The sequence below is a fragment of the Anguilla anguilla genome, chromosome 6, assembly GCF_013347855.1.
Source record: "Anguilla anguilla isolate fAngAng1 chromosome 6, fAngAng1.pri, whole genome shotgun sequence".
Lineage (NCBI taxonomy): Eukaryota > Metazoa > Chordata > Actinopteri > Anguilliformes > Anguillidae > Anguilla > Anguilla anguilla.
Genome location: NC_049206.1, coordinates 18,149,042 through 18,221,130, shown reverse-complemented (window position 1 = coordinate 18,221,130; position 72,089 = coordinate 18,149,042). Strand labels below are relative to the sequence as shown.

Genomic DNA, 72,089 nt, shown 5'->3' with positions numbered 1-72,089 from the left:
AGCAACAAGAAATTGCTAAAAGAGGGAAATTCCCACTGAAAAAATAAAATAAAATGACCATCATCACAAATTGTAAGGCCATATAGAGTCATTTCCTATATCCGGCAGGGTTTAAAGAAGAGTAGCAAAAGGTCTGACTATACAAGTGTAATTTACTTGAAGCCTACATTGCCATTTTTAATTGTGCTTTTGCAAATTAAGATTATGATCCAGATTTTTCAGCTGACAAGACCCAGCTTTATGTAATAAATATAGCACAGAAATGTCCTCTCTTTTATATTTCACCATGCAGGAGCCCTCGTGGCAGAGGACAGCTGTTAGTCTGTGACCGTGCTGATGGTATGATTTTACCCAAGAATCCAGCATACCTGACACAAAATAACAACCGCAAATCCATGTTTCGGTGCCTGGATTCCAGTTGTTTCTGCGAATTGCAGCGATCCATTTGCTTCTCTTTTCTTCAGTTTTCGGCAGTCTGTAAAAAGATAGCTCCAATTTCTTGTTGAATGTCCATGGACCACTGGTTCTTTGGTAAGTTGTAAGGATCACTGTCGAGTCCAACTGCCTTTAATTTAAGAAGATAATCATTTGTTTTACTCCCAATTTTGCAGTTTCCTCTACTAAAGGCAGCCATGTGGCAGCATGTTTAGCCACTCAGTTCGACTGAGGGGGCGTATTCCGGTGGGAAAGTGTCAATGCATACCCTCTATACTGTATGGTGTTTATGGCTAGGCAGTTGTTGAAAGAAGAGTGAAAAAAGCATTAGAATGGCTCCAGTACAGTGGCCCTGAGACAGCATCTTAGTATATGGATTTTAAAAAGCCTTTAAACACAAGTAACCAATTAGATTGCAGTTTACTATCTATATTTGTGGAATCATTGTCACAAACCCAAAGGAAATACCCATTCAAGCTAGCATACACTCCAGAGATTTTCAATGATATGTGATTGACCAGGGTCAGTCCTACAGACTTAGTAGTAGTCTGGACGTTTATGAAAGAATCTACAGAAGCTAATTTTGTGCTCGGTATACTTGATGCGGCCGGTATAAAAACAGTTAAATTAACTATTTAATGTTGTTTCTGACCATTGTTTTGTGTATTTTATGAAACTATAATAGTTGTCAAAGCAAAATATAATAATATCTTAAAATTGACCAATCCAGCCAAAATCCCTCTTTTCATCTGTGGTGCCTCCCCTTAAGCATTTCAGGACAAATATGGACACTTTCTGTTTGAGATGCTGTGTATGCACCAAGACATTAAGAGTCTGCAGAACTCATAATGCATTCCTTCAGTTTGTCTTGGTTCCGTATTGATTCAAAACACATTTTCCCTGTCTATTGAAGGAATTATCTTGTCATAGTCTAGTCAGATATTCAACTCTGTTGACTTTGAGAAAATTATGTGGTTCATAACATTTTTTGCATTCCACAAAACACTATAATGCTCTTTGATCGCATCCATTTTAGTGACAGAAAACAAACAATAAAGGTGTGACTTTAGATCAGACCTTGAGATACTCTAATATGTGTTCACTTTTTTAAGGCTGGGAAAAGGTTTTTTAATTGATTTTTTTATATTTCTTTCAAAATAAATAGCTTCAAAATATATTCTTTTGTATTTCTTTTATTGAAATGATGATATTTCAGATGCTTTTAACACATTTTAATGGGAAAATAAGGTATTTAAGAGATCCCCTAGGGCTAAAATCAAGTTTTGTTCAAATTGGGGTTTGGCTAGGATTAGGGTTGGTAAAACGATAAGTGTTAGGGTTGAGGCAAGATTATGGTTGTGTTGAGGAGCTTGAGAAAAGGTTGGGACAAGGGTTTGCGTTTGATTTTGGATGATACTATTTCTTTCAGGAGTGGGATGTAACACAAAATCCATACAATTTAATCTATAAAAAATTTTCTCAATGGAATAAAGATATTTTACTTCATTAATAAATACTACGCATCACATTTGATCCATTCGAAATTAGGGTCGGAAATGTAACAGGTTGGTGGCTCTTATATAATTATCAGTGCCAAAATGAGTAAAATATCAAAAGGAAAAGGTGGAGATGGAGGAGATTTTCTTTACTAGTAGAAAAAACCAGCTTAATAGGTTAAGGTACAGTAACAGCGTGAGGGAATTGTCTGAATAATTTTTTCCCAGATGTTTTCCCCACTTAAAATGGCAGTTTGCCAAGAATTGCTGTAAATACAGAAAAGAAGCTTGCATATGGGATGAGAGGTCATACAGGCTTAAAAAATTACAATGCCACTTCTGAAATGACTGTTGCCAATAAAGGACCCCCCTACAATGGATTGTTTAATTTATCTTTGTCCTAATAAATCTGACCCTAGTTGATCAGAGATGTTGTAAAATCATTTGGAAAGTACACTGTCGTCATCAAAATTCCAATAAATCTGTGCTATTGTCTCAGTGTTAATCTAAGTCTGTAAATCTGTAAGTAAATCAGATCTGAAATAGTTCATTCTCTACCCTACTGGTTTTCATACAGTGAACTAACCCTTCTTTTCTACAGGGTCTCTGTACTGATTCTGTCTGGGGCGTTTCCATAAAGGTCAAGAGTTGGCTGGGGCCTTTTCTGGATTGCCATTTGGATTAAGCACTTTTGACGGGCTGTCAGTTTCTGGGAGTTTGCCCCCTGGACCCCCCTCCCCGTAATTCAAGAGATCCTGAACCCCTGAAGAACTTGTGTCAGAGCAGAGCAGGAAGGCTCAGAGCCACTATTAATCAAAACTCAGAAGGAGGCAAATATAACTGTGTCAAGCTCATGAATGAAAACTGGAACATGGTGACATCTGGACAGTGGAAATTCCTTGTACTGTGGGGTTAAGGCATGTTCACTGGTGTGCAAAACAGAGCGGCTGAGAATCTGATGAAGGAATCTCTAGGTACATAGGTCTGTTGTATAGCCAAAGTACAGTATGTGAACGTACACAGGTAAATGCTGTACCATTTTATATTTATGTTTTAGGCATTGAGCAGACGCCCAGAGCTTCTTGCACATATTACATATAATTCATTTGTACAGCCATTTGGATATTTACTGAAGTGTTTCAGATTATGTTCTTATTTCGTACTGGAACAGGATTTTGCATTAGTGCATTGAAGTCATAATGGCAAAAAAACAAAATTATACAAACATGAATTTACAGACAGAGAAATTTGCGGTCTCATAATAAATAAAAAAGAAACACATCAATCTTTTCAATAGTTCAATTTGTATTCTATAGTTCAAGTGACAGGCTGTTCGTTTAGCAAAATAGTACCAAGCACAAAATTTTGTAAAGTAGGTGTCTTGATGTGCAGCAAACAAAATAGGCAAGGCCTAAAATAGAATGAAGTGCCGTGAGACCCCAAACAAAAGACCACTAATAGGCAATATTCCAGAATTCTGTAACATATTGCCATAACATGAACAACATAGCCTACATTACCTACCTTAATACCTAAGCATTTTTGTTAAGGAATATGAGTATGTTTCTGTGCTCTGGGACAATTCTGGTGCTCAATCTAAATGTAAAATTGGCAGATGTGAAAACGTGAGCAGACGGCATCGATGTTCCAGGAACAGACAAATAGCATTTTGCAAATGCTGCCAGTCAAGTGAACCGTGACTTGTTAACTTCCCACCAGTTGCGTGGATCTGTGTCAGAGAAATGTTTTTCTAATCTAAAATTCAATCACCAGCGATAGGCTACTCAGTGAAATAGTATATTGAAATTTAACTGTTTAATCAATAAAATTAATTAATCAGTATTCTTGTTAAACGATTAACTGTCAATCGATTAACTGTTAACACCCTTAGTTTATTTTTATCTGATGAAACTCCTATATACATTACACTTCTGCCATTTTTCAGACATTCTTATCCAGAGCAACTTACAGCAAGAAGACAACTGTATAAATCAAGGTTAAGAGCAACAATAAACCTCAAGTTGGGAGGTAAGTACTCAGACCACAAATGTGAAAACCTAGGATCAACTGCAAGCTAATTAAGCCTGTTAGGCAAAATACAGGAGATGAACAACTTAAATTAACATGACACAATGCAAAAAATATTAATCGTAAACAATGTAACAACAAAACAAGGTCAAGTGGAAAGTGCAGGAGAGGGAGGAGACAGGCATGCTGAGGTGGCAGAACAAAGGGGTCTAACTGGTCTGCAAGGTCTGATGATCTGCTGAAGGAAGGCCAGAGCAGTCCCATAGCAACCCAGTAGACAAGCACCACGGTTTTGAATAATGTGAGCCGCAACAGGTAGACAGTGGAAGGAAGTGAAAAGAGGCGTGCTGTTAGATTGCTTTAGGAGGTTGCAGATCAGCCAGGTTGCAGCATTCTGGATGAGCTGGAGGGACCCGATGGCATGTAATGTTGTATCTCAACAAAAACATTTTAAAAATGCCATGTTACTCATGCATACAGAGCACTGTCAATAAGTCATTAAAACCTGCCATTAAACGTATTGATATCAAAATGTGGCCAATTTACAACAGATAATATTGGCAATCTTGGCTCACACAAATTAAACAAGCTCTATTTCAAGGCAATGCTACCCAATGCTTCCTAAATAATTTAATGTAACTTGGCCTCTTTGCAGAACTGCTTTAATTCAGACAAATTGGTAGGTTTATCACAGCATCTCTATTGTGTTCAAGTCAGGACTTTGACTAGGCCACTCCAAACTTTAATTTTGTTTCTTTTCAGCCATTCAGATGTGCACTTGCTTTTGTGTTTTGGATAATTGTCTTGCTGCATAACCCAATGATGCTTCAGCTTCAGCTCATATACAGATATCCAGACATTCTCCTTAATAATTCATGGTTCCTTCATTAATAGTAAATTGTGCAAGTACCAAGGCAACATAGCATCCCCACACCATCACACTGCCACCATCAAGTTTGACTATTGGCATGATGCCCTTACTGTGAAATGCTGCATTTGCTTTATGTCTGACATAACGGGACCCATGTTGTCCAAAAACGTCCACTTTCAACTCATCTGTCCTTTGAACAATATTCCAAAAGGCTTGGGTATTATGCAGGCTTATACATGCAGGCTTATACAGCAGCTTTCTTGCAAATGTGAGATGAGAATTAATGTTTCTCTTGGTTAACAGTGGTTTCTACTTTGCTGCTGTCTCATGAATCACATTTTTGCCCCGTCTTTTTTTTATTGTGTGCCATGAACACTGACCTTAGCTGGGGCTAGAGAGGCCTGTCATTCTTTGGATGTTCTTCTGGGATCTTTTGTGACTCACTGGATGAGTTGTCACTGCACCCTTGGAGAAATTTTGGCAGGCCAGCCATTACTGAAAAGATTCACCACTGCCTGAGTGTTTTCCATTTGGAGATAATGGCCCTCACTGTGGTTTCCAGACTGATATATATCAACAACGTTTTACTCATCGCTTCTGGAATTTTCCTTGATCATGGCAGTGTTTGTAGAAACTTTGTGGTGACCTGTTCACTTGATTAAACATTATAATAAAGTCACATGAATCAGCAAGAAAACAAGACCGGGTCAAAACCTAGTATTTGGCTGGACCGGCCGACCAATGGTGTAACTTCATCACTCAGTCACTCAGTCACAGACATTCATGTTTGTAGGGCTGGCCCCCCTGTTGCGGTCCAGCCAAAAAAGAAGAATAAAACACAAAAAGTGTGGGGCTTTATTGAGTGGACGTGGGAAGTTGTATCTAAATTCTGTGTGTTTACATGAGGTTGGAAGGTACAGAAGTTCATGTTTTCAGGGCTGAGAGCCTGTGGTCATTGTGGTTATTTCTGTAGGAAACCCTGAAATGTGCCCAACTCTCTGTGCTGTATTGATATGGGGCAAGTCGTAACTTGGCGAATTGCATACCAGCAATGTATCAGGAATTCAACTTAAGCAAAATTGGATTTTTAAATTGATCTTCTCATTTTATGACCTAACAAACAAAAATTTGACCTGTTATATTTTATATATCAATCAACACTTTACAGGCAACCTGTGTGACGTTAGAAGGAATTGACACCAATTCAAAATAGCTTGAATAAATGTGAACTTAATTTATAAAATCTTTAAACGTTTCTATGGGTGAAAGTATCGTGTTGCATTTGTAACACATTTTTACATTATGATAAAGACTTCATCCAGAATATACTATAAATCTTGTTGTGCCCTTGGAGTTAAAAAAATAAAATAAATGTAATACATTTTCATATACGCTGCAATGAAATTCATTCATGGAGGCATGTGGAGATGAATATACAGTACAGCAACTGAAATGGGAGTTGTGAATAACCAAAGCAAGATCAATTTTTATGCTGAAGTGATTCCTAATTAATAATGAATGAACAGTTTGAGTGAGTGAACATGGTTTTTAACCTTGGTTTGGAAAACTTTCATGCATGTCATTCTCCACGAGATGCATAATGTATTAATCACACTGTAAAACCATAAATAATGAATAATAATAATAATAATAATAATAATAATAATAATAATAATAATAATCACAGATGTGAAAGTTGCTGAAACAGTTTGCATTATGCCTAATATTGAGTTTTTATAAAAAGGTTTTTAAGTTACAAAAAAAATTCTCTTTATATTACCATATATTAATTTTTTTTATGAATGAGTAAACCTTGTTTCAGGCAGTACATGTTTCACGTACAAGTCATTTATCATGGTTCAGCATCTTTGTATCAAGATTACGTTTCGCAGGCAACAGGTAGGCTCTGCCTGGATCATTAGTACAGTGCTGCCTGCCTCTCCCGGGGCCTGTTGATACCCGCGTCTTAAAGGGGCAGGCCGCTTGTGAGCCACATATCAGAACAGTGCAGGCTAAAAGACGGGCAAATTAGTCTGCAGTTTAATTATCAGCTCAGCTGGGCAGACAGGCAGATGTGCAGATGGCCCAACCAGATTCACAACCAGATACACTCGTCACCGCCACATAGCAATCAATTCATCCCCTGGCTGCCCGTCTAAACTTTACTCTCCGCTCTTGATAAGGGGATGTAGTAAAACATAACGTCATCACTTTGGCTACCCATAACAGTCAGTGTGAATGGCACTTAATATTAGGAGCAGCTCAAGTGCTTCACAATCGCCTCGGTGAGCCATTCATGCACTGATTTCATATTATTTCAAAGTAGTGTTGTTTCTCTGAGTACCATTTGAATAGGTGTAGCTGCCATTGTGTTCAATCAGAGCATTGTTTTGCTTCACATCTTTTGTTTCACTTGGCAGAAACATCTAGACTACAGACAAAACTGTATATTGGCGTCTGTCAGAACTACATGCTGCCAGGTTACTGTGCTGTCATGTCACAAATGCATGAAGTCATAGCTCATTAGACCAGGCCCGGTCAGATTAGGCATGTGTGCCTCGTTCCAGATCCCCTCTCAGCAGCTCCGATCTAATTTCCACCTGAGCAGAAGGAGTCCGCGAGCTAATCCCCTCGCTCAAACGAAAATGAACAGTAGGAAGCACGCTTCCCTGTGTTTCGCACAGCGGTAATGCTGTTACAGTTCCACTGATGTAAAGACAAATGTAAACCAGTTAAGACTTTTCTGTGCGTCATTCACTTTTAATGAGATGACATGCAATGAGAAACCTGCTCGATTCTCTCAATAATCAGATTAGTCAGTTATTTTCTGTAAACAGATTATCGGGATGTGCAGATGGATGGATTCAAAAAAAAAAACTTATGGTTTAACACACTGAAAATCCACCTTTGTATCTGGGGCTTTGGGGCTATTGCAATTTATGTAGCCTGAATCAGATTGGTGTACAAGCAGATCACCAGGACAATATGATTTTGTATCTTTTTTTGTGGCACATGCATAGATGGTGGGTATCTCTTTTAAAATCTGTTGGTTTTGTTACAGACCATAACCTTCTGTTGTCCAGGCAGACAACTCAGAACAGTAACCATGCTGGTATATGCTGGACTCATTGTATAGATCCAGCTTTCTGAAATGTAATAATATATATTGTATGAGGGTTTGGGGAATGGGTTTGAAACGCAGAAGTTGTAGGTTTTGTTCTCATGTAGGGCACTGTCATTGTACCCTTGAGCAGGGTACTTAAGCTGCATTACTTGAGTATAGATCTGTTTAAATGGATACTATGCAAAAAAAATGCATCATCGTGTAAGTCTCTCTGGCTAAGTGTATCTGATATTTGGCAGTGATGTCAAGTAATAGAAGTTGCATTCTTTGTTCTATTGCTTCTAATCCCATTTTATTCACATTGGCTTTATTTATTTATTTATTTATTTAATTCATGTAAACATACATTTTAAGTGTGAAATACAGCAATCAGAGGTTGAATGTTCATCAGCTTCAGCCTCTGTACTTACAGTACTTAGACCAATTAGACTGGTGTATCTGCAAAAACTCTCAATTTTCCTCATTTAGAGCATGATGTTGATTTCTCTTAAGCTTTCAGATGAATCAGGTTTTATAATAAAATACTTGGTTCTGCATATGTTATGTTCTCCTGTTAATGTAATATTTGTTTTGTTTATATCAGCTATGTCATGTCATTTTACACTACCACAAACTATGTTTTGTGTTGTTGTATATTTTATGTTAATGACACACTTGAAGTTCCTTCAGAAAAAAAAAATTCTTATTGAACCAAAAACCATGTTTTATAAATTCAATTGTAAACTGTATTCGGAGTGTTTGGAAAAGCCATTTGGTCTTTGGTGGGGGATGAGGGAGAGTGGGGGAGGGTTTGCAGGCATCCAATACCCCCTGGATCCACCACTATGATATAATGCATGCGCACAGGGCCCTGGCCTGCTGAATGTGGCATGATTACCAAAAATCTTTTGAGTTTTTTATTTGTCATGGGATTGCAATTGAACCCAGAAATCAATAAGGTGCTTTCATGCCCTGGTCCTGGAGAATGCCTGGAGTTCAAAAGAAATAGATGATGTTTTTTTAAAACACACACTGACTGCAAACAATAATGCAGCTACCTCTGAGAGTTACGCAGGAGTAATGAGGATAATCATTACAGAAGGGCAAGCTCTCAGACCATATAGCCACCTCCTGGATTGCCCAGTGCTTGGGATTGCTTTTACATTACCAAACTAACAGGAGATATGAAGTTTGTGGGATTACTGTGAAAACAACTGCATACCATGCAACCGAAACAATAAAGTAAGCATTTAGCCAATGTGCATTTAGAACAATATATATCTAATCATGTGACATGAGTACATCATATATGAGCAGAAGAAAATGAAAACAGAAGCTGCACATTCAGTGCATTGTGGTGAGTGTCCAAGTTATTTCAGGGTGGTTGCTTTGTTCCTGCTCATGCTTCACAAATGCCCCAAGCACAGTAGCAATGGCAAAAGAGAGCTCTCTGAATGTTAGCCCCAGGGTAAAAAAGTACTTTCATTCTAGCTGTGTATTTATAAGGCTTTTGCACCATTTCCCTTGGCTGGAATTATTTCAATCTGGTTCTACTATGAACCACTATGAGCTGTTTTCATTTTTTGTTTACGGGTAAATAAAGAGATTAAGAAAAGTATGAACATTTTTATCCAATCTTGCTCTGCAAATAGTTCTGCAAATAAAACTTAGTTGAAAATGTGGAGTAGTTCATATTTAAACTAATTTAAGTTTGTTCGTGTTGCAAAACCTGGGAGAGATAAATTACAGATATTTGCCATATGAATGAAGTTTGTTGTCCATGGAATGGACATGGGGATGCAAGGACATACATGGAAACATGATCAAATTGAACCCCATATCCCTAAATTGAACCCCATATCTTTCTTTCTTTCTTTCTTTCTTTCTAGCAGGAAACAGACCCACTGAATGAGGCTGGCTAATATGTTATGTTTCTGCTCAGTTGTTCACCTTCAACTGTACACCAGAAATATGGTAAGGAATGGAAAATATTTATCCATAGAAAATATTTATGAAACAGCAGAAAGATTGGGTAACTTTGAGTCAGAGTCCACATCCCTCGCCTAACCTTTTATACGGTAATTGATGCTTACCACAGACCCACTAAAATAACATAATTCAATAATCTTGATCCTCTTGTAGCCAGAGGGTCCCTGTGTTAATATGATATTGTATCAGAAATAGACGCTATATTGCATTTCTTGTCTATATTTATCCCTAATGTAATGATATTGTTTATTTGTAAACTTGCAGACAAATATTGCAGCCAGTTTTGCGCCATCTGTCCACTTTCCATAGTTCCCTGAAAATGTCTGTGTATAAAGACCTCTCTGATGACTCAACACATCCTAAAGACTGAAGCCTTTGTGATGCCTTACTGGACCATATCTAGAAAGAAGTACAAGGTAGTAGGACCACCGAGTCACAGCTACAAATTAAGGCAGCCTAACAGATGACTTTGAAAACCAATAAATTGCAGGAATTTCATATGAAAAACCTGGGTGAATATGTGGTTTCAATGCCTATACCGTACAGCCATTTGAACAATGGCATTGATTATAATGGTCTTTTTAAGCATTTCATTAAGCTGGGCTGTATTTTTCATTGAAAGAGCTTGATGAAAGAACCTCGGTCTCACTGTGCTGCATACCTGGTTCACTGTACAGTTCTTGAGTAGCCATCTATGATTTTGACCTATGATCACAGGATTTTTTTTTTTTTTTTTTTTTTGTTTTTTGCAGATTGAAAGCGGGGGACAGGTTTTCTGTGGTGGTTACCTGTCACACGCTACCTTATTAGAACTAAAATTGATCAATCAGGGCAATCTTGACTTCTATTCTTTTATCCAATGGTTATATGGGACACATTTTGTCAACGATAAGCAAAGGAGAAACCAATGATTTGTGCTTCCTGAATGTACCTCTCCATAAAAACATATTCTTATAACACCTGCTGCATCAAGAATCTACAGCAAATATTCATTAAATAATTAACAAATTTAAAAAATCGAGGGTGAGTTTGGCAATTAAAAAAAGAAAGCTCAGCTCAGACTTATATGCGTATATGCGCTCCTAGAGCATGCAATTTTTCACTCAAAGTTCTAATATTCTCAACAGTAATATGCTGCTTCAGTAATGTGCTGCATTGCACAGCTCTTGGTACCATGGACAGCAAGCAAATTGAAAATGAATTGAATCGCAAATGGATTGAACTGTTTATGAGTAATTACTGAGCAATTAATCATGCTCAGGCCAGTCAATGCAACATTGAAAAACTGGTATTGTTATTAGTACAAATTTATTAGAACTATGACGGTGGAAAACATAGTGTTTTATGTTTCAATTAAGAGGGACTTAATTAAAAAGACTTTCACCACTAATGAAGATACAAGTATAGCTTTAACTGTAAAAGCCTCCCTTGCTTCACTTGACCCTTTGTAGAATGCGTTGACATGGTCCACACAGATTGTGGCCAGTCATGGTAATTGCTTTTCAGTCTGATTTGATTAGACATAACCAGGGAAATTGGAGAATTCAAAATAGTAATCCTTTTCTTTGGATTAAAAAAAAAATCTCTTTAAAAAAACTGCCAAATGTTCATGCATTCCCAAGCATCCTAACTCAAAATGGCATGTTCAGATTTTTACCAGTTGCAAACTGAGAAAATCTCAGTTACACCACTGCACTCGAGCTTTGTAACTGAGCCACACAGAAGAGGAAATGCTGCACTGCTGATGGAGGGATTCTGGAAGATGAGACTTTGAGAAGCTTGGAACTGTCCAAAAATGCAGTAAAAATACCTCAGTGGCACTTGGCAACCATTCAACTGCACGGTACATGGCTGTCCAGTTGCCTTAGGTTTATTTGGTATGTTTTTCAGGCTGAGTTAAAAAAAAGCACTAACTGCAGTTGTATTCAACCAAAGTTGAGTTGAGAGACAATGTGCTCTGTGATGTCTGGCATATTTGTTATAAACACATTCCATTCCTCCTTTCATGTGAGCATTTCAATAATTGCGTCATGCGACAATAAATCTCAAACTCAAGGGTTAAATAATTACTGTTTGACGTCAATACTCTAAAATGACTGTAGTCAGTGTGGCTCTGGTTAATGATTTCAGCTGTTAGAAATGTCAACCTATCAATTGTACATTTCAAGATGTTTTGTTTTCATTTTAATTTCCGAATTTGCATTGCCTAATGCATCCTCTAGGCCAAAGCTGGCACACTATCTGCACTCTTAAAACTCACATTTATTTGAGTATAAATATGTCAAAGGTAAGGTGGCTTGTGGCTTTTTAGACGCAGTGGCCTTTTGGATGAATGTCTACAACAAACAAAAAAAGAAAAGAGTTCTCCCGTTCCATCCTACGCTCTTTTTTTGTGTTGAACACGCACTTCAGTCTTAATAAATAGGGTAAGATGAAAAGGCTATCCTTCAGGTTTTTGGATCCATGCCACAGCAGCTCTGTTGCCAGGGTGACTCAGTTCTCTATCAGGGCTCTGTGCCCATCATAAGGAGTATCGATCTGCCTGCAATTACTGCAGGAAAGAAGGCTCCTTGTTTGAGTTGGTGACACGGAATGCTTATAGGGAATGCCATCCAATATGGCCATTAAAAGAAGGTAACTTTGTGCTGGCTGAGCAAGACAGCCCCAAAAATGCTTATCAAGCCCCACTTAGGGCCTGATTTGAAAGTTAAGGGGGAGATTTTGTGGCACAAGGCAGCCATGCCAATTGCTTAAACATTCACACTTTCAGATTGCACTCATTCAAGAGTCACAAGCAAAAAGTTGGACTAGCCTCAGTGATGGGAGGGGGACAGCAGCCTCACTTGCCCAAACAAAGACCGAGTTAGCATCATCATTATTTGGTTCCAATTAGGAGCAGAGATTACGGTGCAAGAGATGGGGAGAACTCTGGATGCTCCATTGACCCAAGGGATTGGGAGCCAGGACGGGGATGAACAGATGCTCATCATTCTCCCCGGCATGGCCTACAGACGGTCAGCGCTAACCTTACAGTATATGCTCAGGCAAGGAGGCTGAAACCATGGCACCACAGAGGTAATCATTCATAAAGCTGCACTGTGATATATACATGGTACAATTTACACAGGCCAAGGAACATATTTATTTTTTTTCACTTTGGCCAGCAGAGAGGGTGTTTAAAGGTAATTTATGGTGGTTCTATGAGGGGGAAAACAGACACCAAAGAAAGGGTATCAGTCCTCTTTAATTCAATCTTGAGAGAATTATACTTAAGCTTATGCTTGGGTGTGCGTATGACCCATCCAGTGAAACACTTTTTTTTAAGTCACAGAGGATCAGTAACTAGCTGGGATCGGATATGATGTACATTTTACACAATATTGGAAAGGTAAAGGGATAATCCATCCACAATTCAAATCCATTCCAGGAAATCACTCAACAAAGCCTACCTTTGCAATGCTAAGCTAAGACATATTTCCAGCACAGCAGCTTCACACATGGTGTGAACTCACAGATGCGAGAAAGGTGTTATAGTAAGGTGCAGTACAGTATAATTAATTTAGTAAAACTTAAAAAATCTTCTCAGACTTAAAAAAATTATGTTTTCAAAATGTAGTCTTCACCTTTCAGACATAACAGCAGCACAGGGGAATGGAGACGAATAGGATATGATTAATCCTAGCATAGGCCACCGTGATTGGTCAATTATTTTACATTATTTAAAGCAAATCTATAATTTTACTATAAGTGAACAGGTTCTATCTGACAGCAGTGTACAGAACCACTAATTACAAAAAATAAATGCTACTTTTGCAATTGTATCAGGCATAATGTAGGCAGGACTATTGTCTACAGCCCAAAAAAAGTGGCTAACAAACAACACATAATTAGAGGCTTACTTTGTGTTTTAGTGCACAAAAAGAAGCATTAGCAAAATAGAAAATCTTCTTGGCAACCAAACAAGCAAAAACAATCTGGTCTGAAAGGAAACCCTCGTTTTTTTCTCCAGTATTGGCTTGAGTCTCGTTCATTTGCTATATTGTTTCTTTCGTATTATATTGCTAAAGGCCAAAGGCATTAGGGCACCAGCATATTTTGCACTGTCCACAAACCAGCCTGCATTGCCTGCGGGTTAAAAGGCTAGTTCCTGACGTAAGGATCAGCAGCACACTCAAAGGGGTGATGGAACATTTGGTCCCCAGCTTCAGCCTTTAAAGTGTATTTGAAAAGCTACAGACTCCGATTCTCTTTGACCCCTCCGGGTAGCAATGAATACACTGTTTCGTGGAATGGCAAATGTGATTTTACTGGTTTTTGTTGTCGTCCTTTTGTTATTATCCATTGGAACTGTACATTCTAGAGGCGGAATATTATATTCTGTACTCCTGCTGAGCAAAATTTTCAAAAGCTTGCTAAATGCATAGATCTCAGATTTGTATTTATTTTTTTATTTATTTATTTATTTTGCACAAGCATTATACCCTTCTGCTTAAAAGCACATCACATCAAAAGAGGATGTGCGCATGCATGGTTCTGGTAGTATCTGTCATTTCATAGCATAGCAAAAATCTTTCTGTTGCCGTGGTGACAACCTGTACCTTGGGGGGGGGGGGGGGATCTGAATTTTGAATGCACACAGAATTACAAACATCAGGTTTTGGGGAGAAGAATGGCATTTAGCTCATACCGGCTGATTGTAATGCACCCATTATTTTTCAAAGGGTGGAAAAATGAACTGGTTGGGAGACACAGAGCTCGTAGAGGATGAAGGATATTTCAACAAGTGTGCATTTTTTTAAAGTCTGCATTGTCACTTGAATAGGATAAGCCGTAGGAGTGTACGCAGAGACAATGGAGATTCTCCTGTGATTTATTTTTGGCTTCTGAATGTACCCAGAAGTCAATGTACCCAAATTTGCTTCGGTCTGGTTTTTAACCATGTGGGGACACAAATATGCATTTTGTGCTCATGCAAAAAATAAAGCTCTTACCTGTACTAATGAAGTAAGCCTGTGGAGGGAGGACATTCAAGTCGTAAAATGCACTTTACAAACCTGGTCCATAGGCTTGTGCTTCCCTCAAGTGTCTTTCATAAAATGGTTGCCGTTTGGACTTTCCCCTGGTCTCTGAAAACCGTGACTGGAAAGAAACCTTTGTCTTTTGCTTGTGTTCAAAGTCAGACAATGAACCCATTTTGTTGTTTATTTTCCTTTTTATTCAAAGAGGTTTCAGGGTGTATTATTTTTTCAAATTGCGGTCCTCTACAGAGTGAAAGGTAATGTATTCATAAAAGTAACAGAAGTTTAAAATATGAATACGTGTACAGTATATGTACAGTACAGAGCTAATAAATGGGAATATGTACAAACTTATGTAAAAGATGACTGCCAGTTGAAATAAAGATAATTAAATAATTATTAATTACTCATTCATTCAGGGTAGACACCGGGTAGAACTCATACAAAACATATGGCCAATACATTGTCATGGAGAACAGTCTTTTTGGCTCTGCTGAACAAGATACCAAGAGTAACGAAAACTTGATACAAAACAATCTAAAATAGAAAGCTCATTTTTAAATGTACAGATAAATACACTTCCTTTACATGCGTTCAGGGAAATTGTCTGCAAAACCATTAGGACATTTGACAAGAAAATCAATCACAAGGACATTATATGTGTATATTTTAACTTCGAAAATAATACAAATGTGAACTTTCAGAAGAGCCATGATGCAGTATCAATACTAATCGACAGCAGAATTTTTCATAATACATCATAATAAATCAAGCACGTTTTTTGTTATTTATTTTGGGTATTTAGTACCATTTTTGTAATGATACAGAACATTCATTGAGAACTGTAATCATAACAAAGTATTTATAGACTATGAATCAATTTGGCATGTGTTCTGAAACCAAAAAAGTTATTTTATGGGGAGGTGTTAACACGTGTAACACACACTGCAGTTACCTTTGGAAATTTACATTATTATTTTTTTAATATTACATTACATTTTTTTTATATTATTGAGAAAACAGGATATGCACCAGAAAAATGCCTAGATCACACGTGTAATTTTTCTTTATTTTTTTCTTTAAAGAGCACAATTGTGAGGAGACAAAGTTAGTTAATGATTATATTATATCTATTGTGAAATTAGAACTCCTGGTCCTTAATTAAGTTACATTTTGAGTCAGTAATCATCAATTTTAATGAAAAATGTTTATGCTTTTTACATTTAGGACGACTGTGCTACTATTTTCCTCAAATTAATAAGAAGCATATTGCACTATAATTAATAACTGGCTTTCTGCTCAGAGTGTTATGTCCTTAAATTGAGGCAATAATTTATTTCAGAGACAGAAGAATGGAGAATACATTTTCCTGCTATTGATTAAGCCCATAGGAAATATATCAAATGGCCACAGTTGTTATTGCTTCATAACTTGCTTTTGGGAAATATAGTGAAAATTGTGAAAATTTTAATTTAGAATACTGTTTGAGACTTGGATTGTGAAATAAATTAAATGTAACTGCTGTCCACAGGCATGCTACACATATACCAGTTCATATTGCATCTACATCCGCAACAACTCTTCTTCATATTGTACACTATTCTTTTCAGAGATAATGATTTTTTGGCTAAATTTTGAATTCAACACTGGATTTCAGTTTTAGGTAATGCTGAAGTAATTCTGCAGTATACATAATTGTAAGACCATCTCTAATCCTTATCTAATTCTTCATACTTTACATAAGAAGCTACATACAGCTCTTTTGAAAATCTGCCACTTAACAAGAAAGGTGCATACTTATGGCCCTTGCAATACCATAACTTAAAATAATTCCTCTAAGAGAATGAAAATAAATCATGCATTAACTCTTTTGATTCAAAAAGATCTCAATGCTGACCTGTGGTTACATCCATATCCTCCAGAGACCAGACAGAAAAAATAATACGTGTCTAGGATGATAAAAACGTGTTACAATGAGTGTTTAAAAAAATATTATTTATTTTATTTGTTGAATATATGGTTCTTGAGATTAAGACCAGAGACCCATGTCCACTACAGAGGACAATAACTAATTGTGTGGGTCTCAGGAGGATACATTTCAGTAACAACATATCATCATATCAACCACATTCAATAAACAGAGAGCAAAATACATCCGATGAAATTAAAGTGAAATCATTACACAATAAAGACACTAGGACTAGGAATAGGAATTACAAATAAAGGTATCCCTGCATGTCTTGCATGGTGGATGGCAATCAATGCCACATCTTTAAACTCACTTCAACCTTGCTCTACTCTGGTCCACTTAAGTTCACTTGACATCTGCTGGAATTACCTACAATTCACTCAGAACTGTTGATTGTCCAGTGCACTTAGTCCATTCTCCATCAAATGTGCCAAAGAGGTTAGAGCCTCTTGTCTTGTCTTGGACTGCTTTTGTGCATACTGTGTGCCTCCCACAAGCACACTCTTCCCTCACATGGTTTCTTATGCCATAAGGTTCCTGTTTCAAAATAAAATTGGAAAGTCACAGAAGACGGAAACCCTGAAAGCTAGGGAATAACAACACTTTATCTATAAACTTTGAAAAAAGTCCCATGGCTTCACAGAATCAATATAAAATTCCCTAAAGCTCAGTTATATATTCTTTCCAAATTTAACAGGAGCCAGAAGCAAAGCCTTTTTTAAAAAAAAACATTTTAATTTGGGAATTTGCTTATGTTTAAAGGTTCACTATAAACAAAAATGAGACTTCAAGTGTGGGCTTAACAATCCTTGACTGTAATTACATTTATCTCCGAAACCATAATAATCCTTTAGTCGCTAACAAAAAATGTATTTAAGCAGTGTGCAATTTTTCAGATTTATAATTAAATAAATATTTGACAGGTGTTCACTCCAGAAAAATGGGTCGGGGGGGGGGGGGGGTCATATTTAAAATGCATTATTGCAATTCTTAAGAAAAGTCAAATTCAATTATTTATTTGTTTTTGTACATGAGCAGACTTTTATTATTTATACAGCCCTTCAAGCACCAGTGAGGATGGTGGTTGCAGATGCCAGAGGCAAATGGGTCTATAAACCCAACCAAGCTGGGACTTTAGTATAAACATGAAGTGTAAAGGTGAAAACTTTCTTAAATAGCTCCTAGGTAAAATAGTTTGAGGTGTGGTTTATGGTGGTTTCTATGACTGATGAAGCCACCCATATGTGAACTGAAGCGAGGACCAATACATCCAATTTACTGAATGCTAAAGATTGCTGTCACTGAACTAATTCAATCAGTTAAAGTAATAATTCATCAAATCAGGTTTCTAGTGTAAAATGGTAACTTAAGTTCAAGGTGAAAAGTTCAAGCAGCCCATGTGGCTCTCCTGGAGCATAGTTTGAGAACCCTGCCCAAGAGAAATCCAAAACGAATGGAACAAGGGAGGTTTGCAGGATGTCACATCCTTAAACAGCTTCCTGGACCAATCAGCCTGCTCTCATTCAACCACTTTTCAAGTGAACATGAGTGAATAAGGGTCTTCACACAGGCAGTGCTTTTATCTACTGGCAATCCCAAAAATCAATAACATATTTATGAATAAGTATGACTTACCCTTTACAGTGCTCCTCACAAGATTTCAATCAACTAATTAAAAGCTATTGGTGGGAATGTATCAACTTGATTTTTGGGTCAAATCCACAATAAATCTGCAGTATAATGCAATCAAAGCATCATTTTATGTATAAATCAAAAATATAAAACAGAAAAAAATCTCCAAAGTTGACAGAACAAATAAAATGGTGACTTCGTGCTTCCTGGTTGAGTTCTAAACTAAATAAGAGTGATTTCCTTCACTTGTTCATTTTTAGAAAGTGAAAATTCTACAGCACACTGGTATAAATAAGTGCATACAAAAATAAAATAAAATGCCATAAACAGAAATGTTGAAATGCATAAACTACAACAAAAAGTAAAACTTTGGAAAGACTTCACAATGTTTTTTTTGTTTGTTTTTTTTTTGTTGTTGTTTTTTGTTTTTTTACCATTGTAGCCAACTACATTTAAATCCATTTATGTTGCCCACAAAACAGAGTGCAGAGATAAGCCTTGGGGACGTGTTTTTTGTTGGATTCTTTGTACAAAAATAGGGTCTTTGTGGATATCCCAGTCCCACTGAAAATGATCCATGTAATAAATGGGTGTAGAAGCAGGTGCTGTCACTGCAATGCATCATATTTCCATCTGCACAGAGGACGCGTAACACTGATGCGGTCAGATGTACTGTACTGCGGTGAAAATATCTAACGATGGGATTAGCGCTGCACTCCAACTACGAGGACCGGACAGAGAAGAGCGATGGCGTCCGCAGTGCCGGGCCTTATAGCTGTCATGTGACCTCAGCAAAGGTGATGGGATTCTGAGTAAAGGAGGGAAAGGATGCAAGGTCAGTCTCCTTCTTTTACTGTACAAACACAGTTTGGTGGGTTCAGCAATCATGAAAATGGATCGAATGGAAAAACAATACAAGGGTATAGTTAATACAAGTCAATGTCAAGGACAAATATTGCCTGAATCCTTGCTTTAGCTCTGTTCATTAACATAAGCAACACTGTCATGCAGGGGTCCTTGTATGTGTGCCTTTAAGGAGCAAAATTTGCCACCACAAGATTAATGATGCAGCCTTGAAAGGATATATAACAGCAATAGAGGCAGTCATGCATTACAGCCAGAATGCCTTTCCTTCGTGCTTATCGCCATCCATTGCCATATAACCCGTATCTGATCTCCCCATAAAAAACCAAATGAGCTCCCTCAAATCATTTGTCACATCAATTTTGGTGCCCATCTAAAAATACTATTTGCGTGGAGGAGCCAGTTGTATAGACAGGTTGACTTCAGGCTCCCTAAATGTTGGCCTACATTCAACCAACATGCCATTAACTTTAGGCCTGCATTCAAACAACTGTCCATAACTTTGGAAGGCAATCAATCAATATCTGTCGTTAGCTTTCACTCACAATTAAATGCAACTGTCAACACCCCTTCTGGAGAGAAAACCAGTCTAACACTGGGTGGTTTCCCTTAAATAAATCGATACCCCAGTAAGTTAGAATGCACAATTTAATTATGTTGACATGAGCCCATACAGTCAATTCAATTCAGCCTAATTCAGCACCCGCATTATGCAAAGATCTGCTTCCATAAAGTCACGTAATGTTCATCTAATGTATCTGCCAATCTAACCTTTCAGATACATAGAGTGTCCTCTACTGCTCTCTGCCTGAACTGCATTTATCTAAATAAGAAACTCCATCCATCTCTCTTGTGCTGAAAATGTGACATTCCAAAGGACACTTCATTTGGCTACAAGCAGCGTTATGGCACACCAATCGTCTTCAGCGTTCATCACCGTAGACATTTTTGTGAACATATCCTTTTTTTAAAAACCTTGATAAGCACTTTTTTTTAATGCCAGCTAGGAGGAGAAAATAAAATCTCAACATAAAGCCCAGAAAGGTCTCTTAAAAATTAATCTTTACTGCTTCAACAGATCGGCTACCTTTTACAGAAATGAAAAAGAGTAGACAAAGGCAAAGACATAAAACAAGTACATATTTTAATCTCTATTTCCAAATTAGAAAATATATCCTGGTCTTTTTTATGTCGTTCCTATTTTAATGCAGCTTCAATGTTTTATATGTATACTGTATATATATATATATATATATATATATATATTTCTTAAGGTATGTTGTATTTGAGAAATCTGAAACTATCACAAAAGACAAAAGTGTTATGGTCACAGGCCATGAGCAAACCGAATAGAGGCGGTGACCTAGATAAATCCAAAATATTAAAATCCTGTGCAAAACTTTTTTTTAAACCCATGCTGAATATGGTTTTTACTGGTTATTTTATAACTCAGACTCTTTTATTTAAAGACAACTATACAAGTATGTATAAATCTATTGACATAAACGATAGTATTTCAATTGGAGATTATGAGAAAACACTGCATTTGTTATAACCTTCAAAGCAAAGGTTGTACTTCTTTGGGTAAAGACTGAAGTAAATGAAATGAAGAAGGGGAGAACAAAAAAAAATGGTGCGTTTCTGGAAATAGAGCCTGAGTACACTGAAATTAGCTGAATTTTCAACTAATGATATATGTTAAAAGTCTGGTTTTCCAGTAATATGTTATTCAAATTTAACTGTCTGACTCACACTAGGGTAGTGACTGTGTGCACTACACAGTGAACATGTTTGAGTTTTGAAGATCAAGAAAAGCCTTCCATTTTAACATAACTTGTTAGAAATATGTTGTGCTTTCTCTTGTATGACAAACAATTGCAATACTCAGCACGAAACCCTGTTAAAACCTGACCACACATACTCATACCATGCGATTTATAAGTAATGCAAGACAATACAATGCAATACAGTCCATGTACAGTATATGAGAATCTAAGAAGCCAATGGCAGGACCTGGGTAGTAATGTACTTCTCCAGAGGGTTCTCCTCCCGAGAGTGGCTGATTATGGGCATGCTGTCCAGGCTCTCCTCAGGAGGGATTTCACTAAGCAAGGGCTTCCCTTTGAATCTTTGCACCACGCCCACCACCTTTCACAATACGGAGACAAAAACAAAACAAAAGTGTGAACAAAACAAAAGAAGAGGTTGGACAAAACAAAAACCTCATTGCACAAAAACCTTTTTTCAGTTAAATTTTTCTTCAGTTCAGTTACACATTACGGACCACACTCACGGTCAGACTGGCCATCTGGCAGATGCCATATGGGCTGTACCCACTTTTGGGCCGCAGGGACACTTTTGGGCCACAATCACAATTCACCTGAATGCTACTGAAGGTTCACCTGGGGCTCCTGTGGGGCCCCACCTCAGGGCAGCACCTGGGATTTGAACCCACATCCCTGAACACCCGAATCCAGGTCTAGACGGCCTATATGACATGCTGCCTCAAGCATATGGCACATCAGCTATCGCTCTGAATGTGAAGGCTTACATAACCCTTTATTGTGTCATGGCTTCCGTAGCTCTTTCCTGAAACGGAGAAAGAGTCCACTTCATAAGAAACATCATGGACACCACCTAGAGCGATTTAATCCATTTAAAGGCACGCAAAACAGACCCCAATATTGCATAATCATGCTTCTGTTCAAGTCAATAAAAAAATAGAATAGAATTTTATTTCTGAGATGCCATTTGTTTTCCTCCCATTAGCTATAGGACCCTGAGGAGATACAGTGAATTGGGCACACGCATCAGTATGTTAGTGCACTCAATCCCAGCCCTTCCCTTTACCTCAACAGCCACAGTATGCTCACAGCCCAATTCAAAAGCAACCTTGTGCCCCCGCTATTGTCAGTTATAAAAAGCACAGGATGCTGAAAGGACCATGATGTAATGTGCATTCCCTTCACTCTCTGTTTATGACAGGAAGCACAGAGGTGTCAGAAGCACCATGTGATGATGTGGATGCTTTGATCGTTGTTTGCGATTGCTAATGGACTGCTTTGAAGATTTTATGGGACATTTTGTGCATGAGCAATTTCATGAAACCCAGGAAAAAACATAAAACCTGGGTTGCTGTATCTTTTTTTCATTCTTATTCCTTGCACAAAACATTCGGTTGCCTGAAATTACTGTTAGATTCCTAAATTCAGTGAATGTTGCTATGTCTACTAATATTACTAATTTCTAACAACTGCTTTTAATGGATTATTTCACATTTTTAAAACAATGAATGCCTTGATACTGAGGAATAGAAAAACTGGCACTTCTCATTTGTGAAAATTATCCTGTGGAAAATCACTACATGGTCAGTTCTCAATGAAACGGTAAAACACTGATTACTATTCTCAAAATGAAAATTCTGCACTGACATCCAAAGAACAAGTCTCTTTATGCATTTACATTTTCAAAAAATACAGTAACATAATAATAAAAATATCATACACAGGTACACGTTAATGGTTAATTAACACCCAATGGTTATACACCTGACCCAACCCCCCTCCCCCCTCCAAACAGTCACCTGCTGCCAGTGTAAGTGTTGCATGTGTAAGCAGTTGCCATTGATTGGTACAAATTAATAATCAAGTCAATAGATTGCAATAAATTATAAAATCTGCATACATTATTTTCCAAAATACGTGAGTGTACAAATGTATAAATAGTTGTTTTTGAGGCTTATTATGTCACACCCAAAAGAAAGATTATAGAGTGATTTGTGGCTGAGCAATGGAGAATCCATGTTGTTTATCACCTGTAATAACCATATCCAACAACCGCAGACTTTTTAAAGAGATGTTTTATTCCCTAGGGGTTAGATTTCCTGGAACTAGGATCAAATTGTTTCAGAAGTATATTTGGATGTAATATTTGTTGGTTTTTTAAGGAAACAGTATCAAGTCAGAATTACAACTGGCTTTGGGGAGGTGCAGGCTAATGATATCTAACTCAAAATGAAGGAGGGGGAAATCACATATATAATTATATATGATGTCGTAAAACAAAATAAACTTATTATTTTGTCATGCTGAAAAGCTCATAGGGTTGGCAAGTTTATGTATATATGTATCTATGTACAGTAGATGTATATATATACAGGCTACATGAGTGATGTAAAGCACATTACCATTGGACTCTCGAGCAATGGAAATATATTCTCTGGAGTGATCAGTCACTCTTTACTATCTGGCAGCCTAAAGGAATAAAATTCTGGGGCTGTTTTTAATGGTATGGGCTAGGCCCTTTGGTTCCAGTGAAGAGAAATCTTAATGCTACAGCATACAATGACATTCTAGAAAATTGAGTGCTTCCAACTTTATAGCAGCAGTTTGGGGGAAGGCCCTTTCCTGTTTCAGAATGACAATGCCCCCATGCACAAATCGAGGTCCATAGAGAAATGGTTTGCTCAGTTTAGTGTGGAAGATCTTGACTGGCCTGCAAAGAGCCCTGACCTCAACCCCACCAAACACCTTCGGAATGAATTGGAATTCTGACTGTGAGCCAGGCCTTACTGCCCAACATCAGTGTCCAACCTCACTAATGCTCTTGTGGCTAAATTAAATTAAGTAAAATCTTATTTACCTTGAGTTTTTTAAAACCCCAGGTAGCCCAATAGATTTATTCTGTAGTGCAAGCAAGGATTGGATTGGTTCTTGCTCGGCCCTACCATGGAGCTTCTCCACCCTAGATCTCCAGTGGTGGAACCACTCTATGAACCGCTCAGTCACTGCCTAACTATCACTATGCTGCAAGGCTCTCCCAATCTAGGATCATTTATCACTTGTTTCCTTCTATCTTATTTCTGTAGCACTTTCATGTTACATATATACCTCCATCCAGAACTTATATTGCACTTGTGTCATTATCTTGATGTTGTAGCTCATTGTCATGCCTCCTAGTTTGTATTAACATTAGTTTCCGACCTACCCTATGCTTACTGTGTGAACTGAACTTACCGTGTTCATGGCTATGAATAACTGTTACATAATGAGTATTGTACCTTATCAGAACTGTTTTGTAGTTGTTCCAATGACCTTCGGTATGCAATTATTGTATGTCGGTTTGGATAAAAGCGTCTGCCAAAGAAATGTAATGTAATGTAATGCCCATTCTGACCAATAACATAATGTGGTCGGCTTTTTTAATACCTGTAACAGTCTGTTGCACAGTATTTGGCATACATTACATTTCATCAGTGCTGATACTGTGAAACGTCATGCACGACTGCCCTGGTAATTGCAATCCAAATTCAACAAATGTCATTCACTTACTCTAACATATGCACACAAACACACACACACACACACACACGCACACATACGCACATACACACACAAACATGCACATACATGGACACGCATACACACAAATATTCACATGCATGAACACACACACACACACACACCCTCTCCAGCACTGCAGCCTTACATCCTTGTTTATTTTAGAATTCTTTCTTTTCCCTGCTAGTGACATTGGTGCCCTTTTCGGATGTGGCCAGGTTTGATACTATCCGATGCCACATCTTCTTTTCTTCCCCATCCTTTGTCTGAGTCAGGAGACGTTTACAGCCCTGCCTCTCATGTGTTTCACAGACAGATGCGTGTACATGAATAATGTATTGTTGGATGCAGACAATATTAAATCCATGCTGCCCTACAGGTACAGATGTCAAACAAGTTCATAATTTTTCACATTTTCTCTGTTCCTCTCCCTCCTTTTTCTTTTCTCTTATTTTCCTTACACTTCGAAAAAAAATGGTTACACAAGTGTCATAATAAGAGGAATTATGAAGACACAATATAGTTATGTCCGGAAAAAGGTATGGAAGCGTAACAAAAGACAAGTAATGATCAAACTGACTCCACGAAAATGTTCAGTTGTCTTAGTCTGACCTAATTAATTAATGGTGTAACTAATTAATGTACCCCTTGATGTGGCAATCTCCCGCTTCGTTTGGCGGCAGAGGGACCCTGGGGCCCTACACATGCTGCTCTGAGCCAGATCAAGCAGAGATGCACAGATTCTGGGTCAACAAGATGCTAATCTCCCTTCCTCTTCGGTGAGAGCATTCTATAAAAACACTACAGAGTATTCATAATCAACCATGATCCTGAGCTCGCAACGAATAGGAGTCTGAAGTGAAATTTTTCACATTGATCTGTTTGAAGTCACTGATTGGCTGTACACTTTGGGATGTGACTTATAAAAATGCGATTTTCCAGTGTGATGTCTTTTTCTCTGAGTAATGTTTGTGGGTGAGCTACGATATAGCACCCAGTAATAAAAACTGACACACAGTCACTACAATGTGTTTGCGGTTCAGCAAGGCTTTAATGGAATCCATGTGAAAATATTATGGTCCCATCTCCAGGGGAAAGCTTGTGCATGTTGAGTCCACCAGGATCAACCAATCCACTGCTCAAACATTAGTTCAGACCACACCCCTGAGACAAAGGTAAGGGGCACTGCAGAGACATCGGACTATTTCAGATAAGGTGTTAACTGCACATGCTGCGGCAAATGATTCACACTTATGCAGCCGTGCAGGATCTGGGTACACTTGCAATCAGTGGTCACTGATGTTTCTGTACACCAGAGGAGGGCAAAACTGTCATATACAGAGATACAAGAACAGTCATTAACTTCCACTAAAAAAATATAGCTAAAAATTAATGCATGTAAATGTTAAATTAAAAACTAATTCATTAAGAACAGAAGTTGGGATTCAATTCTGAAACATATAGACCTTCTTCCTCTCCTCTGGTTTTATATGGGATTTCATATTTAATGCTTCTACTTTATTTTACTTGTTTTTTTTATCACTACTATTGTTTTTATAGCTAGAATTATTTTTATTATTGATGGTTTATTATTTGTATTTTATTATTATTATTATTATTATTATTATTATTATTATTATTATTATTATATTGTCTCTTTACAATGTTGCTGTAGCACTTTTATGGATCTTTTTTATCTTTACTATGTGAATCACATTGTATTGCACTCTTGCACGAAAGGCACTATACAAGTTATGATTTGATTTGATTTTAATTATTGGGAACTGAATCTAGGTTACAAATCCAGTTCCTTAAACATAATTCACTGCTGCCACTATTGTAGAATACAACATGCCACAAAGAATTAACTGACTTTTCTGAGCGCTATATTGTTGTAACACCCAACCAGTCCAAATATCTGAAACATCTTAACTTTCCAAAGGTTAGCTCAATCATTGACCTTAGCCCTGCAAAATGTGCAAATAATCTGTGTGTCTCTCATGCTAACATGTATTAGCTCCATACAGGAGCAATACCTATACGGCCAACATTGGACTTCATAACTGAACACAGCTTGCATATCAAATAGTAAAATTTGAATAAAATATTTCTTGCATCTTTTTATGTGTGCGCTGCATTCATCATGCCACATACAGTATACACATCAGAGTATAATAGTACTATAGTAGTATAATACAATAGCGTCTAAGTTTAAACCTGGTCTGAGAAGGTTTGAAACGCGAACGCATTATTGACCACCAAACTTGCACAATGCCAAATGTTTCTATCGGTATGCCCCCTATTATGGCGATTAACCCATGTTGATACAAATGAGTATGTTGCAGACAACGACTATCAAACCTGGCGCAGGCAATAAATATTCCAATTCTAGGATACTCTGAAGATGAGAACATTCCTTACCATGAATGTAGCTATAGCTCCTCCGATGATGAAGCCGACGATGACATCAGACCAGTGGTTCCTGTACTCTACCACTCTGTTTATTCCTGTCAGGAAGGCCAGACAGATGAGGCCCAGAGACAGAGCGGGCTTTGCTAACCTCGTGCCTTTGTTCTTCACAGTGCATGTGATGTACATCTACAGGACATAAAAAAACACACAGACACAGAAGATTATCACTGCTCCCTTAGCATCATCAAATAATGTGTGTGTTTGTGTGTGTGCATGTGTGGTGTGTATGTGTGTTGTGCGTGCGTAAGTACGTGTGCATGTGTGAGTGTGTGTGTATGTGTCCCAAGTACCTGTGTATCTGTGTCTATGTTTGTCTATCCGTTCATTTGTGTGTTTGTATATGTGCAGGCACAGGCCTGTATGCGTGTATGTGAGAGGGGCACTGCAACCTTTCAGAAGGACTTGCTGCCTCATTGTTTGTCCTAGCTGCCCCCACCATCTGTGCCTGTGCTGGGAGGACAGGCTAAACCCAGACCAAGGCCAGCTGGGATGGAGCAGCCATCTTCAAAATCTGCCTTTCTTTAATGTTGAAGCTTTTTCTGAAGCCTTTTATGTATTATAAAATAACAGAGTTAATATACTTTGACAAATGAATTGGACATAAAAAGTAACAAAAAGCGTGATCTTCATCATGGTAATCCATAATTTATCAAAAGGCTGGTTATAGTTTGTGTTCTGAATTTAGAAACAAGGTTAATGATGTCAGAAACAAGGTCCTTAATGATCCAATACAAAATTCTCCAGCAGTTCCCAGTATTAAAACTATTTTTGTTATCATGATTTTAAAAAACAATTCAAAATGAACACAATAACGACTGATTAACTGTATTTATTCAATTTGGGTCTATTATCAATAGGTATTAAAGAGTGATGATTTTGGTCTGCCTTAGATGCAAAAATGTAACAACAAACAATTTCAGACATATGTCTTCACCACAGTCTGATGAAATTTTGCTCACAGTAAATAAAATGTAAAAGGAAAAGACTTAAGATTTCAAAGGTGCTTACTGTAATAGCGTTCAGCTACTCTTGTGAAGTGCTGGGGGGGTGCAAACTACAACCCAACCGAAATAAAAAAAAACTGTGCTACGAGCGATGCATTTGTCCCCAGACATCATCAGGCTGAAAAGGCTTTTGAAGGCAGTGCTTTAGACCAATGTCTTATGCCTCAGTAATGCTACCATTAGTTTCCTACACGCATCCATTCAACTTGGCCCTGTAGTTTTTCATCTTTCCATCTAAAGAGAATGTGTCACATTGTGTGTCACAACAAAGGATCAAACCATTAAAAGTGTCAGAGTAGGGAACACAAAAGCATTGATCTAACTTTCATATTCTGGACTTAGATGTAAGACACACCATAAAAGCATAAGTATATGCTACCTTCAAGCTGCCTCATATTTTACATTATAACCTTGGAAGTCGTAAAACACACAACAAAGACTATCAATTACAGTCCATTATACCGGTACCAGCACAAATGAATGTGTTATGTTGAGTTTTCATGGTTCTAACTGTACTATGTGCAAAGTTCCAGCCATCCACAGCACGTACAAGTCATAGACATAAGAATACATATATCCAGGACTGCAGCTCTAGCCTAGCAGTAATTACTCAAATACGTCACCTTATTATTCTTCTTCATCTCTCCCCTCAAGGTATCTGTATGTGACACCAATAATTTAAAAATGTTATTTATACATCAAAGTGTCAAATGCAACAGACCTTTGGGTATATACAACTATTTCCATCAATTCCCCATTCTGAACATGAAAAGAATACATTTCACAGAGCATGTGCATGTCTGCCTTCTTGGAAGTGGCTACACTCTGCAGTCTTCCAAGTCCTGAATATTACCATATAGAACAAACACTAACAGTTACAATAATACCAAAACATATGAAGGCACACTTTATATGTTTTAGATTTAAGGTACTTTGCTTCCCTATTTACATCTGTCTGCATCATGCAACTAGACAGGAAGGTCTGCTGGAGGCCAGTGGAGGATCTGCATGTGTACAATGAATTAACTCACTCAGACCTAAGGGGATGATCTACAGTACCTAGATTAACCATACAGATAGATAACGTAGATTCCGTTGACGTGTGCCTGTGCAGTCTGCTGTGTTTAAATTGCCCTTTGCTCAGTGCACTCCACAGTTGTTGCTGTAAATGGTTCAGAGACATTAAAAGCTGCCACTCATTGAAATATTAAAGACTTTTTGCAGAGTAACATTATTGTCTCTCCACTGTGAACTGGTTAAAAGAGCGCACTCGATGTGAAGTGGGAACGGGCACTTAGTCGCCCAGGAGTGTCCAACATGTCATCTCTCCTTTAACACCACTCACCTCACTTTCAGTACACAATATTTTTGAATAAATTGTTCCTCAAGCAGGAACCATCCAACATTTTACTAATGAATACTGTATTATTGATAAAGTCTGGGTGAACAGAAACCGTCCGTTGTTGCAGAATGATGTGACAAGAGAACAGAAAAGATGTACAGTATCTGGACAAGGCAATGTAGTGTTTCAGTGTTTCTATGTGTTATGTGGGATGGTAAGTGCTATGTGGGGATGGAAAAGCTGTGCATTTCCCATGCGTGTAGACTGCCTATACTATTAAGGTCAAATACTGTACCTTGCTTCGCTCAAGGACTCCTCATTTCACATAAACAGAGGCTGGTTTAACACCTATATAAATCCACAGATTTAGAGAAAAACCTTTCAATTTACAAAACTGACCAAACCTAAGATCTTTCTTTCAGGTTAAATACAAACACAAATCTCTTGTCAGTAATTAATGGTACCATGCTGAAATACATAAATTAGTGAGTGCCATTATGTTTGAAATTTGGTTTAACTTGAGGAGATAAGATGCTTCTGTACATTTTAGAATTCATTCTCCTGATTATACACTACATTTACAAAAGTATTTGGACACCTGAACATCACACCCATATGTGCTTGTTGATTATTTCATTCCAAAACCATGGGCATTAATAGGGAGTTGGTCCCGCCTTTGCTGCTGTAACAGTCTCCATGCTTCTGGGAAGGTTTTCCAGTAGATTTTGGAACATGGCTGTGGGGATTTGCTTCCATTCAGCCACAAGAGCATTAGTGAGGTTGGGCACTGATGTTGGATGTAAGGCCTGGCTCGCAGTCAGCCTTCCAATTTATCCCAAAGGTGTTTTAATGGGGTTGAGGCCAGGGCTCTGTGCACACCAGTCAAGTTCTTCCCCACCAACCTCAGAAAATAATTTCTTTATGGAACTTGCTTTGTGCATGGGGGCATTTTCATACTGAAACAGGAAAGGGCCTTCCCCAAAATGTTTCCACCGTTTGGGAACACCCTTAGGAAGCAATCTTAGACTTGTGTACGGCTGCTTGGCCATGGAAACCCATTTCATGAAGCTCTTGGTTGCTTAGGATCTTGGGTAGTTCCTTTTGGCCGCCACACTTTGCTCTTGCCATCACTCTGACTCTAGTGAATCTTGGTCTCATCGACCCTCAAGACCTTTTTCCAGAAGCTCTTTTTGGTACATCAACCGGCGACCTGGCCATCCTGCTTATGTGGGCTAACTAGTGGTTTACATCTTGCAGTGTCTCCTCTGTAGTTTTAGTCATTAAGTTTTCTGCAGACACTAGTCACTGACACAGCCACGGCTGCCTCGTGAACGATGTTTCAGATCTGTTGGACAGGTTTTCAGTGCTTTTTATTTGGGACAAAGTTTGTGTACCAACAAACATATCTTCTTTGCTGTGGTGAAATAATCTCTCCTCAATTAAAAATTTTTGTACCATTTTATTTTATCATTCAATCAGCTGTATTCAACCAGCATTTGTCATCCACAAAACAATGCATGAATAGCATTTTCATTATTTGACAGCTGAGCTTTGAGCAGTTAAATGTCGTGCCTACACCATCACCACCCTTCACAAAACAGGGCTACAGTGCTACAGTATGGTAGCTATTGTTCTATTGCAGTGTTACATCCAATATTCATTCCACCCATTTTGCTCTTCTTCAGTTTGACTGATATATTTAAGCAAGTGATCCTTTTTTCCTCATCATACAACACACTGTTTTTTATTCATGTCTAAATTCTCCAAACATGAACTGTTGTTCTATGACTGAAGGCACGGTCTAGAAGGTACAGACTATCCATATATACAGTCCTGACTTGTACGATCCTAATATCTATGTACTGCTAATGTAAGGCATGAAATTAAATAAGATATGAAATTCCATCAGTAAGCATAAATAACAAGCATGATATATGGTTGATGCATGGACTGCTTTAAAGTGTGATACATATAGTGACAGTATAGTGATATATTTTGGTGAGTGTAGTGAGGACAGAATTGTGGATACAAGCATTGATTGTTGTGCACTCTCCAAAATAGGCATTCTAACAGCCCTCCGACTAAAGCAGAAAATCTGATTTCTTTGGGGTTTTTTTCACACCAATTTCTCTGAGACATCGTTATCAGTTTTTTAAGCACCACATCAAACTGTCGTCTGCCTACAGGATTTTGAACAATGGCTTTGAATGAGAAGCAATTACTCCTAAGTACTGGATAATCTTGAAAGGGCTACATACTCCAACTGAAATTGGAAATAAGAGAAGACAAAATGAGGATTCTCTTCTTCACAAGGAATGTCTTTAGTCTTGCAGCGTGCAGTGTCTAATGTTGCCTTAAACCTAACTGGTATTGAATCCACAAAACAATGCTCTGACATTGTGCCTCTGATTCAAATAACCAAGTTGGAGGAACATGTTAATTAAAAATCTCACACCTGTCAAATGTATTTGTTTGAAGAACAAACTGTGATAATATTGTGAAATTTCAGTTCTTCTCAGATAGTAAACTAAAGTGACATTCTGCACAGAATATCATCAGCTATTATTCATTCCATTTGGCGTGCTGGGGGTTCATCCAGTTAAAGCACCGTTCTGGTGCGTGGATAAGCCCCAAGGTCTGTGCCAGCGTCGACTATGACTGTTAGCCCCACATGGTGGCGTGCAATTGCCAATTGCATCAACCAATGATGGGAGGGTTCAGTTGGTCAATCGGGTGCCTGTGGACTGCTTGCCAAAACTGCACGTCGTCCTCTGTGCGAGATTGGCCGTGGGCTGCAGTGTGAAAAGAAGCAGGCTGGTGACACCGCATGCTTCGGTGCAGAACCACGACTGCACTCTTCCAAATCAGCAGCCGGGATCACTGCATGAATAAGGCTGCAAGTAGCTAACTGAACATTCTGAATTAGAGGGGGAATCGGACATGTAAAATTTAAAATAAATTTTTTTTTTTAAAAGCATTGGGCGTTTCATATCATGAAAGGCGAACCAAATGTCCATCAAAACCAGGGAGCCACATTCCGAAGTGAAATTCAATAAAATCTTTCCACACTTCTCCTTCATAACATCTAAGTGCATTCTCTTCATCACACGCAAAAAACGACAGCACAAATCTGCCTGCCACCACAGGTTTTGTCTGAATCGACAGTAATAAATGTACCCACCAAATCAGAGTTCCAGTATCCCCACTTGACATTTTCTGATGATAATCAGGACAAATGAAATTCACTTCCCACATGAAGTGTAAAAAAATTACCAGTTACAATACAACAAAGGTGTTCCCTATGGTGTCATCAAAATACCAAACGTGATAAAAATTTAAAAAAAACATATCAGAACTTCATTCAAATTTTCAACTTAAATTTCATATTTTGGACCACTGAAATTATGACTGCTTCATAGAACAAATGCACAAGAAACCAATTGTACATTTGCAGGTGTAAATATGAGCATAAAGCAGCTTATACTTACAGCAACATAGAGCGCGGCGTAAACGCTGAGAGCAGCCTCCTTGGAGGGGAAGGATTTGCGGGCGCGTGTGACATCATCCTCGTTTCCCGTGCAAACTTCCTGCTGGTTGATGAAGATGGCGTTCTGTTGGCAGCCCAGGGCCGTGTAATTGGGCCGGCACACGGTCAGGAAGTGGGGCGCCAGGTTCCCCGTCACCACCTGGCCAGCGTTCACAAAGATGTCCGTGGCGAACAGTCCAAAGGCGTACACACCTACAGAAAAAAAAGCACGTTCCCAGTTCTGGCAACCAACATACAAAATGTAGTTGTCTTGTTTTTTCTGAGTCGTTCATACCCCCAGTAGCTGGGGGGAAAATAACACTACCACACACTAGGAGAAAAATAAGACATGTATAGTTATGAAAATGGTAAACAGCAATAGCACGTATTGCCTAAATTGTAATAAATAAATAAAAATAAATAAATAAACCCATTGGCTAGATATCCAATTTGTCATTTCAGAGGATGATGCATGCGGAATCTAATACACAAAATCGCATGGCTATGTTGACTAATCATGTACTGAAGACTATGATGAGTAAAATTCAGAAGCGGGGGTGTCCACATTTTTTTCCCCATGCATTCCGCTGCATGTCAGCACTACACTAATGCTGCAAGCACCTGACCTCATTGTGAAAGACTATAAAGGTAGGCGGTTAGCATTGTATAAATGTGTCACGGAGAGTTGTTTAAATTCATCCCACTTCAAGGGATGAAATTATAATGAGTCACATAATGGGGCTTGGAGCCAGTGGGCCCAAAGCTGTTGGAGTGGCACTAACAAAGCATCGTTGGCAGCCATGCATTAAAACAAGCAGGAGTCATTAAATCACAGGAATCCCTATAGGAGCACCATCAGTGCCACATTAAGTCTGTGAGCAAGCCCTGACGGCTGGAGAGCGGTGAGCTATTATTCGCAGTCCTGGTTGAAGCTTTTCCGGTCCTCCAATCAGGGGCCTCTCCTTTTAAGCACAGCTGTTCCACTTTGAAAGTCCATTTAACTAGAAACATCTGGCATTAAGCACATTGGAGGGTACAGTGTTGAGAGGGCCATAATGGCTTCCGTTCTAGATGGAAAATGTCAAATTTAAGTCAAGGCTTTTCTAAGAGAAAATGGGCAAAAGGGAGTGAAAACATCTTCCTGGTGTGTTCTTGTATTTTCAGTTTTTGCCAGTGAATCAAAAGCAGTGCTACTCATTGCGCTATTTTCATTTGCATATTAATGTTCTGTGAATCTCTTTGACCATTTAACTGATGTTATGGAAGCACTGAAAAGGTAACACACCTTAACTTTAGTCAATGCAAAGAAGAACTGACACATAGTCCTGGATTCTACGTTGCAAGAACTTGGGAAACCTCACTTTAATTAGATTGATTAATTTAATTCAGCCAATGAGCTTCAAATAAACACTAAATGCCACCTCAGGTGGTCAGATCCTTAGTGCAACCACCTGGGCTGCCTTGATAGCTTTGATGCTAAATATTTTCAGCTACATCACAGTGGCGCCCTGCGGGCAGAGTTTGGATCAATTACTCACTGGCATAACACTCCCTTTACTGTCTCTTTTAGAATTGTGGTGCTATATAAAATATAGCAACCTCACTGCAATAGTGGCACCCACAGCATTACTTTGGTTAGTCATTAAATATAGCCAAAATATAAATTCTGAATATACAAAAATGTTTAGTATTTGTACTCCAATTAAAAAGGGGAAATCCAGGCTTCATCTACTGTCAAAGTCAGCTGGACAAAAAACATTGCTATGCACTGGTACACTGCTCAATTTGTTAGAATATAGCAGTATGCTTATTTTAGCTCCTTGGTTTGTTCGGCTGTCAGGTAATTCTGATGGTTCTTAGGAAAAGCATGTTTCCTAAGTTTATTTCCTGGGTTTGCTGGGAACCTTGGAGAAACCAATCAAGCAACAGTAAGAATGCTCAAAGGGTTTCCTTCTATCTTCCTACAGTGAGTCCGACAGTTCCTTTCATGTGATTTCCACAGTTCTTCTGAGTTTTAACCCAGAGCCATCTTCAATTTAAAGGGAAATTAAGAAATTGCTTGAAATACCACTCAAAGGAACAAAGCAGAATACTTTTTTCCTTCTTTCAAAAATTACACTTCAGAAAAGTGAGTGTGAGTCAATACGCAAAAAGTTTAAGGCCCTAGATCATGGAGTTGCAGGGATCATCATATGAAAGATTGCGGCAACAATTCTTATTCAGGATTCTTTGGGTATGAAGCGGGACACAAAGTCAGAGAGTGCAGATCTTTGTGTGAGAACAAAGGCTTTGATTCTGTTCAGTGGACAGAGAGACCAGCGTACTAGGAGGAGAAAATATCCAGTCTATCGCAGAAATGTTACCATCCACCTAACAGTAGAGGCAGGATTCAGATAGCCAAAAAAATTATTTTTAGGGGCCTGCAAAATTTCTACTGCCAACACTAGGGTTTGTGTTGGGTTTCACTTTATTTAAGATGTTTTCAAGATGGATTTCAATTTATTTATTTCTATGAGAAGATTTGATAGCTTGTGTGCTCTATAATCCAGTGTTTGTGTGGATTCAGTGAACAAACAGAGTTCACCAAATGTTGGTTGAATTGGTGAACATTGCAGCCTCTGTAACATGTATTTTGCAGGAAAGGAAAAACTAACAATACAAGACAGCAGTTGGCCACACACTAATGGATGAAATAAAGCAAAAGTTCTTATAAGGAGCTCTAAGTACTCTAAAGTACACATCAAAATACAGGACTGGACTGGTATTATTCTGGTCAGGCTTGGTATGGTTTTCAGTTCACAGCCCAAACCATACTCTGACCAAAGGCAACACCACTCTGAAAGATTTCTCATTAATTGCCTTGAGATTCTAATGCAAGAAGGCCTCAACCTCCTTCAGGTATAATGGACAATTTCTGAGGGAAACACCTTTTAACAATGTTTTTAATCATTTTAATTGGGTATTTGCATGAAAAGATCTTGTGGCTAAGTAACTTGTGTTAAATTATAGGGAATGTATATATATTTGTTGTGAACATTCTAACTGCAACTTGCAGATAACCATCATTTCAGTCAATGTTACCCAAGTAAATGAGTCACAGAGTGCTGTAGTAGTTCTAGTAATGAGGACTAGAGGGTTGGTCACAGTTTCAAATCAGGTGGCACAGCATTGTGTAGGCTACCATAGATGATGTGATATGAAAAGATCTGAGATCACAAGGAGGAACCTTATTTCTTCCTAAAAGCAAGCTCAGAAGATGAGCCAGCAGGTTGTTTTCTCTGGCCCATTGCCTGTTCAAGGGAGTTATGAGCTCTATAGCACTCACCTCCTTGAATCTATGGCTTTCCAACTGGTGCTCCATTCATAATACAGACTCTGTCAATAATTGGCCCACCTTATGGGGACAGCAAGATCTGCTGAAGAATGATGGTCTTCACCCTAGACATTCTGGTGCAAATCAGCTTTCATGGAACATAGCCCAGACCCTTAATTATGATTATTATTGGCTATCAATAACAGGTATTCAGGCATGTTGCCTCTATTGAGCCCTAGGTCTTCTGAACTAGTGAGCACAACTTACGAGTCCCCTTTCCTTTATATCAGGGGTCCTCAATCTTATCCAGAAAGGGCCGGTGTGGGTGCAGGCTTTTGTTCCAACCAAGCAGTTACACACCTGATTCTACTAATCAAGATCCCTTGCAAAGAAGACTCCAGTGTTTGATTAGCAGAATCAGGTGTGTAACTGCTTGGTTGGAACAAAAGCCTGCACCCACACCGGCCCCTTCTGGATAAGATTGAGGACCCCTGCTTTATATTAAATGTAATCCTATTAATTTTGTAAACATTTGCACTAAACATTTTTACTAAGCCTATTGACATTAATCACTGATACACGTTCTGGTTCTTTGGAGACTCCACTTTATTCGATATCACATAAGCAAGGGCTTGGGCTATCACATATAAATGTTAAACGCTTAATTTCTAAAATTGCTTTTATTAATATGTGGACTCTTCAAACCAATCCAGACTTGTTTTATTATTATTACTGAGTCTATCTATTTTAGATTGCTCTGTCTGGTTGGATATAATATGTTCAGGTCTGATAGGGAAGGAAGAGGTGGAGGTGTTGTCAGTTTTGTGAAAAACTTATTTTAATGGCCCTGTTTTCATGTCAACCTCATTCCCAAGGCAATTTGAATGTTCATCCTTAAGCAAATGTCTTGCAAATAATTCTCAATGTATCACCCCCCTTCTGCTCACTCTTGTGCACTGGATAATTTATGTGAATATTTATCCAAGTCGGAAACTTCCTAATTGTTCATTATTGGTGACACTAACCTTGACTAGTTATCCCCAACCTCTGATAAGCAAAAAGAAATAAGGCATAATCTTAATTTAACACAGTTAATAACTAAGCATCGTCATAGAAGAAATTCAACAAAATTCAGTGTATTGGATATCATACTAACAAACAGACCTTATAGTTATTCAGCTACTGGCATTTTGTCTAATGATCTAAGTGATCACTCCCCAATAGAATTTATAAGAGATACAAAAATGAACAAATACCACCCATGTATTATGACTAAAAGAAATTTTAGGAATTTTAACAAGCAAAGTGTTTTTACATGACCTTTACTTTTGTGATCTGGCAGGTGTTTCTGACATCTCTGACTCAGAGCTGGCTCTTGAGTACTTTTGAATATTTTTAACTGAATTTCTGATCAGTATGCTCATAATCCCTACGAGGTAAGAGTAAATAATAGATCAAACCCATGGTTTTCACATGAATTATCTGAGCTTATGTACAAAAGATATGGCATGGGCTAAAGCAAGAATGACAGACTCCTCCTTTGATTGGCTATCCTTCAGACAATTAAGAAATCGATGTGTGACCTTAACATGGAAGGCCAAATCTATCTGTCATCCTTATCCCATAGTGTTGGGAATTCAGCAAAATTCTGGAAAACGTTAAAAGTCTGAAATTCTGCCCCCTCAATCCCACTACAAATTAAGTCTGTATCAGATAGTATTACTGAGAAAAATTACACTTGTAAAGATTTAAATAGCCACTTTGTCTCTGTGGGTCACTTATTTGACAATCTTAACACATTACAGGACTCTGATCATAGCATATGCCTTCCTGCCTCATCAAACTGTCCAGTACCTGGAAACTGCTCGTTTTCCTTTAGGCAGTTTGCAGAAGAGGAAGTGCTGGATGCATTACTAGCTATAGACATAAAAAAAAATCTATGGGTGTTGATAATCTGGATTCTGGCCTTTTACAACTAGTTAGCCTTTTATGACTAGAAAATCTTTCAACCTCCTACCCATAATTTAAATTTAAGTCTAATTTTTGGAAGTATCCCTAAAGAGCGGAAAGCATGTGTTTAGAAACACAACCTATGCCACCAGGTCACAGGAGTGGACAACCCTAGCGGTAACATTCCCTATATCTGTGGTAGTAAAAAAAAAGCTTTTAGCTTCTGTGCACCACACATGGAACAAACTTCAATGTTCTTTAAGACTGGACACATGGGTGTCCTTACAAGAATCAAGCTGATTGTGGTGGACTGGGTTACAAAGGAATGCAAATGTTTCATATAGTTGATTTGCTTTTCTGCCTTTGATTCATTTGTGCTGTATTTTGTACTTTGTCTCACATTGTATTATTGTTGTTTGGAATTTTTGTAAACAGGGCTCACCTGAAAAAAAGACTCTAGTCTCAGTCAGACCGCCTTCATAAAATAAAAGATAAATAATATAAAATAAATGTACAAATTATCCAGCTGTATAAATAGGTAATAAATAAGAATGTGAGCTAAGCCACTGTGTGCAAAGGCATCTGATAAGCAAAATAAAATTGACAGTAATCTAAAGTTATAATATATAATAATACACACAGAATTCATGCTGCATAGTACAGCCTTAAACAACTATAATCACTTTGCTTATTATTTTAAGATGGGTCTCCTGATTTTCACATATAACTGTGCAATCTGGGGTCTGCCTGAGCCAACTACACATACAGTGTATTTCTCCAATGCAGTGACCATACAGCTCAGCTACTGAGTGACAGAATGAATAGTGGTGTGCATTAGAGGATTAGAGCACAAGCTTGTCTCCACAGGAAAATGCTACAGAGGAGTCACCTCCCGAAGCACTGTGATGAAAATTTTTTAAATGCAGCAATTCAAACCGTGACCATGGTCCGTATCATCCCCTGGTGCTTTTTCTGAGCCTTTGGCTGCTTAGTTACTTTGAATCATCACAAGAATCCATCACCCCACTCCCAAACCATGATTTCCGATGTGACCATGACACCACATGTTATGGGAAAAATCAGCACACTACTGACTTTTATCTTTAAGTTCCAGTCACAATCGAGCAATTATCAAATAAGCTCACCAGTGTTTGTGAAAAAAGAAACAGGCACTGATTAATACAGAATAATAGATAGAGACAAATCGAATCCAGGTCCAGAATCTATCAGCCCACTTGATGTGTGTTTAACTATCTGTTATGTTTTACTAAAAACCAATGGGAGTTGTGATTGAGCCTGTCCATCTGTCAGATTCATAAACCCACAGACCCTGCCATTTTATTTCTTTGGACAACCATGAACAGGATGAACATAAAAACTAATATCCAATACAATATTCAACAAACTGCGAGGTAGCAGTGACATACCCAGAAATCGAAAAGTCCTGCGAACAAGAGGGTTGAGGTAACAGCAGTCCCCCATCACGATGATCTTTTCACGGTTATCCAGATCCTCAGAAACATACTGCAGCAGAAACAGCACAGACTCTGTGGCTGTGATCTAAGAGGGGGAAGAAAAACAGAAAAGGTGAATTATGATCATAAAACCATCAAGTGAGTGGCTGAACATGTATTGTAATTAAAGTTGTAATGTCCCCCCGACAACACACACACACACACACACACACACATACATGCACAAAGTTGGGTACAAGAGAAAACCATGTTTATTAAATCAGCATATTATGTTTTTGAGATCTACAAATCTCAAAGGTGCCAGAAAGACAAAGCCCTGTCTCTAACATTACCAACATGCTGTTGAAGCCTTGTTAAATGATTTAATTTACACAATTTACACTAAAGTACATTTTCTGCTCAAGAGCCCATGAGAGGAACCACTTTTCCAGAATTTTAGAGGTGAAAAGATCTCCAAGGAAAACCATGCAAATAAATGATCTATGTAGCACAATGGTAAGTCTTAGGTGGTAGTGTAGTATAATGGTTAGGGAGTAGTAGCTGTAAGTTGCGGGTTCGATTCTCAGCTGGGGTGCTGCCGTTGTACCCCTGAGCAAGACACTTAATCTGAATTTCTGCAGTAAACGTATCCAGCTGGGTACATGCACTGTGTTTAAAAACGTTATCTGTGTAAATCGCTCTAGATAAGAGCATCTGCTAAAATGCTGAAAAGTAAATAAGCAGTGCAAATCCCCCATGGTAAATACAGTCAGAACTGAGTTCAATGAAAACTTGCCCTTAACTCTGCACAAAAAAATGAATGTAATTGTTCTGGCTGGTATTTGTGAAGAAGATGCTTAACTTTTGCATTTAATTGAGTTGAAAGATTTGAAAAGTTAAGGACAAATGTTGCCTAAATCCAGGCCTCAGTGACTCAAACTTAAACCCATGCAGCATCTCACTGGGGATTCAAGAGTACTCAACACAACAGTTAATTAGGATTTATACTTCAAGGTATGCTGTTGCAGCTAATTCTACAGATTAAATAAATGAGTTACTCCCTCATTAACAATTTCAAAGGCAGTCCAGCGCACACTGGAAACAGCTCTCTGTCACGCAGACAGTTTCCATTAGAAACTCCCTCTGCTATTTATCAGCAGCAGATCAGCAAAAGTGTTTTCCATGCAGTCATATCCTGCTCAGGGGCTATGGGTTGAGAACTGCCAACAAGTAGAAATTGATTCTCCCTTTTGAAAATAACAGCCTTGAGACTCAGCTTCCCCCTTCTATCACGCGCACCAAGATGGAGACGTCTCCCGATGCGCAACGGAGGTTGGCGCAGCCCTCTGATTCTGCACTGCCGTGACACAAGTGCAGACCGTTTCAGGTCACAAGCCTGATTGGATATTTACTACAGGACATAAATAGTGCCTAGGAGTCCTATGAGATGACAAAACCCATCGGCTGCTTAGCCTGCTGACTCTGTCCTTTAGTTGTCTTTTGTATTTGGCTGCCTCCATAACCCCTTTGTGATTAAATTATTTTAAATCAGTAAAAGGGAAGATATGGGAACTGACTTTATATCCTGAGGATCCCGGCTATAAAGTTACTACTGTACAAGTCCAATTGTTACGATCAACAGATAACTTTCAAAACTGTTCCCTGTGCTTGTGTGCATCGAGTTTTCATTTGGAAACACTATCCCCTTAATCAATTTTATGGTACACACTTATGCAAGCACCACAAATATTTATATTAGGCATATGTAATGACACTTAACTTAAAAAGGAGATGTTCATCATTATCAAAGTTTGCCAAGATTATTTTTATTATTACTACATCTCTCATGATGCATACTGCAGAATTTGAAAAAGCCCAAGACCTCATATTTTAGATTCTACAAAGAAAAATACTTACTAAGTATTGGGACTATGAGAGGCTCAATCATGTATTTATTTTTTAATGATAACTTCTACTAATGTCTTTCTTCTTCTCTAGAAAAGTTTGTGTCAAACATATTTACTGTACATGTACTGTAATGTACATTCACTGCATTCACTGCAGTAAAAATTATTTAAAGAATACAGTGAAAAGCCCACCATATTCATATTGTCAATGTTTGTTTTCAACTTTTCTTCTCCACAGTTGGTAATCAACAATTACTTCCTTCAAGTAATAGTTGTGCTAACCACACCTCCACAAAGAGCACTGCAGAAGAAGCATATTCTTCCAGTGCACTCCTTTAACCAACCCAATCTTCGGCAGGACAAAGCCAATGTTCCAACACTTCACTCTCTGCCAAGTGTTATATTAAACTTAATGAATATTCATGAAGTGCAGAGCATCCTTTGACACAGTACTGTCTTTGTGTACACCTAATGAAGATTATTCATAAGGTGCATCAAACTGGAACAACTATGCAGTTATTGAGAATGAAGGGAGGTCCTCAGACTACTTTTTCTTTTTTTGTAATATTTTGATAATGTACATGAAATAAAAAAAGTAAGTGGGCTACATACTGTTTTTTTCTGTGTTAGTCAAATGTTTGGTATGTTTGAACCTAGAATAATTGCTAGCACATTCAGGGGAGTTGAAAATTTCGTGATTTTGGACTTTCAAATTTAAATGTAAACTTTAAATTGTCAGCAACTAAATTTTCCAATTGTTCAGAACGTTTAACCTTTTTAACCGTTTTTCTTTTTTAATAATAATAATTGTAATAATTAAATTAAGTAAACCATTCTAGATATAAAAATGTAAAAATGTACATCCCAAAACAGTATATTAGCATTAGAGAAAATAATAGTGTACTCTGTATCAATTTGAAAAGGTTAGTGGGGGGGTGGGGGGGGATCGTGATACACGGATATCGGGCCTCACTCACAACCTCTGGCCTCCCGTCTCCCCCTCCTCCACCCCTGCACATACGAGTGATGGACGACTGGTTTTATGGTACGCGAGAAGGAGATGCCGGTAGAAACATCAGTGAATCAGAGGAGGTGTGAATCAGCGGTAGTAAATCAGCTGTGTGTGAGCACATGCAGCACTGAGGTGCACCGTGAACCTGAGAACCCTTGCAAAAGCCCTGGCCTGCTGCTGCTGAAAAAAGTCTTAGGGAAAAGACTGTCCTCCATTATTAGCCATTATTTATATTATGCTATGCCATCTGGCATAGTATACAAGATGCCTTCATGGTCTCAACAGGTTTAAATAATCTTCTGGGTCCCTAATACAGGTGCTGCATTTTCTAGCAGGTTTCAACGATGGTTCCTGTTTTGAACCAAAAAATGTAATGTTAGACAAAGGAAACCTTAATGTTAGACAAAGAGTAAACACTAAACATTTTTTTAAATTATTTCATTTATTTCATGAAAAAAGTTATCAGACACCCATATATCACCCATGCAAAAAGTAATTGCCACCTTAAACTTAAAAACTGGTTGCACCACCTTTATCAGCAATAACTGCAACCAAATGTTTCCTATAATGATATCAATATTTCACATCATTGTAGAGGAATTTTAGCAAACTCTTCTTTGCAGAACTGTTTTAATTCAGAAAATTGACATTAACTGCTTGTTTCAGGTCTTACCACAGCATCTCTACTGAGTTCAAGTCAGGACTTTGATTAGGCCACTCCAAAACTTTAATTTCAGTTCTTTTCAGCCATTCAGATGTGGACTTGCTTTTGTGTTTTGGATCAATGACTTTCTGCATACCCCAATTACGCTTAAGTTTCAGTTCATGGACAGATGACCAGACATTCTCCGAAATAATTTTCTTGCACAGAGCAGAGTTCTTTCAATAATGGCAGGTTGGTCCAGGTCCCAAGGCAATAAAGCTTCCTCACACCATCAAACTACTACCACCATGTTTGACTGTTGTATGATGTTCTTACTGTGAAATGTTGTATTTACTTTATACCAGACATAATGGGACCTGTACAGTCAAAAAATTTCCAATTTTCACTCTGTCCATAGAGCATTATCGCAAAAAGCTTGGGAATCATCCAGTTGTTTTTTGTAAATGTAAGATGAGCACTGAAGTTTAAATTCAACAGGGCTGGCTGCAATTGAGCCTGGCTGTGTTCAATCAGCTAAATCTAATTATCAATAAAATTTGGTACATTTCTGTGCAATTATGTCCAATTACATCGTATTATGATCTATAAATATACGTTGAACGTCAGAAGATGTGGCATAAATAAGTCGACAATTGCCCTATTAAGACAAAACCGCAAATATTTATGAAGGTGGGCAGTTTCTGATGGAAATCATGTGGGAAGTGGACATCTCTGTTTCATTGTTTTAGGCAATTAAGTAGATTATATACTTAATATAGAATCAATCTATATTCAATATAGCATGTCAAAGGTTGCATGTAAACTTAAAAGTGATCATATTATCTAAAAACTTGAAATGCAGTATCATTCACAACAAAATTGTACCATTAATTTACGGACCATTTCTAATAGTTTTAGAGGTTTTTTCACACACTTTTCCCTATAGCCGGCTTAGGCAGCTTTAAAAATACTTAAGCATCCCACCTAAGTCATTTCTACGCAGGAAAACCCCTGGAAGATGCCCATTTCAACCTCTACAAGAAATGCATCAGCTTCAGGGGCTCACTTTAGTTTTAATCTCCTTTTGCAATGCCAGCTGCTATATTTCTGTTGTATGGGAAAATATTATACAGTGATGGATGAAATCCATCCCAGTGTGAAGTGCTCCCAGGTTGCTCAGTACAGCCACTTCAAGCAGTGCAATATAGAAGAAACAGGGTTCCACTGGTGCAATAAGAACCCAGTTCGTTCTCAGAGGTGCTTGGCTTCTCTGCAGCAAACAGGGTACAGAAGATTATAGACAGAAGAGGGGAAAAGCAATGGTAAACAATGAGTAAATAGAGATATGCAATTTATGAAGTGTAACAAAATTATTTTATATGTATAGTCAAGTCATCCCATGTTTGCTTTGTACTTTCAGCAAACATGGGATGACCTGACTATACCTACACCAAACAGGTAACAACCACATTTTTAAAAGAAAACGCAAATAAAGTTAAAAAAAAGAGAAAGAAACCATGCAAATGTGTTAATTAGCTAGTTGTTGTGAAGTTGTTTTTGCAGTTGGCTGCGGTGCATTCTCACAAGACAGGTGATGGAGTAAAGGAAACCAAAGCACAAAAACGCAGTAATAAAAATGAAATAAAACATTAGCCAGTTGCATTCTGTATCACACATGGGAAGACATTTTATGTATGCTCAAAGACAAAAGTCAACACTGCACTTATAACTGACCATATTCCTAATGGTCCCCTAAGGCCTATGTGTCTGAGCTCTGAATCCCTGGCAGCTGAATTGCACATCATAGCCCACAATAATATAACACAAGAGAACAATTCAAAGAGTTCTTCGTGATTCAAGCATTTCTCACAAAGGAACAAAAATGCAAATTCTGTACCATTAGAAAAATGAATATCAGAGCTTGAGGAAGAACTCTAAACAGCATACCTTTTAGAAGGACATGACAGAACCCAATGACCATAACAAGGAAATTGCAATCTTGCTTTTTATGAACTTTTACAACATTCATGTGATGTGCATACACACCAAATTTTAGGGAAGCAGTATATTCAATGTAAATGAAAGTTATATGTTCATTTTCTAACAGATAGCAAATATTTTGACATAAAGCAATGATATATTTATGTTTAAGTTTTCATACATTGCTTTTAATTCCTGGCACATCAATAAATGCAAACATCCTGGCACATCAATAAATCCAAACAAAAAGAAATAGAAACTATATTTTTGAATTACCATTTCCTTCTTAAAGAAAGATTACATTTAAAAGACTAGGATCACAGGTACAACAGTCATAAAACAAAACATCTGTATAAAAATATGTAAAGGACTGAGGAACATCAGAGGATTACACGTCAGGGTAAGCATCACAAATGGAAAGCATATATTTTGCAAGCTTCTCACTTCCAGTATTTGAATAAACCATTTTTAAAAACAAATGTAACACGTGCCAATGAATATTCTACAGCATGTATTTAAACTAAGCTTCAGGATTGTTAAACCTGGGCTTTGTAACGAGAAGCAAAAGACAGGGAAACTAATCTGTTCACGATTCGCCGAAAACCCATCCAGGCTCACAGGACTGTGAAGAGGAATGAGCATTACTCACTGTTCACTAATAATAGCAATCATGGCATCCTGGCCCACAAATGTCAGACAATATAACCCTGATGAGAAACTGCTCCCAGAGCCATTGGAGGAAGAGTGCAGCCTCCCTGTGAGTCTTTAGTTGTGAGAGCGCATTAATGCTGCCAATGCGCTTGTAAAAAGAAAAAAACATTTGTGTGTTTGACAAAGATACAGTATTGATCACTGTTTTTCATTACAGAACTGCTGGAGTATGATTTGAGAAGTGTTCGGGGCTTCTGCACTAAAAAATCTAAATCTCAATATCTGGCCAGCTTTTCAGTACTTTCACAGCTTTCAGTACTCGAGAGCAAAAGGTTTCCAGAATGACCACTAAAAGCATGTTTTTATAGGTCCCCAAGTTGTCTTTAGAAAATTTATCTTCATCTTCTTTTCTGAGCAGGTCCTCAATTTTCTGACACGTAGGTATTGTATAAACAAGTGTATGCTCTTGTAGCGACTGTAAAGGGGTGGAAAATAATAAAAAATAATTTATCATGGAGAGATGTATAGACTACACATTCACCGAATATCTATTCAACGTTATGTCAATAACTATAATAAAACACCTTCCAATTCAGACATAAAGTCTGTATTTAAAAAACCTCTGAATTGTATGGCCGTGGTTGGGACCGCCCTGCCACCCCAACTCAGTCCTCAACGCTTCCAAAAACGTACCACCCATCAGTAACTAAACACACGTGGCTAGCAGGGCTACATCTATCTATCAAGAATGATTGACAGCTTCACGGCTGCGAGTGCAATCAGGCAAATATGGCCATATATGTATGAGCCAGAAGAGGATCCTTAACCGGCTCAACCAGGAACAGCCCCAGCAACAAGTTTCAGGAATTTGTACAATCCAATATGTCTCTGGTTATAAGTTTTAAAGCTGTCTGGTTGTGTGAAATGGTCACTGCACAAGCACTAATCGTGCCAGTGCAGCCATAGCTCTTCAAAAATGCCACCCATTTCTTCTAAATTGCATCATTCCTGGGAAACTGAAAAAGAGAGGAGATGGAGAAAGTGGGAGAAAGAGCAGGTTGGAGAAGGAGGTAGATTGAGAGATGGATAGGTAGAGAAACTAAGAGTGGAAAAATAGTAAAATAACTTACAGCTGACTATTACAAATCTCTATTTATAACGTGGACAATGATTCTCCATGACAAAGGAGTGTTTAGCTCAGTCCTAAAGGCTGATATAGTGGGAGAGAATACTTTTATTTGCCTCAAACTATGCAAGGCGATATGCAATGAGACTCAACATTTATTGGCCATTTGTTAGGTTCTTCATGACATCACAAAGGGCCTGGACCTAATGGCTCAGAGCCCAGTAATAAATTGAACTCCACCCATTTAATCCACACGAGAAACCAGTTGCATTGCAATATCAAATAATATCAGTTCAAACATTTCAATTCAATTGATTTCTTATACTTTTGCACATGCTTAACACATACCGTAATAACCCCATACAAAGAAATCTGAAACCATTTGCAGATTCACCTTTGCAATTTAATCACTTGTTATATACAAATATGCAGTCCAGCAACTTCAGCTTGAAGTCTAAACATCACCAGGGTTCTCAAAATATTTTAATGAAATCCTTTTATCAACTTAGTTTGAGCCTGACTCAGATGATTAGTATTAAAAACACTGAAATCCAAAACTCTCTATGGGCTTCATTAATTAGCATGACAGAGTACAGTCAAGGTTAGCCTTTTTATCAGCAATGAAAATAATGATGGAACATTCAATTTAAATGTATAAATAATTTAACAGCAATATAAAATTTAATAGAAGTGCGACATACAGAATGGAAGAACTTTTAGTGACATCCAAAGTAATGTATTTTAGAGATTCAATAATCAAATGGTCATTAATCAAACAAAGTTCTTACCAGCTACAAATCTTTGCACATGAATCAATATCATAACAAAAATATTACCTTGGAGATATTTAACTTTTAACTTTGAGGTTTACTGCGACATCTTCAACTCAACGGAGCTAGCTAGCCAAATAGAAAGTATAGTTCAAATTGTATTAGTTGTCAAGCAAGTCAAGCAAGAGTATATCACCATTTGAGAAATATTTGACTTGGTGTGTGAGCCCACAGTGTGACAAGGCTAATTCATTTCGATTAACCTAAGCTGGTTTCATTTCTATCGAGCTAGCTACAGTAGCTACATTACAGTTTTGTTATATTGATAAAACACATGCATTGATAATATTTATTTAAAAAAACATACACAGCATTTTATAAGGAGAGAAATATTGGTATTTTCAAAAGTATACTTATTTTAAGTTAAATATTTTATAATAATGGCAGGAATAAAGGAATAAAGAGTCTCAATAATATGTTCTTGCTTGCAGAATAAGTTAGAGTACAGAAACTCCATCACCCATCTAATAAGTGCGGCATTATCTCAACTGAGCCAAATCTGAAGCAAAACATTCTCTCACCCATTTAAAATGAAAGCCAAAGCCTGCGACATAGTGAGGAGGAGGAGACGGAATACGCTGAAAGTGAGGGCAGCTGAAGCACCAGCAACCTGTCTCTGGACAGCAATAAAGATGATTCGGCAGCTTACTTGACTTCATAGGCTAACAGAAGTTCAACTCGATCGTCAAGCTAAGGCGAGCTCTCCGGCGTCCGTCATTTGCAATTTGGCTATAAATCATTGCATCAACGATACATCTGCATATTTACAAGCAAGGGAAAACGAAAAAAAAGCTTTACTTCAAGTATCCTGTCAGGCACAGACAGAAGTCAAGTGTTTTGTGCACTTCCTGTTTCTCCAGCCCCACTAGGACTATTTACAGTATAAGGCTATATTGTGAGATGACATATATGATGGATAGGACCTAAATACAACTATTGTGAAGTCAGCACTCCCCCATGCATTTATCTTGCCAGAAATGTGACCCAAACAAACGCTTTTAGCATGAAAAGGTAGGTATGTTATCTACTTTCTGAGGAATTGGCTGGAACCAGCTATTTCAATTACTCAGTGAAAACTCAGTTTCATTTAATAAAACCTCTGATTTCCAACTTTAGATCTCTCAACAGCATGAAGAAAATCTTCCTGTAATAATGCAGAAAATGGTTGTATTGGAATATTTCTGGAAGTGCTATTGTTAGAATCTGTACAAATGTATTGCCAGTTTGTGCTGTCCACTTATTTTCATTTTCTACTCTTTACAAAGAGAAGAACTGTCTCTGCAGAGAGGATTTGTTCATTATCCTTCTCGAATGTAATTGGGATGCACTTCTTAATCACTCTGAGCCAATGAGTACTTATTAATCATTTTGCATGTACTGTCCCAATGCACACAGTTGAATGTTGCGGTTTTATGTCATTCTAGTATTGAGCTCTGCAACTCTTCAGTAACAGACTATGCCCTGGAAAAGCCAGAATTCGCCAAAGACTTTGGAGGAATTAATAAATAAGTTGTAGGATTTTCTGTCTATGTGCCTTTGAACTACAGTATTATGAAGATAAAGTAATATTAAGGTCTGCAGAGGAATCAATGGGAGCTTTTCCAGTCTTGTCACAAGTTGTCACAAGCAAAACAAGTCATACTTTAGGAATACTATATTAGTAATACCTTATAGTTAGCAGTCAGTAAGTTTAACAAGTCTATTTTATGAAAAATAATTTTGTCTGACACTACTCCCAGTGCTTTCTTTTGCATATTTATGAAGCAGATTTGACATTTGTTCAGGAAGTTACCTTTCCTGGATTGAATAACAATGAATTTGTTCATGCACTAACATTTTCTTAAACAAATGACTTGTAGGCTGGGTACCTAACTAGCTTGCTTTCTCTTTACACCCATATTTTGCTGATGCATGCATAGCTTTAAAATAAAAAGGGCAGAATTGAAAATTCATATTATGTAGTCTGGTTGTGCAGATGGGAATAATATGTCAGTTCTGCAAAAATAACCCTAGGTAAGAGCCAAACAAATATTTAACTATTGTCATTTGACTTTCAGAAGCAAAATACACCTTTTTTCTCAGCCTACAGCTATTAGAGCCAGCCAGCTGTTGCACAGTCCAGATGATTGATTGGACAATGTGAGTACAGAACCCACCAATGATACGGGTTGCCTAAATCGTTCTTTGTGAAGGGATTGGGATTTTTCAAGTTGCACAGTGTCTGCCTGGTGTAAGCCTGGAGTTTAAGAGATTGGTTTTAGTGAGAAATCCAAACCAGGACTTTGCAAGAGACAGAGGAAAGAGATGTAGGGCTGGCTACCAAGCCACAAAAACAAGGTCTCTTTGGTTTATATGCTTTCTACACCACAGCTGAGGATAAATGCATTAACTGCAGCCGACTTACACTTTGATATATCACTTATACCTTATACAGTCGGAGTGTGAAAGGCCAGGAGTTCGGTGGTGCACCCATGCAATATGCCAGGGCCAAGACCTTATTTATCCAGGTCACCAGCTTCAAAATATTACCTGCAGTATCTCATTTATCCTTTCCGTAAGGGCTTTCATTAGAACAGAAGCACACTTAGTCCAGACAACACATCCTGCCGAAACAATGGTGTCCAGAATACAAGCAAAAAAATAATTTAAAAAAACACTGGCACTTATTTCCGACAGAAATAAATAATAAGAGTGGGCACAATGCTATGTAGATTTGGACCGGGCAGTTCAGTGCGCAGGAAGGCAAACTGATTCGCTTTTAGAGATCTGACTGATAGAATGAGCGAACCTCTAGGAATGAATTATTCATGGTATCTAACAAAGTGAAGGGTTGACGAACCAAGTGAGCTCCAAAGAGCAGCCATCCGCACATTAGTAAGCGCCCTAGATACTGTATCTTGCAAGAGAGGTCCACATCATATCAGATGTGCCTAAGCAGCAGCAAGATAAATAAACAGGAACTGACACGAGGAAAGCAATAGAGGTAATATTCATGCTCTTTGACTCTAATATTTGCAGATAAATAGCATGAAACCTCCGACTCCACTGTATGTGGCAGCAACAATCTGCGGTGTGAAAAGAAGAAGATCGGTGACATCACGTTTCAGAGGAGAACCACTGATGTCTAAACACTCCCGATTGGCAGTGGGGTTCCTGCATTAACAAGACAGCAGTTGTAAAAAGTTGGACATTCCAAATTAGAGATTGGACATTCAGCCCCAAGTTGGGTGTCAAATTACTTTTTTTTAAAACCTTACCTGGTTTACATACCTTTGGTATATCATTTTTATCATAGTTACTTATTGGAAGAATGGTAGAGTAAACACTGTCCCTATGTAATATATACTGTGGTCTGGACTGCAGTCTACTTTTGCCCATTTCCCCATCCTGTCTGTTGAACTTTTACTCTTGTCTTAAACATTCAGACAATGAATATTAGACCCACTTTGGCAAGTTACAAGTCAGTGTTTATGTCATCTACACAGTGCAGATGTATTTATCAGTAAGTCACCCTTCCCTTTCCAATGATCATTTATACAGCTATGAGATACTGTTGTAGGTCACAGCTTGTACACTTGTAGCACAGGTCATAATTTATGAATCAAAGAGCTCCACTGCACCTGCTGCAGACACCTGCTAAAGCTGTAATTATAATGCACTATATTTCCTCCCACATACCTTTAGGGTTTAGTCTATATCCTATCTCCTGAGACTCATGTCCCTGGGTGGTGGTGCACTGCACAACAAGCAACTGCACAACAAGAAGGCACCAAGCTTGGATTGAGGCCAAGTTTGCATGTTCTCCCAGAGGTTAGGCTGAAGAATCTAAATTGCCTTTGGGGCATGGAGGCATGAATGTGTAAGTGAATGGTGTGTGGTCCCTACGATGGATTGATGACCTATCCAGGTGGTATTTCTGCCTGTTCCCATTGCATGCTGGGACAGGCTTCAGATTTGTCATTAGAAGTTACTAGATGATACCATATTTTGATTTCCATCATTGTGTTAATTTGCATATCATTATCACTATTTTCCATTTCCCAGAAAATGGATCTGGGTGGCATTCAGACTGATTTATATGAACGCTTTACAGAAAAATGAAAATAAAAAATCATCAGTGAAAACAAGTGTGTACTATTGAATGGTGTGCCACTAGCTGCCAATGATTTTGTTTTTACTATGGAGATCCCGTATGGATTTTCAATCCATTTAGCAATCGATAGCACCATGGATAGGTGGAGTGAAGCAAGTGAAATCCACCAGCTAGCCAGCATATACCAGGCAGGCACTAGCTTTCACTATAGACCTAACACCTGTCTTTCTCTTGTGGGGAGGGGCACAATGGCAGCTCCTTATGCAACTGCGACTGATAGATCTCACCCCCACTCTTTTTTGCAGCCCCAGTAATCGCTACTGTATTGAAAAGCTTACTGGTTACAGCATCTCTGACAGACCTTAAACATCAATGCATTACATGGGAAGAAGTCTTGTATTATGGTTAGAGAGCTGGGACTCTAACTCTGAGGTTGCAGGTTTGATTCCTAGATAGGACACTGTTGTTGCACACTTGTTGTACACACTGTTGTTTTAAACTTGAGCCTTGAGCATGGTAATTATCTTGAATTTCTTGAATTACTGTAATATAAGACCAGTAGTATAAATGAAGACTATGTAAAATGTAAGTTCTGTAAGTCTCCCTGGATAAGATCATATGCCAATTGGCTACAATGTAAAAAATGTAGGCTTCATACGTGCTATTACATGGTCCAAGCGGTCCAAGAAGTCAATGCAATTCATACAGGAGACATGATCAGTTGCATAGAAGGGATGTTTTTATCGATCCAGAAAAAGGCCATCGATACAGTCCTCATCAAGGATTCCCTGTCAGTATAAATGCAGTGGGAAGGTGGACAGTGTGCTCTCACAGTGCTCCCCTTCGCGGTCAATGTTTGAGCACAGCTGCAAGTCACGCCTCTCTGTCACATCTCTCAGCACGCCACCCATGCGCCAGATCTGTAGCTGCATGAGACCACCGCATGGTGCAGCGGCCTTCGCTGGACCTAGGCATGAAGAACTGACCTGCAGTAAGCAGACTGCAGATGAAGGAGTGACCTGTTTGAAGGTGGTGAGCTTTTCATTTGCATATTTCAGAGGAAATATTGCACCTGTTTAGTGTGATGGGAAACGTACAGTTTCTTACACTTGGAAACTTAGTAATGCAGATGTTTTTTTTAAATGTTTTTAGCTGTTTGTCACTGTGGAAAAGCAAGAGGTAAAGTACATTTACATTTCTCAAGAGACAAGGAGGTCTGACTTATCTATTAAATCATCTCAATCAAGCCAAGTGCTCACCTCACGGGAAAGACAGTAGTTTAGCACTGGCTATTTCAGTGCATGGCAATAATCTGAAGCCCATTGGTGACTATGATGATTGACAGCAACAAGCTTGCAATGGTCATAGAGCCTGCAGAGCCATGTCAGCTGGGCTGTGCATTGCTGGCTGAATGGTGTATTAGTTAAGGCTAAAGATGTGACATTTTTATTAAGCGACAAACAAATCAAACATGCAAAACCGTAAGAAAAAGTCCTGATATGAAAAACACTGCCCGTTGTGCCTTTAATGATACCATGACAAAAACATTATGTGTGGTGACTCAACGCACCTATTGTTTGAAATCGGATTGAATGCCTTTACAAAACATTGTGCCCAAAGAGAAAGAGAGTGAGTGACATCTAGGCTTTTTTTGAGAAAATAAAGATGCTTTGTAATGTAGATCTACTGTTATATAATTCAAGAAATTGTTGACTACTTTGAATGAGAGCCAACTTTATTAAACATGATGTTGTACAGAACAGATTTCATGTTTAACAGAAAAGAATTGGCCCCACTAACCCATAAGAAAGTCTGCACATCCGTAGATAAGGCATTGAGCTTGCAACGTTTGAGTTGACCATAGAAGTTAAAAGTTAGAAGTTGAAATGTTGGGTGCAATGGCAATGCTCAGGTAAAGCACTGGCAGTTTCCATGGGGTCCAATGGCACCTAACATGGGCTGCTTCAGTAAATGCCCAGTGGTAGAAATGGGTAGTGATGAATCATTCACTTTCGACAGATTGTATAGCAAATGAGTGAAACATTAAGCTTGCCCAAACTACAGTCACATTGTGCATGGTATATGCACCAGCATGCTCTGGCCTTCTTATGTTCATATTGCGGGGACGCTCTTTAGGTTCCCTTATCAAACATGGTGCAGGTAATCAAATACTACTCTGAATGTATAGCAGTGTGTACGACTCCAAGTATTTCATACACGGAGTGGTGCCCACTAACCAGAAAACTAACATGCATCTGTCAAGGCAAGGAATTCATCAGACTGTTATGCATTGAAAATGTGCTTTGTGATGTGCTTTTCTCTTACAGACACTGGTATAGTGTTAATTTCTATTTCATTCTGACCTGTGCACATATTGCACTCCAGGAACATACAGACACCTTTGGGGTCACTCTCAAACCAGCCGGCCATTACCTGCAAATAGTGTCATCACAGTTGGCTCTAAATAAAGGCCATCATATCTAGTGGGCTGACTGTGAAGCAATTCACTAGTCACGCACTACAGTCAGCAGTTCAGATACATGTCTACTTTAAAAGGGCCATGTGTTCACCTAAAGCCATAATGTGTTTGCTTATTACACAGCAGTAGTTAATTTCTTCTCCAAACATTTTGCTTCAATGTTTAACTTGCACGCCGTACTAACACATTACACTCAAGTAATGCAATGCAAAGTAATCTAAATATAAACCTTGGACAGTATCTGTGTTTTTATTTTTTTATGGGTAATTCAATTCACACATTTTAGACACAAAATGTTGCCTGCTGATTTTTCATAATTATAGCAGTAGAAAAAATGGAATTGTATAGAACTTCTTCCAGTATGTTTCTTAAAAGTTAATAATGGAGTAATGTATGTAATTCACACTCTCTTGCTAGATGAGAAAAAAAACCTATTGGTTGCTCATCACGGATGGTTTGGGTGTGTTTCTTTGTCAGTGGAAGGGGAGCCATCCAGTGCAGCTGACCTGCTTACACCCCATCCCCATGCTCTGAAGATTCACCTGACTTTCTGCCAATACATCCAGCTGACCTCCCACATCTATTTCCATCTGTCACAGCAATCGAATTGTGCTCAGTTACTGTACAGATGTGGACAGATTTGATGCTGATGAACGCAAGAGTCGCAACAGAGCTAGATGGTCTGTGGATGGACATAATTTTTAGGAATGGCATGTGCATATTTCCTATTTATACCCTCTCCTACAGGTTGGTAGATAATTTGTATTTCGCTCTGCTGGTTCCATTTGGCCTTGATTAGGTTGATTATGTGTGCCAGAGGTGTCACATGTCAGCACTGTGTAGATATTAATTTGCACAATTTGCTTGAAGCATAATGATGCTCCCTCAGTGTTTCATACAGATAAGATCACAGCACAGCCCAAATTACCTATTTGACATTGAGAAACCTCTGAAAGAATATAATTACCACAATTTGAGCTGTACTTGGGAGCATAACTTTGTCAAAGCTTGATAAATTTTTGTATGAAATGGCTCGGCCTGCAGCCACATTTTGCCCTTGTACATGACTCCCCACTTTTAGCTTACAGCCATTTGTTTTTGTAAAATAAAAACAACAACCTCACATATTGCAACTAATATGCATAAATAAAACATGAGATATTCATGTATTGTCCCTTTAGCTCTTTGTTTGCACTTCCTAAAATACAAAAGGTTTTACTGTCAAGAATACATTAAACTGTATCGCTTGCCTATCGTGGCAAAATAAACTGGGTAGCCTACTGTTTCTGAGACTTAAAATATACTGAATAACATAATTTCAGTGCCATAATATTGCTGCACAAAAGCATGCTGTGTGCATGTTTTTCCTACCTAATGGAATGGAAGGCATGCACATGTAGATGTTATTTTTAGTCCTTGTGAGCACTTGCTTATGGTAATGAACAGACCCAGAACATGTGGAGTGAAATAAGAAATGAATATTTACCAGGCTAAAAAAGACACATGAGAGAGTGTGGGTCCCAAAGGCTAACAAGCCAAAGCACCATCTTTTGTCAATGTGTTGCCACCTAACAAATTTAAATCAGCTCAGCTGTTTGATCGGATATCATCATAAGCATACAACTTTTTGATGTGTTACCCCCTCTGTTGGAAAACCCTCCTGAGTAGCCAACTACACAGGTCAGAGAATCATGAAGTATGTTTGAAGTAAATTAACCAGACAGCCAGCTTTATGTTTCGAAAAAATGGGGGGGGGGGGGGGGGGGGATCAAATTCATGTAGCCTGTGCATCTTAACGACTTGGGAAGAAATAAGGACAGTCCACCCTATGCGATAAACCCCCAGCTGATAAACACTACGGGCCACTGAACAAACAACGACAGCCTTTAGAAAGTCCTACCAATCGTAATTAAATATGCACTGACGCCTTAAGCAAAGTGTGATATAGCACAAAGTGTGATGTGATGTAGGAGGGTAGTAAATTTTGACATGGCAGCAATTAATACACACACCAGACACGAACCATTGGAAAGTGGAGGGATAGGGTAGGAGAGAAGGGGTGAGGTTTGACTGTAGTGAGATTCACTTTAGTTCTGTAAAACATAACCATTGCCACCGATCTATGTCTGAACAGATCACATATATATTCGCACACACACCCCTCACCAACACACCCCTGTTAACCCACTCAGTGCTGCTTCTACTCATAAGCACAGACTGAATTAATATTTCTTTGATCCAAAAAAAAAAAAGTGGTAAAACGAAATTTAAGAAAGCGCCAACGTTGGGGACGTTAAATTATTGAGTTTAGGGTTTAAATTAAAATATGTTTGTAGAGGCTACAGCAAAAACGTTATCGCGGTATACTGAGTACTATTACATGGCAACTTGAAATGTTATCAATAAAAAAACTGATATTGAATATATTCTCCAAAATGGAATTGGATAGATTTTGTTGAGTGAAATGCGCAGATCTCAGTTGCTACAGCGCAATTGCAATTACACACTTACTTACACGATTAAATTTGCCTTTGTTTGCTATTAACAAAGACTACTTGTAGCTGTATTACGTATTTATATTTAAAGCTACATCTCAAACAGACCTACACGTTTTTTACGTCTGTAAAGGCAATTACATGTTTAAAAAACTGCCAATAGCTAACAATCGACTGTCATTGTGGGTCTGATTACCCATATTGATATACTAAAACTTAAGTATGTAAGGTGCCTTGTCTTATAGCATAGTCCATTACGATGCGCTGTTCGCACACTACAAGTAGCCTATAGAAAACAACTCACCACAAGTGCGGGCACTCCGGAGACCACTGCATATAGGACCGCTGGGGGTACAGCGCTCGACTCTTCAGGTCCAAGATAGGGCTTCGTGTAGGAACTGTCATAGCAGAAAAATCCCTGCACACGCACGTTGAAAGTGTCGGTGTACTCAAAGTAATAAGCTAGCATGACTGTCCCAGCCATTATTACCAACTGAAAATAAAGCATGGTCGTTACAGAGAAAGGAACACGCGATGGGGACCCACTGTCATCAGAAACGCTTCGCTGCCTCCTTCCTCTCTCTTCCTACTGCAACATGGGCATATCCCTCCTGCCTCGAGTTCCTTCTTCATGTATCGACAGTTTGAGGGGATAATCCGTAAAGCATCGAATTGCGTGCGACAGCGCGCTCTCTGCCCGCGTCCGCTCAGGCGGCTCGAGCTAGAATGAACACTGAGAATAAAGCGTGAGTCAAAAAAAACCGCTCACGTGTGAGCGTGTCGGGTCCTCATCTGGTCACAGTAGAGATGCGTGCAGACACTTGCTTAGAGCGAAAGCTACTATAACCTTTGCGCTCAGGAAATGTCTTTCAACAACTTGTCAGAACGATAGCCTACTACAGCAATCTATGATGTAGACCACCGTAGCGCCTATTTCTCTGATTTTACAGCTGTCAGATGAGTCTTAACTATGTTCAGGATTGCGTGTGTTTGTCTCTAGTTTCCAGACAAATATTTTTGACAAAGACCCAAAAAGTGTACTGTCACTGTCATTGTGGCTGAAAAGACGATACTTTTATACATACTTTTAACATTGTGGTATGCATACACGTAAATGACTGACAATGATGGCAGCAGATGTGTAATTTGTTGGAAAGGAAACGTACATTTAGTTCAAAAGGAAAGTGGATTTGTTATCCGTCTTTCCAAAAGTGACACTGAATTGCGATTGTCCGAGACGACAGCTGAGACGACGCAAAGCCATTTGTGTTTTCAGATGTTGGGGATTATAATTTATGAGTTTCAGGTCAATATCGCAACAATAGCCACGCAACATGAATTTCTTTGCAGTGCCAATTTAAACTCTTCGTTGGAGGCCCAAAATATGAATGACAACAGAACATTAGACTAGTATATACAGACGATGTTTATTGGTATTTTCAAGCATTTCCATTTGCTATGCCAGAGCATATTTTGATGAATAACATTGATTTAAAAAAATAGTAGTGCAATTAATACATCTGAGACTAAACAGCCGTGAATTCTGTTAGAGAGGAAATTTTCAGAAGGGCTTTTTTGTGATGTAATTATTCATTCCAGTCAGGTATTTATTTGCTGCAAACTAGCAGTAAATGTGATTATATTAAGTGTTAACTTGGGTGATCTATTCCAAGTTTTCATGTCACTAATAACACAACTAAACTGTAAAAATCACATATATTATGGGCACATGCTATTGAATCGTTCCGGTTTCTTGATGTAGTTATTGTTGTCTTGATGAGCAAATAAAAATGAGTCATTATTTCAACGCTGGCATCCACTCAAAATCAACTAGGTTTCTCTGAAAAGTGCAAACTCTCTGTTTGAAGCCAACCCTCTTCTTTGATTTTGAGCCACACTCTGGGTTCATGCCCAAGAAGCACCTGCAAACAAAAAGCGAAAACAAAAGCTTTCCATTTCAAAGACATTTTTGGAATTGTTTCCTCGAGGTGGATTCAATACTGCTGCTATACTTTTAAACACTGAATACAACAACAAAAAACTAAAAATAAATAAATAAATAAAGCCAAATTTATTTCATCACACAACAACACCATCTGATAAACATGGCTCCTTAGAACCACTGCAGTTGTAAAACGCTCAATTAAACTGACAAGTTGGCTAATAATTAGTACAAAATAACATTAAATCATGCAATGCCCACTTTCCAAATTGTTTTACATTAGCGCTTTGATATTGGATACCGGTTTCTTACAAAGCTAACTTGTAAGCAAACTTATTTCAAAATAAAAGGATAAATTAATTTGACCCAAAAATCATTAATTCGCTCATCCATTCATTGGCTGTATGATTTTAGAAAGCTAGGCCAACATGAAGTTAGTGTTTACAGTTACCCCCAAAATCTGACACAACACAGTTCATCTATAAATCCTTTCAAATGAAAGCACAACCATTTCAGTTACAAGATTTTAAAACAGCTATATATTGCTATATATATGAGAGGAAGCCACTGTTAGTAAACCTGAACACTGAAATTAAACTTACTACTGCTTAATGCTAACTGTGTCTGTCTGTAGCCACCTCCAAGTTTGTTGTCGGTGCCACTAGGTTTTAACCCCAGCCGCCGTTTTACATAATGCTACGAGGTCCAGTTCAATTCAAATTTCAAAGTATTTCGCTGCAATATTGCCTTTGATTTCACAGTAATAGTCTGATATCATTGTGAAATATAACTGTGAAAACATTATAAAATCCAGGTAACAAACAATTCACAGTAGAATTCTGACTACAATATTTTATGGTGAAATATTACTGTTAAATACTGTTAAATCCAGGTACCACTGATTTCAGAGTAAAATGCTGATTAAAATAATTTACTGTGAAATATTATTGTAAAATTGCATGAAAGTCAGGTAATTTTCAACAGTGTATGGATTATAAGAGAATGTTTCATTATTAGTAGGTTAATCCCTGAGTTGCAACTGTTCCATTCTATATGTTCAAATGTGCACATTGTGAGATTTGACTCCAGGAAACCTGCCAAATGCCAGACAGGGAATTCAGATAAAAGGAAATCGGGTACTTAACCTTTCAGCCCCTATTAATGATCAGTTACTTAGAAACATATTAGTTATAAGTTTGGAACTGCCATTTCCTCTGGGCATTGGTTCAAAATGCAGTGGGTACAGCTGAGAACTCTTCAGCACAGTATACACAATGGTGGCAACCTGCCATGTTAAATGGATGCATGCAGCCCAGATTCTCTGACTTGACTCAATCTGTGATACAAAAATCTGTTCCATATTCAATTTCCCCAAAACATCTTCATTCACTGTCCTAAACTGTAATCCTAATCTTAACTATACATCTGAGACTGATCCAAGATTAGAAAAAGAGATGTTTTTTTAGCCAAAGCCATGTAGCTTAAAGTTTGTATTTCCCCATGAAAGTTTAATTGTCCTCAACCCATTCCATTTGTTTCACAGTGTCAGCAAAAGGGGCGAGGGCAATCCCACAGGTTTATGTAAAGTGTACTCAGAAATGTATGGTCAGTAAGCAGTACTGAAAATACACATTTGATACTTAGACTGTATCTAATACATTTGACACCTGCTGCATAAATTAACAACTGGTGTGAAATAACTGAAAAAAGTACAAGTAAGTAAACTGGAGTCTCACAAAGTAGCCCATTATGTTACTATGTACCTCCAAGAAAATAGAGCAAGTGCAGACTGGATGCTCTGAAAACACAAGTTTCCATAGGAATTGAAGACACATTGCATGACAGCATGGGTTTAAAGACACTTACATAAGTGGAAAACCACAAACAATGTCCTATCTTTGCTCAGCCAATCTAAATAGCAATGCATTGATTGCTTTAAGACTCAATATTTATTAAAAGAAAGCAAAATGTGTTTCTATTTTCCATATGCTACGGTGTAGTACAAGTACCTTCACTACTGTCTGACAGGAACCATTTGAATCACAGAGTCCTCTCCTTTAATTAAAGCCCTAAACCTGGACTCTCTAGCCACAAGCAATTTGTTCATGTCTTATCCGTTATTATTTCATTAAACATCAAATTCCCTGGTTGCATAATTTTCTATGCAGGATTTAACTACTGAATATAATCCGGTCTTATGCTCTGGTAAGCGTATGATGAACAGCAATGATCTTCAACTAAGCATGCGTACTTATCAATCCATTCACCGGATTATATATTTTCAATATGAACATTTAGCCAAGCTCTATCACAGCTTGAGCTTCAAATAATAACATGGTTTGTAATGATAGGCTCAAGTGTAGCATTTTAATATTAATACAAGGCATTATCGAGGGTTGGTGACATGAATTTAATATCCAATCCAAACATTTATAAAGTGTGTGTTGTTATGGGAAAGCATTAGGACACATGCTCAAAAAGACACATGTTCAAAATATTAGCAGCTGTTACTATAAAATGCATGATGGAGATTTAGATCTTGGATTTTTGGTATTACGTTTAACTGGACATTAATCCCTTGTAATAAATTGTAATTCAATAACACACACTAAATTGTATTTCCCATGGTCATTTGTGTTATCCTGATTTCCTTGTTGTAGTATAAGGAGTCCGTGGCATCTGTTATCCGCTGACGAGGTAGGTCTAATGTTTTAAAAATCCTGAAAAAACTGTATTTTTTTTGTATCTTATTACAGTACATGCAGTCTCCGGTTGTGGTTTTCTTGTGGTATTGAAAATTATTGAGTTTAAATCTCTTGTTGATAGTTTGGAAATGATTTGGCTGCACACCAATAAACATTTTGCCCCACTGTGATCATCTGTAAAATAAACTGCTATCACGCAATGTGTGCAGTCTTTGGTAATTATTTATATTGTAGCACAGAGGCAGAACAGTCTATGGCCTGTATATTATTCATAAGGGACTACATTTCTTCAGAGCAGGATAGGAGTTGAAGTCCAGAGCTTGAGATTATTAATTGTATTTTATGAATTCTGAACCCCATCTCCCATCAGACCTTTGAAATCTGCTATGGTGCTCTGCACAGCTGGCATCTTAACTTTGGTTACTTTTTGGTATCATGTGGTAATCTTGCAATTTTGAAACAACAAAAACAAACGAACAAAATGGGGTGCAATTCAGTCCTACCAGTAAAGGCTGACGTTTCTAAATCTGACTGATGCAGCTGCTATAACAGGAATGTTTGCAGTTATGACTGAAATTTACCATTTTATTAGAATACATTTGTCTTGCATTTTCACCATTTAAAATGTTTATCCATCAATCATCTATACCCGCTTTTTCCTGGTCAGGGTCACAGGAGATGCTGGAGCCTATCCCAGCATGCATTGGGTGAGAGGAAGGAATACACCGTGGACAGTTTACCAGTCCATCGCAGGGCACAGATACACCATTCACTCACACCTAGGGACAATTTAGACTCCAAATAACCTGGTACCCTCACCTGCATGTCTTTGGACTGCAGGAGGAAACCGGAGTATCCAGAGGAAGCCCGCACAGACACCAGAACATGTAAACTCTACACATTCGAACCCAGGACCTAGGATTTGAACCCAGGACCTTCTTGCTGTGAGGCAATAGTGCTATCCACCGCACCATCGTACCAGCTTAAATGTTTATTCGCTTTTGAATATGTAGAGTTTCTGCTTTTTGGTACATGCATTTTAATATATTAAGCTAAGTAAACAGCTTCAGAATGGATGATCCTTCACACAGTGATTCACAAAGCACTTTGGGGTTTCACAAAATCTATTAGAGTAGTACATCAGCTTGGTAATAGGTATTGTGAGATTATCTAGGTATATTCAGGACACTTCCCTGATATTTGCACAAGACAACACATAGATGTGACCGAAATCCCTTGGGGACACTCCAAGTGGAATCACTGCCTCAGTGGAAATAGTGCTTCAGCATAGGCTAAAGCTGTTTCTACTGGCCTATTTCTGCACTGAAATCCATGCCAATACAAAGGTATTCAGTTCAAATTTACATCTCAGAAACCAAGATAAAGGAGCAAAGACAATGGATCAGTAAGCAACAAATAATTTGACTACAATGACCAGAGTTTGTTGTGTCAATGTAAAAAGACCAGTTTAATCCTTAAGTAAGGACCTACCCACTGATTGTAGTAAGAAATGAAAAACAACTCTGTATACTAATCATGGAATTCTGCTTTTGTTGTTGAATTACATACAATGTATTATCAAAGACCTTGGTAGAAAAAGAGTATTGAACATCCCCGACAGCCAGACTACTTATTCATTCAACTTGATCATAAGCGTCACCATATAAATGAGCAGCAGTTACTGTAAGGCAGACCGAGCCAGGGAAACTTCAAAGCGTCAGGCTTCAAGCAGTCTTGGCTTATCTCACGAGCCATGCTTCATGAGAAATTCATGCCTCTTCATCATCATACCCCCGAAGAATTGAACAGATCCACAGGAGCCTGAAAAAAATGTAAAATTATGAGGAGGGGTTGTGAACAATGTAAAAAATAACGCCACAATTTCAATTGAAAGCTGGACCATTGGGGCAGGACACATGGACTGTAAGGCTGTGGTATTCGTGTGTTTTCAGTAAATAGGCTACATTTCAAAAAGCAAGGGCAGGTTAGCATCTAATTGGGACTGTAGCTTCAGTTGTCAGTGTACTGAAGCAGCACACTGGTGCTGAATCCTGACCTTGCTAGTGCTGATTGTGGCCTTCAGCCAAACTGTAACAGCACAGCCTTCATGTAAATCCCAGGGCAGTGAAAAACCAGCCATAGCGTAGCCCAGAGAAGGATGATATCAGTTAACAGGTTTCAGTATCAGTTAACATCTCATGCAAGGATGTCTTTTCTGTAAGAAACTGTTATGTGGACTCACACGCCCTGTGGCATGAATCCAGTCTACAACTCTCTTTAACATTGACTCACAAATAAATGCAAGAATATCTAGAAAATTCTGGTTTATGAACAGAGTAAACATGACCATAAGATCTTCTTTTATGTGTGCAGCAGGTAACTTGACAATAAGGTTTTTCATTCCACATTGTAATTTTTTTTTTTTTTTTTTACAAATGAAAATATCATAAATAAGCATGCTCTCATTTTTTGTAAAAATATCAGCACAGAAACAGTGCACTGGGTGTTACTCCAGAAATCTGCCATCATAACATATTGCTGTATGGATTCAGGAAATGTGTTTTATTGCCAATGTACTTCTCAGTTTGGCTTTCTATACACCAGCCTTTCCTGAGCTTGCCAAAATGAAGCTTTTCACAGAAAGGAGTCATGTGAGAAACATGGTGACAGGTGGTAGACAGATCTGCATGTGTTTTGAGCGAAAGTGATAATGAATTAGGGAAGTTCCTCGACATGCTGACTTTCTGATGAGTTATAATCAGCATTTCTCCTGGTGTCTGCATAATCAACCTGCTCTGATAAATAAGGTGCTTATGAAATGAGGGCATTCAGAAGGTAATGGAGAGGGAGGTAGTCAGGCCTCTAGAACTGTCTGAGTTTACACACTCTGAAAGATCCCATTTACTCTAGGTTGTCTGTGCTGTGTGTGGGGTCTGTTTTTAATAATACTAGCAATTGAATGGATTTATGTGGCGTATTTTATCTTTTTCAGAATCTCAAAATGCTTTACAGTGACATTTGGACATTCACCTCAAGCACTACTGGTATGTAGTGCCCTGGGGTAATGCATGTCGGCCATTTTCAAACAAGTCAATGACTGACAGCTCACTGTAGCTCCATCCATTGTGGGGTTCATATAACCTTACTCTACCATCAATCGCTTTGCTGTCTTATGCATTGTCCTTTAGACATTTTATGTATTCCTCAGGAAGAATCAGCCAATGATTTGCATAGAATTAATATGGGAGAGCTTGAATGGAACAAGAGAAACTGTTTTCAAGAAACTATGCTTCTACTAAACAAGTCTGAAGTGGTAGTATTTATCAATGGCACTCATGATTTTTGTTATTTTTTTATGAATTAGCTATTGTTTGTTTAAGAGTCTATTCTATGAACTCTTTAATCAGTCAATTTTTAACTGTAAGTAATTAGGGCCTAAAGATTTAATTCCAGATTGTAACAGACTTAGAACAACACAGTGTTTAATTTAGCTGTAGAACAATCTTGTCCCAGTGGATTCATATGTGTTTCTTTTCAATGTGTTAATTTTAGATTGCCGATTTATAGCTGAAGAGTTGGAACATAATCAGTTATTCAAATTTTTCATTTGTGGATCTAAACGAAAAAACTGGCCATGAAGCCATCACTGAGAATATTGCATAGCCTACCAACAAGGCAAGCTGCAGGCAATAGAGCACAGAGTGGGTAGAACAGAGGGGTAATGACACAATGGAGCCAACAACAAAAATTCTTAATCTATTTTTTTTTCTCAAACCCACAGCAAAGTGACACATACAGCAAAACTTTAGCAGCAACCAGGCTATGGCTGCACAGCTTCGGACAAAACAGTGCAGTTTATGAGAAGGAGTTTTGCAACCTTAAGAAGAGTAAAGAGGTGGCAAATGTTTTGAGACTTTGATATGGTCTATAATTCTCACGCATGATGAGGCCAGCCACTACATGGGTCATGTAGTCAAAAACCTGCCGACCATTTAGACCTTGAACTCTACTGACGAATCTTTAGCCAGCTGATTGAGACTAGAGAGTATGAAAGGATTATGTGGAGTTATAACTCACTCAGCTCTCTCAGGTATGACTGAGCTCGGCCACTCAGCACTGTTCATGTAACTCAGGTTGAATGTTCAAATCTACTGCTGTCCCCCTGGACAAGACACTTAACCTGACCTACTTTGTTCAGTGTTCACAGGATTTCATTCGAGGTAAGAGCATCTGTCAGAGAAATTTAATTAATAAAATCAATTAATTGTATTAATAAACAGTTCAGCTTTGTAATTTAACAGAGCCAAAGGGAGGACAAAGGCTCAGAGCCTGTCCATGATTTTTTTTTTTTTTTTTATCAAAATCCTGTCAGAAGGATTTTTGGTGAAATTGAATGGTGAATATTGGGAAAAACACAGTTTTGGCTGCCAAACAGTAAGGCATCACAACAGCCAAGCCCAAAGGATATAAAGACATTAAAAATGTAGGAGACTGGGAAACATCTTAGCTTGGCAAAGTTTTGAAAATGAAAAAGGCCACCCTTGTTTTTTTTTTATATACATGAGCCTTCAGAGAAAGATTGGGTTTAATATTATTCCAAGATCTTTTATCTCTTTCAGTATCAATGTGAAAAATATATATTAGGATGTGCCTTTTCATCTTGAGAGACATGAACACGCACATTGCTATGACAAATTATTAGTTTCCATAGAGACATAACTCCCTCCCTCTCTTGCTCTCTCTCTCTCTCTCTTACGCACAAACACACAAACAAACACACAAGAGAGAGGGAGTCAGCCCATAATAGTCATGCACTGTGGGAATAAGCCTTTACACTCAAATATAAGATGTTAATAAATATATATATATATATATATGGGGAGGACAGGTTCCACGTTCAAAAATCATTCAAATGATTGGAAACTTTATTCAACGAGCCCAAAACAACAACTAATGTCACAATATAGCATAATTCATAACACCAGCAGGATGCTGCATCTTCTTCCATTTGAAAGGTTCTATTATCATTCATACTTACTTTAAAGTTAAACAGTATGTGAAGACAATGAAGCTTAATGGCCCTAAGTGAATACATTTATTCGTAGAGTCTTGTATCAGGATGCTACCTGCCTATGCCATTTGCCAATGAATAGGACACACATCAGCCCTTCGTGTTAGGCTAGGTTTATGTCGGCCAGAGCTCATCAGATTACCAATCCATAAGCTACCTCCAGCTACTCACCAGATGTCAACAGGTTTCCAAGTGTCATCAGTGAGAAATACCCCTTTTTCCAGGCTGACACTAGCTCTCCTGTGATATGGTGTGCCTTCTACAGTAGTTTTGGAAGTAGCCACTGGCTACTGTGTGTGTGTGTGTGTGTGTGTCTTTGTATTTTCTTTATGCTTAAATTTTAAATACTAAAGTCAAGAAGTATACATGAAAGGAATAAATACAAGGACATTTCTGTATTGGTCCCAGTGCACTTATTATTCCCAGCCTATTGCACTTTGAATTTAATACCTGCAATTAAAATCCTTAATGGTCTCAATCTGGATCTGAGACATGCGTGATTCGAGCTGCCCAACCTGGATCCCAATGGGTTGTATTTTAGGGTCTTTAGGACTCTGCAGCACCTCAGTCATCAGCCCCGTGATTCGGTGACTCTTACAGCCCTAATTCAGCCAATTTGGTATCCCACCCAAGTGTGGGAACATCAGGAGTTTAAACAGCTCTGGAAAAAGCTGCCAGGCTGCAGCTCAACAGGATAGAAGCTGAACAGATTGCTGTCCACATTCACGCAAACACAGCAAGAAGAAGTGAGCAATGTTCAACCAGAGGTTACTGTGCCACCCAGTGGACAGCAACCAAAAAACGTACAGTAGTTACTACAATTTTTCAACAGGTCTAAAGACAAATACAACAGTGAAATGGTTCCTGCTGCCCACTGCAGTTTCCACAGATAAGACAATGTGTGGTTCTACTTATACAAATAAGGAGTTTGAATTTTGTATTCTATTCACAGCATAACTGGCATTTGCAACAACCAGTCAAACAGAAATAATACACCTGCATGTTTGTTTGGTTTCAACCAAAGACATCAGCAAATGATGTTTGGGACATTGTCTCTGTCAGGCGGAAACCATTTCAATGACAAATATCAGCGTGTAAATATTCATCCAAAACGTAAGCATATATTGGCTTTGTCCAGAGCTGACAGCATAACTGCAAACAGGACCACTGATGCATGCAAATGGGCAATGTAAGCCAATCAAAGCCAAAAGTAAAGTTTTGCTTGCCATAATTTACAAGCATTCAGAAAAGAAAATGTTCGATATAAAGGTAAGGGACTACTTTTGGGCAACATGTATAATGCATGAGCGTGCTTTTATATTAAATGGTAAAATCTTTATTTGGGAGCACATCCAAATTTCACTGCAAAGCCAAAAAGGTCCCAGTATGGATGAATAAGTCTGTGTGGAAAACGCTCCAAATGAGTGAATAAACAGAAAGCATTGCACGCCTTCCAGGAAATTAGCATTTACGTGAAACAAATGATTAGTGCAAATGAAGATGTGATCCAGTTTGAATGAACCTGGATGACATAATCAGAGCCGAATTCACTGCCAGCAGAGAACACAATTGCACATTGTTGGTTTTCAAATATTTACAGACCGTTATCCCTGCTTGTGCTGGTTTTTTACAGCCCTGAGATCAAGGATGGCACTCGGACCTGCAAACATTTCAAATGAAGGAACTACTGTGTAAGTGAGAATTTAATAAGAGAACATTGTGGGGACAGAAAGAAATCCATGAATGCCGCTGTGTTTGTGTACTTGGCCAAATGGGCCGAACTGCAACTTAAGCAGCATGGAACAAAAGAAAATCGCTTTTGGAGAGTTACAACATTGACACAGATCGTTCTGAGAACGTAAGGGATAGATATACCAGTCCAGCATAATGGCAGCAATCATCTTTGATTGTGAGACCATGTATTTTTTATTCCTGCTTTTCCTCTCTATTACGATTTCATGCTTATTGAAAAGAGAAGAAAGATGAAGACACAAACACACTGAACATGCACCTGATAAATATGAAAAGAAACTCGGACAAACCATCTCCCAAACAAAAGTTTGACTACACTGTCATTTAGTGGAATACGTACTGAAAACTGCTACACAGCCCCACCTAGTGGAGTTAAGGGCCACTAGGACTCCACAAATCAATGCTGCGAACTTAGAGTGAAATTCTTTAATCGCAGTTATAGTTTTGAGTGGAACAGTAATTTATTACACAGAGAGCCAATTAGAATGAAACTTTGGTTTTACTTCATGCATAATACACAAAATAGACCTCAAGGAGATACATAAATCAGAGCTCAACACTAGTTTTCTAGCATTAATACAAGTTAGGACAACCAAGAACCAAAATACAAATTCGATAACTATATCCATAATGAGCCCCGAGAAGAAAGACAAAAACCATAAAATTATAACCATAAAATACCACAATCTGAATTAGTACAAAGTGTGAGAGTGGTATTGGGTGGTGACGATTGGGAAACCAGGACACAGTCTCAAGAGGTAGGTCTGCAGTCTGTACTGGATTATGACCAATGATTCTGCTGTCCTGACCACTTCAGGAAGTTTTTTCCACCAATGTGGGGCCAGTACTTGCAGCCATAGCAACACACTTTGTGTTCAGTGCTGTGCATTTTCATCCCTTATATAATATGCATTTGGGGGTTTTCGAAATTCAGGTAAAATTATTCTTAAGCAATAAATAAATGAATAAATTTGTCCTGCAAAATTTCAGACCAGACCCATAGACTTGATTTAAACAGACCCTATGCCTGTTGCTGAAGAAGGCCCTCTTTATAGATAAAATGTTTCCCTGAATTATTTATTCCCACATAGACTATAAGGTATAGCAACTGTCTATGGACATCTGAACTCTCAGTCCTCACCCATGTAAAAATGAGAAAATACTTTCTCCTGTTTTAATCATGGCACAGTCTGTAGACAAACATGTTTTACAACATTTAAAAAATATATTTTTATCTTATTTTTGGCTTGAAAAGTTTACAATGGCAACCTGGGACTGATTGCTTCAAGTAAAGAAGCATCACATGATATTTAAAAATCCATCCATCATCCATTATCTATACCCGCTTATCCTGGTCAAGGTCACAGGGGGTGCTGGAGCCTATCCCAGGGTCCATTGGGTGAGAGGCAGGAATATAGCCTGGACAGGTCGTCAATCTATCACAGGGCACACACACCACTCACTCACCATTCACACCTGTGGGCAATTTAGAGTCTCCAATTAGCCTACCTGCATGTCGTTGGACTGTAATTAGCCTACCTCCATGTTTTCGGAGTAAACCCCCGCAGACATAGACAGCCATGCCTCCCATATTTTTAAAATGATATTTATATTTAGAATTGTGAATAAGTGCCATGCATACAATCATTTCTCAGCTTCTAAATAATTTTTCAGGTACCTGAAATGTATTTTCTTACTTGATGCCAAAATGTAAATCAATTTACACGTGTGTCAGAACATGCATTATGCAAAGAGACCCTGGCCTTAAATTACAGAATGAATTCATTCACACGTTAATAGCCTACGGATTACGAAACTGGAGATAATTGACTTGTCGGGGACAGATGGTTTCAGCAAACACCAACATCAGTTCTGTGAAAATAAATCTGATATTGAACGTTGTCGACACAGGCAAAATTAGTGGCTGTTTGGGAAAACAGGGTAATGATACCTGTCCAAACGAACTATCAAAACGCGTTTATTTATTTTTTTAATTCAATATAGATACATTTAAACCTGAACTACAGGGACTCTAGTTAGCCTGTTTTGGTGGGTTGCGTTTGAGTCGTGCAACAGATTGCTCCCAGGCAGTTCCTCAGCTGTGGACAAGAAAATATGAAATTCATTGAAGACTGGCATTTTAAATGTGATATTAGCTGCTACTGTCATATGCATGCTCAGCCATTAGAGGGACCTCGCAATCACCTGTGCAGGCTAATTTCAATTGAGCGTATACTATCTCTGGGGAAAGGGTTCCAAAAGGCTCCTCTGTGTCTCTAAAGAGAAACCCTGTCTAGTTCAAGGGTTATTTATTGGGCAAAATGGTTTAATCTGGGTACTTTCACACATGTCACACCTACCATAGGCGATTCCATAAAAAACTGAAAGGGTTGCCCTATGGAGTCAAGCCAAATGACTCTTTTTTCTGAGAGTGCACACATATTAGCATGGAAAATTGCACAAACCATTTTAAAATTTCTGTTACAAAATCTCACATTATTCCTTTGTATTAAGTGCACATATTACCAGATTAATTGTCCATTTTATGTGACCTAGCAACAATGGAGCTGCAACAATAATAATAAACACAAGGTGGCGCATGATATGCACTAGAACATCTTGTCAGTTCCCAGACCGAACTTAAGACCCTGCAAATTAATATAAGGAATATTAAAATATCCTTAAATAGAAGATACTTTAAAAATACTTTTAAAATATTCAGTACTCCACAGTATCTCATACAAAGAACTAAAATATTGGCAGGGGTTAATTTGACCACTAAATTGTCCACAGTGTCACACATGCTTTCTCCTTCAGCAAGTTTCCTATGGGGAACATGGCAAAAGCCACCATCAGGCCAAAATAATGAAGCAAATCATCAGAAAAGTGCTCCAATCTATCGGATCAGATCAGAAACAAATAATCAATAAAATATTTAGAAATATGTATATTATGATTGCTGCTTTTGGGGATGATGATGATGATTCCAAATTTTATTGTTGTTGTTGTGGTGGTGGTGGTGGTGGAAATATATCATTGTCAATTGACAATAATTTCATAAGATTTCATAAGATTCACTTATGCCCATAGACAGACAAGTGGTCTATGGGAAAAGCAATATCTGTCACATTTGGAAATGCTCCCCCCCTTCCATCTGGCTGCTCTATATCCAGATTGCCCTCTGGAAGGGGGGTGGCTGGATTGAAGTATGAGGGTGCTCTTTGCATAGGACTCTTTGCAAATTTTTTACTCGACAAAGCCATGCTGAAGCCATGTTGCACATTTAATGCATTTAACAACTTGTTTTTCAGGTCCTGAAACATGTTGTTTCAAAAACCCTTTAGACATCTGTTTAGTAACTCATTATATATAATTAAGTTTGTAGGTATAAGTAAAAGTGCAAAAGTATTCAGACTGTTCATCAACCAGGTAAACACCATGTGACAACATGCATGGACAACAAGTCTGTGCACAATAATTATCGAGAAGGCTTGCCTGGTTATAAAACAAAAGGAAAATCCTGCCAGTATGTCTGCTGAGCCTTCAGGCCAGTTGCAATAAGTCAAAATGTATAGAGAAAACAGAACAAATTGAATAG

At 38.2% G+C, this 72,089-nt stretch overlaps 1 protein-coding gene across 1 annotated transcript; it reads right to left on the bottom strand.

Moving 5' to 3' along the window:
- Positions 1-15,114: 15,114 nt before the first annotated feature.
- On the bottom strand, positions 15,115-57,873 carry plppr5a (phospholipid phosphatase related 5a). Its single transcript, XM_035424049.1, has 6 exons — positions 57,326-57,873; positions 39,779-39,911; positions 33,051-33,301; positions 27,166-27,342; positions 21,419-21,553; positions 15,115-19,349 (listed from the first exon to the last, which is right to left on the bottom strand). The coding sequence occupies exons 1-6, from the start codon at positions 57,527-57,529 to the stop codon at positions 19,320-19,322; spliced, it is 930 nt and encodes a 309-aa protein (XP_035279940.1). The 5' UTR covers positions 57,530-57,873; the 3' UTR covers positions 15,115-19,319.
- Positions 57,874-72,089: the final 14,216 nt, after the last annotated feature.

Coding starts and splice junctions, on each gene's coding strand:
- plppr5a (XM_035424049.1), bottom strand. CDS start 57,529: ATGCTTTATTTTCAGTTGGTAATAATGGCTGGGACAGTCATGCTAGCT. Junction 39,912..57,325: donor CCGGAGTGCCCGCACTTGTG/GTGAGTTGTTTT, acceptor TCCCCCTCTTAG/ATCACAGCCACAGAGTCTGT. Junction 19,350..21,418: donor AGAAGTACATTACTACCCAG/GTCCTGCCATTG, acceptor TCCTTTACTCAG/AATCCCATCACCTTTGCTGA.